Genomic DNA, 72,089 nt, shown 5'->3' with positions numbered 1-72,089 from the left:
TCAGGTAATCAATACAGTAGCAGATTGCAGTAGACCCCCATGAAAAAGGAGGGGACAGCACAGGTGTGGTTGTCTAGTTTTAAAAATGCAGACAGATATGGTTTGAATAGAGTGTCAGTCACACAGGTACGTGTGATACACAGTATTTGGCTTCCGGCCTTCTGATGATGCCCATACTATTATATTGGTGGGCTGCCCAACACTATATAAGTGAATCACACAAGGACAGACACCCTAATTCACCCAACCAACACTAAAGGACCTGGGTGAGTCCTGCATAAAGATGGAAAAATGAGCAACAAAAAATGAACAATGATATATAAAATACATGAGTTATTGGTCGATATTTTGGCCAACATACACAAGTTTTCAACCCACGTCAAGGGTCCTCCTGCTTGCAAGTCCCTACACTACATTCAAAAATAGATCACATAAATTGTACTGCATTCTGCTAATGCATTGGTAATCTGGCTTGGTGTTTTTAAGGCTGTTTCTTTTTCTGAGACTCATTTTCAGGGAACCAAAAGTAACTGAACAATTCATCATCAATTAACCCCTTCCCGACTTTTGACGTAAGTTTACATCATGGTCAGGAACGGGTTACTGCAAATTGACGTAAATTTATGTTATTAGAATCTCCCAGTCACTGTGTCGTATGACTTGGTGATTGGGGGAAGGTTCTCGCTTTTCCCCCACCATTTTTTTTCCTGGCCATTTGCTGGTATTAAACATGCACACAGATAACAGGTATGTGTGATGCACATTGTCTAGATTACAGCCTATTAATGACGCCCATCTGTGTGCATGTATAATACCAGCAACCACCCCCTCCATGATATTGTAGGTTGAGAGTGGCTGCCTCATCAGTATTCTGCACCTGTGTTGCCCCCATCTTTATCATAGGGGGCCATCTACATCCTGCTAGTGCTTTTGCCGTTTGATCTGTTGGCTAATAGCTGTTTTTGGTAAGGTTTTTTTTACTTTTATTGAATTTATGTCCTTTCCCGTGAATAATTTTGAATGTAGTGTAGGGACTCGTAAGCATAGGACGCCGGATTATGCACTCACAGATATCGCCGGATGCCCATATAAGTTTATATCATACTTACTTTATCATAGGGGGCCGCCTACATCCTGCTAGTGCTTTTGCTGTTTGACCTGTTGGCTAATAGCTGTTTTTGGTAAGGTTTTTTTTACTTTTATTGAATTTATGTCCTTTCCAGTGAATAATTTTGAATGTAGTGTAGGGACTCGTAAGCATAGGGACGCCGGATTATGCACTCGCAGATATCGCCGGATGCCCATATACATTTATGTGGACAAGAATCCAGCAATTAAAAATGGTGGTAGAAGGGATAGTGGATGGCAGCAAGCGCGCTGCAATTACCAAGGCTCCGTTGCGGCTATACACTGCTTCCAGGCCACCCATTCACTTCCGGGGTCACGTATTAGCTTTCATTGCATATTCACTGCTTTTCCCGCCCATCAGCATGTGTGATTGGTTGCAGTAAGATGCGCTCCCACCCTGAGTGACAGCGTCTAGCGCTTCCAATCACAGACATTCTGCGGATCTATTGGAGAGTAAAATTAAATAAATAAATAAAAATATCGGTGTATGACATCCATATTATGATACCCAGCACAGATAAACCCACGGCTACAGGCTGCAGCCTCCAGCTGTGTGCTTATCCTGACCGTGCATCAAAATGGGAGGAACCGCATGCGTTTTTTTTATTACTATTATTATTATTATTTAAATAAATAATTAAAAAAAACTTAAGTGCGGTCCCCCCAAGTTTGATACTCAGCTAAGATAAAGTCCAACAGCTGGGGGCTGGTATTCTCAGGCTGGGGAGACCTGTAACCGTATGCTTTATCTGTGCTAGGTATCATAATATGGGGTGAGCCTGCGCCAACTGTGGAGACACGGGGCTCAGTGGGCGCTCTCGTCCACTAAAACCCGCCGCCTTTAGAAAGACAGCGTGGCTCAGGGCTCATCCCAACTGAACGCCGGCCTCCCTAACCGTGGGCGTAACACTACTCAGACAACACAGGGTGAGGGAACCACAATAATTAGACTTTATTGGATCCCCAAACAATTAACGGCACATAATACATAACCAGCAAAACACACAAATGTAACAGGCAACAGAGTCTCACCCTTCCGCTGGCTCACCAGGGATTTAGAATGTCCATGCCTCACAGGTTCCAAGCTGTCTGAGGTTTGCAAAGTCTGTAACAGGTGACTGAACTGTCCCAACCTGAGTGTCCTCCTTAGGTAGTCCTGGTTTGATGATAAAATCCTGGCAGCCGGAGTCGAAATCCCTAGGCTGTGGATATGGTCTCCAACCGGATCCGGAGTCCCTAGATTGAAGCCATAAGATGTCCTGATCCTCCAGTCAGCTCCAAAGAGCTTAGACTGAATCCATCAACCATCAACAACCACTGGTGGCTTAAAGAAGTCCTTTTTATAGCCACAACCTTCCCCTTGGATACACTGTGTCCTCATCGATTGGTTGGACAAGATTGCTTCTCCCATTGGAGGAATTTCAAGCTGCATGGATAATGTTCATTTAAATGATGTGCTTAGAAAGGCTGAGGGTGTACATGTAAACTGGGAGCCACTGACTAGACAATGGCTACTAAGGTAATTACATTATCAATACACAACTACAATACAATGGTTACTGGAAATGTCTGGAGAACAATAGTCTAGATTTCAGTGGCCAACACAATTACATTGAGTCAAGAAGAGTCTTGTAAAAACAATGAGGGACTTCTCCCCCATCTATAGACAATCTATCATGCTGTCTGGCTGGATTTTAAGAAACGTTAACCCATGAGAGTCCATGTCGTCACATTCCTCCCCCTTCTTAATATTAGCCAGACATGATAGGCTTCCGATCATCCTTCTCCTCTTGTTGGGAAAGCCCATCCGCATTTCCATGGTTCTTGCCCTGTTTATGGGAGATGGAAAAATTGTAAGATTGTAATGCCAGACTCCACCTGAGCAAGCGTCCGTTGTCCCCGGCAGTGCGATTTAGCCAACTCAATGGATTGTGGTCAGTGAGGACTGTGAACTCATTGCCATAGAGGTAGGGCTGCAATTTTTTTAGGGCCCAGACTATGGCCAGGCATTCTTTTTCTATGGTGGCATAAGCCCTCTCTCGGTCCAACAGTTTCCGGGAGAGGTAAGCTATCGGATGTTCCTCACCGTTGTCCCCCACTTGGCTAAGTACAGCTCCTAGTCCTGTGTCCGATGCGTCTGTTTGGACAATGAATCTGCGACGGAAGTCAGGAGCAGTCAAGACTGGGCTTTAAGCTAGCCGGTCTTTCAATTGGAGGAACGCAGTTTCACATTCTGGGGTCCAGATAAGGTTACGGGCATATCTTTTGGTTGTGAGGTCAGTGAGCGGTTTTGCTATGGTACTGTAATTGGGGATAAACTTTCGATAGTAGTTTGCGGTTCCTAGAAATGCACGGACCTGTTTTTGATTGACCGGGCGTGGCCACTGGATAATGGCTTCTACTTTTGCAGGTTCGGGACGAATGCACCCACTTCCCACCCGATGTCCCAGGTATAGCACTTCGGCCATCCCCATTTGGCATTTGTCAGGTCGGATGGTGAGCTGGGCTTTGGCTACCCTCTGCAGCACCTGGGACACATGCTGAAGATGCTCTTCCCAAGTGTCGCTGAAGATAGCGATGTCATCCAAATAGGCCTGGGCATACCCCTGACATCCCTCTAGTAAATGGTCTACCATCCTCTGGAAGGTGGCTGGGGCGTTTTTCATCCCAAAAGGCATGCTGGTAAACTCAAAGAGGCCAAAAGGGGTTATGAAGGCCGATTTCTCTTGAGCGTTTTTTGTGAGTGGGATCTGCCAGTATCCCTTGCTCAAATCGAGGGTAGATATAAACCGAGACCCCCCTAACCTATCTAGTAGTTCATCCACCCGGGGCATGGGGTAAGCATCTGTAATCGTGACCTCATTGAGCCGTCTATAGTCCACACAGAAACGAGTACTCTTGTCCTTTTTTGGCACCAATACCACACTGGCAGCCCATGGGCTATGGGAGGGGACTATGACTCCCATATTTAACATGTCATCCACCTCGGCCTTCATCATTGCCAACACAGGAGGGGTCACCCGGTAGGCGGGTTGTCTTAGTGGGGTGGCTGCCCCTGTATTGACATGATGCTGGACCAGGGGGGTTCTACCAGGCTGACTTGTGAACAGGGTTTCATATGTTCCGAGTATGTCTGATATCTGTCGCTTTTGTGATGGACAAAGCTGCTCCCCTAGTGATACATCTTTTACCCCCATTTCCCTTTTGGAGTCCACTAATAGGTCTGGGATCTGGTCCAACTCTGGATCATCTAACTCTGGACAGCAAACTGCTAAATTGGTGACTTCTCGTTCCTCATAAGCTTTTAGCCTATTGATGTGGTAGGTACGCTCACGAACACTTGCTCGATCCAGGGCCACGGTGTAGTCAGTATTGCCACATTTCTTGGTAATGGTGAATGGACCCGCCCACATGGCTTGCAGCTTGTTTTTCCGCACCGGTACTAGTACTAGGACCTTCTGTCCACAGGCAAATTCTCGGGGCCGGGCAGTGCGGTCATAACATCGTTTTTGCATTTCTTTATAGTAGTTTTATAGGAAGAAAAGAATCCTTTACCTACATAAAGATACAGTATACATCTATCTATATCTCTATGTAACTGAATAATCTGCTTTGGCTTCTCTGCCTGCAATATACAGTGCCTACAAGTAGTATTCAACCCCCTGCAGATTTAGCAGGTTTACACATTCGAAATTAACTTGGCATTGTGACATTTGGACTGTAGATCAGCCTGGAAGTGTGAAATGCACTGCAGCAAAAAAGAATGTTATTTCTCATTTTTTTTTTTTTTTTTAAATTGTGAAAAGTTTATTCAGAGGGTCATTTATTATTCAACCCCTCAAACCACCAGAATTTTGTTTGGTTCCCCTAAAGTATTAAGAAGTATTTCAGGCACAAAGAACAATGAGCTTCACATGTTTAGATTAATTATCTCTTTTTCCAGCATTTTCTGACTAATTAAGACCCTCCCCAAACTTGTGAACAGCACTCATACTTGGTCAACATGGGAAAGACAAAGGAGCATTCCAAGGCCATCAGAGACAAGATCGTGGAGGGTCACAAGGCTGGCAAGGGGTACAAAACCCTTTCCAAGGAGTTGGGCCTACCTGTCTCCACTGTTGGGAGCATCATCCGGAAGTGGAAGGCTTATGGAACTACTGTTAGCCTTCCACGGCCTGGACAGCCTTTGAAAGTTTCCACCCGTGCCGAGGCCAGGCTTGTCCGAAGAGTCAAGGCTAACCCAAGGACAACAAGGAAGGAGCTCCGGGAAGATCTCATGGCAGTGGGGACATTGGTTTCAGTCAATACCATAAGTAACGTACTCCACCGCAATGGTCTCCGTTCCAGACGAGCCCGTAAGGTACCTTTACTTTCAAAGCAGCATGTCAAGGCTCGTCTACAGTTTGCTCATGATCACTTGGAGGACTCTGAGACAGACTGGTTCAAGGTTCTCTGGTCTGATGAGACCAAGATCGAGATCTTTGGTGCCAACCACACACGTGACCTTTGGAGACTGGATGGCACTGCATACGACCCCAAGAATACCATCCCTACAGTCAAGCATGGTGGTGGCAGCATCATGCTGTGGGGCTGTTTCTCAGCCAAGGGGCCTGGCCATCTGGTCCGCATCCATGGGAAGATGGATAGCACGGCCTACCTGGAGATTTTGCCCAAGAACCTCCACTCCTCCATCAAGGATCTTAAGATGGGTCGTCATTTCATCTTCCAACAAGACAACAACCCAAAGCACACAGCCAAGAAGACCAGGGCCTGGTTCGAGAGGGAAAAAATCAAGGTGTTGCAGTGGCCTAGTCAGTCTCCTGACCTTAACCCAATTGAAAACTTGTGGAAGGAGCTCAAGATTAAAGTCCACATGAGACACCCAAAGAACCTAAATAACTTGGAGAAGATCTGCATGGAGGAGTGGGCCAAGATAACTCCAGAGACCTGTGCCGGCCTGATCAGGTCTTATAAAAGACGATTATTAGCCGTAATTGCAAACAAGGGTTATTCCACAAAATATTAAACCTAGGGGTTGAATAATAATTGACCCACACTTTTATGTTGAAAATTTATTAAAATTTAACTGAGCAACATAACTTGTTGGTTTGTAAGATTTATGCATCTTTTAATAAATCCTGCTCTTGTTTGAAGTTTGCAGGCTCTAACTTATTTGCATCTTATCAAACCTGCTAAATCTGCAGGGGGTTAAATACTACTTGTAGGCACTGTAGTTCAAGATTACCAAATCCTCCTATGCCTCTCAGTACAGGCAGTGGCTCAATGGTAGAGCTGCTCCCTATGGACAAAGAACTCATGAGTTATAGTCTGTCCTGGGAAATCAGAGCAGGTGAGAGTTTAATTTCTGAGCTACTGTTCTTGAGTTAATTTATTCACTGCACTGAGGGAGAAGCAAAAGCAGTGAAGAGTGGGACTGCAGAGAGAGCCCTCAATTGGGTCAGTCCCACTGAATGTGGGATAATTGGGTGGTATGTTTTAGCTGTTTACCAAAACATATTCAGGATACAGTTATAAGATCATTATGTGAGTAAAGTGCAGACTCTCAGCTTTAATTTGTGGCAATTTACATTCTAATTGGAGTAAAGTTTTCGGAATTAGGCTATGTGTCCACGGTAGCATGTACCTGCGGATTTTTCTGCATGAAAATCCGCGACTTTCGCGGCAAATCCGCACCTTATTTTTGCCGCGGATTTGCCGCGGATTTACCGCGGATTTACCGCGGAATTGCCGCGGATTTATTTATTTTTTTCCGCACCAAAATCCGCAACAATAATTGACATGCTGCAGATTTTTCCGGATCAAAATCTGCGGAAAATCCGCAGCATGGACACAGCATTTCCAAAATGCCATTGAAATGGCTTGGAAGTGCCGCTGCTGCAGATTTTCGGCAAATCCGCGGCAAAATCCGCGCAAAATCCGCAGCGTGGGCACATAGCCTTACAGTTCTTTAATGTTGCTGTATCTTTTCCAAGGGTGACTCACACAGGACATAAATTAAAATATCACAGAAAGAGAAACAGCATTATTGACATCAAGTCAGGTAATCAATACAGTAGCAGATTGCAGTAGACCCCCATGAAAAAGGAGGGGACAGCACAGGTGTGGTTGCCTAGTTTTAAAAATGCAGACAGATATGGTTTGAATAGAGTGTCAGTCACACAGGTACGTGTGATACACAGTATTTGGCTTCCGGCCTTCTGATGATGCCCATACTATTATATTGGTGGGCTGCCCAACACTATATAAGTGAATCACACAAGGACAGACACCCTAATTCACCCAACCAACACTAAAGGACCTGGGTGAGTCCTGCATAAAGATGGAAAAATGAGCAACAAAAAATGAACAATGATATATAAAATACATGAGTTATTGGTCGATATTTTGGCCAACATACACAAGTTTTCAACCCACGTCAAGGGTCCTCCTGCTTGCAAGTCCCTACACTACATTCAAAAATAGATCACATAAATTGTACTGCATTCTGCTAATGCATTGGTAATCTGGCTTGGTGTTTTTAAGGCTGTTTCTTTTTCTGAGACTCATTTTCAGGGAACCAAAAGTAACTGAACAATTCATCATCAATTAACCCCTTCCCGACTTTTGACGTAAGTTTACATCATGGTCAGGAACGGGTTACTGCAAATTGACGTAAATTTATGTTATTAGAATCTCCCAGTCACTGTGTCGTATGACTTGGTGATTGGGGGAAGGTTCTCGCTTTTCCCCCACCATTTTTTTTCCTGGCCATTTGCTGGTATTAAACATGCACACAGATAACAGGTATGTGTGATGCACATTGTCTAGATTACAGCCTATTAATGACGCCCATCTGTGTGCATGTATAATACCAGCAACCACCCCCTCCATGATATTGTAGGTTGAGAGTGGCTGCCTCATCAGTATTCTGCACCTGTGTTGCCCCCATCTTTATCATAGGGGGCCATCTACATCCTGCTAGTGCTTTTGCCGTTTGATCTGTTGGCTAATAGCTGTTTTTGGTAAGGTTTTTTTTACTTTTATTGAATTTATGTCCTTTCCCGTGAATAATTTTGAATGTAGTGTAGGGACTCGTAAGCATAGGACGCCGGATTATGCACTCACAGATATCGCCGGATGCCCATATAAGTTTATATCATACTTACTTTATCATAGGGGGCCGCCTACATCCTGCTAGTGCTTTTGCTGTTTGACCTGTTGGCTAATAGCTGTTTTTGGTAAGGTTTTTTTTACTTTTATTGAATTTATGTCCTTTCCAGTGAATAATTTTGAATGTAGTGTAGGGACTCGTAAGCATAGGGACGCCGGATTATGCACTCGCAGATATCGCCGGATGCCCATATACATTTATGTGGACAAGAATCCAGCAATTAAAAATGGTGGTAGAAGGGATAGTGGATGGCAGCAAGCGCGCTGCAATTACCAAGGCTCCGTTGCGGCTATACACTGCTTCCAGGCCACCCATTCACTTCCGGGGTCACGTATTAGCTTTCATTGCATATTCACTGCTTTTCCCGCCCATCAGCATGTGTGATTGGTTGCAGTAAGATGCGCTCCCACCCTGAGTGACAGCGTCTAGCGCTTCCAATCACAGACATTCTGCGGATCTATTGGAGAGTAAAATTAAATAAATAAATAAAAATATCGGTGTATGACATCCATATTATGATACCCAGCACAGATAAACCCACGGCTACAGGCTGCAGCCTCCAGCTGTGTGCTTATCCTGACCGTGCATCAAAATGGGAGGAACCGCATGCGTTTTTTTTATTACTATTATTATTATTATTTAAATAAATAATTAAAAAAAACTTAAGTGCGGTCCCCCCAAGTTTGATACTCAGCTAAGATAAAGTCCAACAGCTGGGGGCTGGTATTCTCAGGCTGGGGAGACCTGTAACCGTATGCTTTATCTGTGCTAGGTATCATAATATGGGGTGAGCCTACGCCAACTGTGGAGACACGGGGCTCAGTGGGCGCTCTCATCCACTAAAACCCGCCGCCTTTAGAAAGACAGCGTGGCTCAGGGCTCATCCCAACTGAACGCCGGCCTCCCTAACCGTGGGCGTAACACTACTCAGACAACACAGGGTGAGGGAACCACAATAATTAGACTTTATTGGATCCCCAAACAATTAACGGCACATAATACATAACCAGCAAAACACACAAATGTAACAGGCAACAGAGTCTCACCCTTCCGCTGGCTCACCAGGGATTTAGAATGTCCATGCCTCACAGGTTCCAAGCTGTCTGAGGTTTGCAAAGTCTGTAACAGGTGACTGAACTGTCCCAACCTGAGTGTCCTCCTTAGGTAGTCCTGGTTTGATGATAAAATCCTGGCAGCCGGAGTCGAAATCCCTAGGCTGTGGATATGGTCTCCAACCGGATCCGGAGTCCCTAGATTGAAGCCATAAGATGTCCTGATCCTCCAGTCAGCTCCAAAGAGCTTAGACTGAATCCATCAACCATCAACAACCACTGGTGGCTTAAAGAAGTCCTTTTTATAGCCACAACCTTCCCCTTGGATACACTGCGTCCTCATCGATTGGTTGGACAAGATTGCTTCTCCCATTGGAGGAATTTCAAGCTGCATGGATAATGTTCATTTAAATGATGTGCTTAGAAAGGCTGAGGGTGTACATGTAAACTGGGAGCCACTGACTAGACAATGGCTACTAAGGTAATTACATTATCAATACACAACTACAATACAATGGTTACTGGAAATGTCTGGAGAACAATAGTCTAGCTTTCAGTGGCCAACACAATTACATTGAGTCAACAAGAGTCTTGTAAAAACAATGAGGGACTTCTCCCCCATCTATAGACAATCTATCATGCTGTCTGGCTGGATTTTAAGAAACGTTAACCCATGAGAGTCCATGTCGTCACATTCCTCCCCCTTCTTAATATTAGCCAGACATGATAGGCTTCCGATCATCCTTCTCCTCTTGTTGGGAAAGCCCATCCGCATTTCCATGGTTCTTGCCCTGTTTATGGGAGATGGAAAAATTGTAAGATTGTAATGCCAGACTCCACCTGAGCAAGCGTCCGTTGTCCCCGGCAGTGCGATTTAGCCAACTCAATGGATTGTGGTCAGTGAGGACTGTGAACTCATTGCCATAGAGGTAGGGCTGCAATTTTTTTAGGGCCCAGACTATGGCCAGGCATTCTTTTTCTATGGTGGCATAAGCCCTCTCTCGGTCCAACAGTTTCCGGGAGAGGTAAGCTATCGGATGTTCCTCACCGTTGTCCCCCACTTGGCTAAGTACAGCTCCTAGTCCTGTGTCCGATGCGTCTGTTTGGACAATGAATCTGCGACGGAAGTCAGGAGCAGTCAAGACTGGGCTTTGGGCTAGCCGGTCTTTCAATTGGAGGAACGCAGTTTCACATTCTGGGGTCCAGATAAGGTTACGGGCATATCTTTTGGTTGTGAGGTCAGTGAGCGGTTTTGCTATGGTACTGTAATTGGGGATAAACTTTCGATAGTAGTTTGCGGTTCCTAGAAATGCACGGACCTGTTTTTGATTGACCGGGCGTGGCCACTGGATAATGGCTTCTACTTTTGCAGGTTCGGGACGAATGCACCCACTTCCCACCCGATGTCCCAGGTATAGCACTTCGGCCATCCCCATTTGGCATTTGTCAGGTCGGATGGTGAGCTGGGCTTTGGCTACCCTCTGCAGCACCTGGGACACATGCTGAAGATGCTCTTCCCAAGTGTCGCTGAAGATAGCGATGTCATCCAAATAGGCCTGGGCATACCCCTGACATCCCTCTAGTAAATGGTCTACCATCCTCTGGAAGGTGGCTGGGGCGTTTTTCATCCCAAAAGGCATGCTGGTAAACTCAAAGAGGCCAAAAGGGGTTATGAAGGCCGATTTCTCTTGAGCGTTTTTTGTGAGTGGGATCTGCCAGTATCCCTTGCTCAAATCGAGGGTAGATATAAACCGAGACCCCCCTAACCTATCTAGTAGTTCATCCACCCGGGGCATGGGGTAAGCATCTGTAATCGTGACCTCATTGAGCCGTCTATAGTCCACACAGAAACGAGTACTCTTGTCCTTTTTTGGCACCAATACCACACTGGCAGCCCATGGGCTATGGGAGGGGACTATGACTCCCATATTTAACATGTCATCCACCTCGGCCTTCATCATTGCCAACACAGGAGGGGTCACCCGGTAGGCGGGTTGTCTTAGTGGGGTGGCTGCCCCTGTATTGACATGATGCTGGACCAGGGGGGTTCTACCAGGCTGACTTGTGAACAGGGTTTCATATGTTCCGAGTATGTCTGATATCTGTCGCTTTTGTGATGGACAAAGCTGCTCCCCTAGTGATACATCTTTTACCCCCATTTCCCTTTTGGAGTCCACTAATAGGTCTGGGATCTGGTCCAACTCTGGATCATCTAACTCTGGACAGCAAACTGCTAAATTGGTGACTTCTCGTTCCTCATAAGCTTTTAGCCTATTGATGTGGTAGGTACGCTCACGAACACCTGCTCGATCCAGGGCCACGGTGTAGTCAGTATTGCCACATTTCTTGGTAATGGTGAATGGACCCGCCCACATGGCTTGCAGCTTGTTTTTCCGCACCGGTACTAGTACTAGGACCTTCTGTCCACAGGCAAATTCTCGGGGCCGGGCAGTGCGGTCATAACATCGTTTTTGCATTTCTTTATAGTAGTTTTATAGGAAGAAAAGAATCCTTTACCTACATAAAGATACAGTATACATCTATCTATATCTCTATGTAACTGAATAATCTGCTTTGGCTTCTCTGCCTGCAATATACAGTGCCTACAAGTAGTATTCAACCCCCTGCAGATTTAGCAGGTTTACACATTCGAAATTAACTTGGCATTGTGACATTTGGACTGTAGATCAGCCTGGAAGTGTGAAATGCACTGCAGCAAAAAAGAATGTTATTTCTCATTTTTTTTTTTTTTTTTAAATTGTGAAAAGTTTATTCAGAGGGTCTATTATTATTCAACCCCTCAAACCACCAGAATTTTGTTTGGTTCCCCTAAAGTATTAAGAAGTATTTCAGGCACAAAGAACAATGAGCTTCACATGTTTAGATTAATTATCTCTTTTTCCAGCATTTTCTGACTAATTAAGACCCTCCCCAAACTTGTGAACAGCACTCATACTTGGTCAACATGGGAAAGACAAAGGAGCATTCCAAGGCCATCAGAGACAAGATCGTGGAGGGTCACAAGGCTGGCAAGGGGTACAAAACCCTTTCCAAGGAGTTGGGCCTACCTGTCTCCACTGTTGGGAGCATCATCCGGAAGTGGAAGGCTTATGGAACTACTGTTAGCCTTCCACGGCCTGGACAGCCTTTGAAAGTTTCCACCCGTGCCGAGGCCAGGCTTGTCCGAAGAGTCAAGGCTAACCCAAGGACAACAAGGAAGGAGCTCCGGGAAGATCTCATGGCAGTGGGGACATTGGTTTCAGTCAATACCATAAGTAACGTACTCCACCGCAATGGTCTCCGTTCCAGACGAGCCCGTAAGGTACCTTTACTTTCAAAGCATCATGTCAAGGCTCGTCTACAGTTTGCTCATGATCACTTGGAGGACTCTGAGACAGACTGGTTCAAGGTTCTCTGGTCTGATGAGACCAAGATCGAGATCTTTGGTGCCAACCACACACGTGACGTTTGGAGACTGGATGGCACTGCATACGACCCCAAGAATACCATCCCTACAGTCAAGCATGGTGGTGGCAGCATCATGCTGTGGGGCTGTTTCTCAGCCAAGGGGCCTGGCCATCTGGTCCGCATCCATGGGAAGATGGATAGCACGGCCTACCTGGAGATTTTGCCCAAGAACCTCCACTCCTCCATCAAGGATCTTAAGATGGGTCGTCATTTCATCTTCCAACAAGACAACAACCCAAAGCACACAGCCAAGAAGACCAGGGCCTGGTTCGAGAGGGAAAAAATCAAGGTGTTGCAGTGGCCTAGTCAGTCTCCTGACCTTAACCCAATTGAAAACTTGTGGAAGGAGCTCAAGATTAAAGTCCACATGAGACACCCAAAGAACCTAAATAACTTGGAGAAGATCTGCATGGAGGAGTGGGCCAAGATAACTCCAGAGACCTGTGCCGGCCTGATCAGGTCTTATAAAAGACGATTATTAGCCGTAATTGCAAACAAGGGTTATTCCACAAAATATTAAACCTAGGGGTTGAATAATAATTGACCCACACTTTTATGTTGAAAATTTATTAAAATTTAACTGAGCAACATAACTTGTTGGTTTGTAAGATTTATGCATCTTTTAATAAATCCTGCTCTTGTTTGAAGTTTGCAGGCTCTAACTTATTTGCATCTTATCAAACCTGCTAAATCTGCAGGGGGTTAAATACTACTTGTAGGCACTGTAGTTCAAGATTACCAAATCCTCCTATGCCTCTCAGTACAGGCAGTGGCTCAATGGTAGAGCTGCTCCCTATGGACAAAGAACTCATGAGTTATAGTCTGTCCTGGGAAATCAGAGCAGGTGAGAGTTTAATTTCTGAGCTACTGTTCTTGAGTTAATTTATTCACTGCACTGAGGGAGAAGCAAAAGCAGTGAAGAGTGGGACTGCGGAGAGAGCCCTCAATTGGGTCAGTCCCACTGAATGTGGGATAATTGGGTGGTATGTTTTAGCTGTTTACCAAAACATATTCAGGATACAGTTATAAGATCATTATGTGAGTAAAGTGCAGACTCTCAGCTTTAATTTGTGGCAATTTACATTCTAATTGGAGTAAAGTTTTCGGAATTAGGCTATGTGTCCACGGTAGAATGTACCTGCGGATTTTTCTGCATGAAAATCCGCGACTTTCGCGGCAAATCCGCACCTTATTTTTGCCTCGGATTTGCCGCGGATTTACCGCGGATTTACCGCGGAATTGCCGCGGATTTATTTATTTTTTTCCGCACCAAAATCCGCAACAATAATTGACATGCTGCAGATTTTTCCGGATCAAAATCTGCGGAAAATCCGCAGCATGGACACAGCATTTCCAAAATGCCATTGAAATGGCTTGGAAGTGCCACTGCTGCAGATTTTCGGCAAATCCGCGGCAAAATCCGCGCAAAATCCGCAGCGTGGGCACATAGCCTTACAGTTCTTTAATGTTGCTGTATCTTTTCCAAGGGTGACTCACACAGGACATAAATTAAAATATCACAGAAAGAGAAACAGCATTATTGACATCAAGTCAGGTAATCAATACAGTAGCAGATTGCAGTAGACCCCCATGAAAAAGGAGGGGACAGCACAGGTGTGGTTGCCTAGTTTTAAAAATGCAGACAGATATGGTTTGAATAGAGTGTCAGTCACACAGGTACGTGTGATACACAGTATTTGGCTTCCGGCCTTCTGATGATGCCCATACTATTATATTGGTGGGCTGCCCAACACTATATAAGTGAATCACACAAGGACAGACACCCTAATTCACCCAACCAACACTAAAGGACCTGGGTGAGTCCTGCATAAAGATGGAAAAATGAGCAACAAAAAATGAACAATGATATATAAAATACATGAGTTATTGGTCGATATTTTGGCCAACATACACAAGTTTTCAACCCACGTCAAGGGTCCTCCTGCTTGCAAGTCCCTACACTACATTCAAAAATAGATCACATAAATTGTACTGCATTCTGCTAATGCATTGGTAATCTGGCTTGGTGTTTTTAAGGCTGTTTCTTTTTCTGAGACTCATTTTCAGGGAACCAAAAGTAACTGAACAATTCATCATCAATTAACCCCTTCCCGACTTTTGACGTAAGTTTACATCATGGTCAGGAACGGGTTACTGCAAATTGACGTAAATTTATGTTATTAGAATCTCCCAGTCACTGTGTCGTATGACTTGGTGATTGGGGGAAGGTTCTCGCTTTTCCCCCACCATTTTTTTTCCTGGCCATTTGCTGGTATTAAACATGCACACAGATAACAGGTATGTGTGATGCACATTGTCTAGATTACAGCCTATTAATGACGCCCATCTGTGTGCATGTATAATACCAGCAACCATCCCCTCCATGATATTGTAGGTTGAGAGTGGCTGCCTCATCAGTATTCTGCACCTGTGTTGCCCCCATCTTTATCATAGGGGGCCATCTACATCCTGCTAGTGCTTTTGCCGTTTGATCTGTTGGCTAATAGCTGTTTTTGGTAAGGTTTTTTTTACTTTTATTGAATTTATGTCCTTTCCCGTGAATAATTTTGAATGTAGTGTAGGGACTCGTAAGCATAGGACGCCGGATTATGCACTCACAGATATCGCCGGATGCCCATATAAGTTTATATCATACTTACTTTATCATAGGGGGCCGCCTACATCCTGCTAGTGCTTTTGCTGTTTGACCTGTTGGCTAATAGCTGTTTTTGGTAAGGTTTTTTTTACTTTTATTGAATTTATGTCCTTTCCAGTGAATAATTTTGAATGTAGTGTAGGGACTCGTAAGCATAGGGACGCCGGATTATGCACTCGCAGATATCGCCGGATGCCCATATACATTTATGTGGACAAGAATCCAGCAATTAAAAATGGTGGTAGAAGGGATAGTGGATGGCAGCAAGCGCGCTGCAATTACCAAGGCTCCGTTGCGGCTATACACTGCTTCCAGGCACCCATTCACTTCCGGGGTCACGTATTAGCTTTCATTGCATATTCACTGCTTTTCCCGCCCATCAGCATGTGTGATTGGTTGCAGTAAGATGCGCTCCCACCCTGAGTGACAGCGTCTAGCGCTTCCAATCACAGACATTCTGCGGATCTATTGGAGAGTAAAATTAAATAAATAAATAAAAATATCGGTGTATGACATCCATATTATGATACCCAGCACAGATAAACCCACGGCTACAGGCTGCAGCCTCCAGCTGTGTGCTTATCCTGACCGTGCATCAAAATGGGAGGAACCGCATGCGTTTTTTTTATTACTATTATTATTATTATTTAAATAAATAATTAAAAAAAACTTAAGTGCGGTCCCCCCAAGTTTGATACTCAGCTAAGATAAAGTCCAACAGCTGGGGGCTGGTATTCTCAGGCTGGGGAGACCTGTAACCGTATGCTTTATCTGTGCTAGGTATCATAATATGGGGTGAGCCTACGCCAACTGTGGAGACACGGGGCTCAGTGGGCGCTCTCGTCCACTAAAACCCGCCGCCTTTAGAAAGACAGCGTGGCTCAGGGCTCATCCCAACTGAACGCCGGCCTCCCTAACCGTGGGCGTAACACTACTCAGACAACACAGGGTGAGGGAACCACAATAATTAGACTTTATTGGATCCCCAAACAATTAACGGCACATAATACATAACCAGCAAAACACACAAATGTAACAGGCAACAGAGTCTCACCCTTCCGCTGGCTCACCAGGGATTTAGAATGTCCATGCCTCACAGGTTCCAAGCTGTCTGAGGTTTGCAAAGTCTGTAACAGGTGACTGAACTGTCCCAACCTGAGTGTCCTCCTTAGGTAGTCCTGGTTTGATGATAAAATCCTGGCAGCCGGAGTCGAAATCCCTAGGCTGTGGATATGGTCTCCAACCGGATCCGGAGTCCCTAGATTGAAGCCATAAGATGTCCTGATCCTCCAGTCAGCTCCAAAGAGCTTAGACTGAATCCATCAACCATCAACAACCACTGGTGGCTTAAAGAAGTCCTTTTTATAGCCACAACCTTCCCCTTGGATACACTGCGTCCTCATCGATTGGTTGGACAAGATTGCTTCTCCCATTGGAGGAATTTCAAGCTGCATGGATAATGTTCATTTAAATGATGTGCTTAGAAAGGCTGAGGGTGTACATGTAAACTGGGAGCCACTGACTAGACAATGGCTACTAAGGTAATTACATTATCAATACACAACTACAATACAATGGTTACTGGAAATGTCTGGAGAACAATAGTCTAGCTTTCAGTGGCCAACACAATTACATTGAGTCAACAAGAGTCTTGTAAAAACAATGAGGGACTTCTCCCCCATCTATAGACAATCTATCATGCTGTCTGGCTGGATTTTAAGAAACGTTAACCCATGAGAGTCCATGTCGTCACATTCCTCCCCCTTCTTAATATTAGCCAGACATGATAGGCTTCCGATCATCCTTCTCCTCTTGTTGGGAAAGCCCATCCGCATTTCCATGGTTCTTGCCCTGTTTATGGGAGATGGAAAAATTGTAAGATTGTAATGCCAGACTCCACCTGAGCAAGCGTCCGTTGTCCCCGGCAGTGCGATTTAGCCAACTCAATGGATTGTGGTCAGTGAGGACTGTGAACTCTTTGCCATAGAGGTAGGGCTGCAATTTTTTTAGGGCCCAGACTATGGCCAGGCATTCTTTTTCTATGGTGGCATAAGCCCTCTCTCGGTCCAACAGTTTCCGGGAGAGGTAAGCTATCGGATGTTCCTCACCGTTGTCCCCCACTTGGCTAAGTACAGCTCCTAGTCCTGTGTCCGATGCGTCTGTTTGGACAATGAATCTGCGACGGAAGTCAGGAGCAGTCAAGACTGGGCTTTGGGCTAGCCGGTCTTTCAATTGGAGGAACGCAGTTTCACATTCTGGGGTCCAGATAAGGTTACGGGCATATCTTTTGGTTGTGAGGTCAGTGAGCGGTTTTGCTATGGTACTGTAATTGGGGATAAACTTTCGATAGTAGTTTGCGGTTCCTAGAAATGCACGGACCTGTTTTTGATTGACCGGGCGTGGCCACTGGATAATGGCTTCTACTTTTGCAGGTTCGGGACGAATGCACCCACTTCCCACCCGATGTCCCAGGTATAGCACTTCGGCCATCCCCATTTGGCATTTGTCAGGTCGGATGGTGAGCTGGGCTTTGGCTACCCTCTGCAGCACCTGGGACACATGCTGAAGATGCTCTTCCCAAGTGTCGCTGAAGATAGCGATGTCATCCAAATAGGCCTGGGCATACCCCTGACATCCCTCTAGTAAATGGTCTACCATCCTCTGGAAGGTGGCTGGGGCGTTTTTCATCCCAAAAGGCATGCTGGTAAACTCAAAGAGGCCAAAAGGGGTTATGAAGGCCGATTTCTCTTGAGCGTTTTTTGTGAGTGGGATCTGCCAGTATCCCTTGCTCAAATCGAGGGTAGATATAAACCGAGACCCCCCTAACCTATCTAGTAGTTCATCCACCCGGGGCATGGGGTAAGCATCTGTAATCGTGACCTCATTGAGCCGTCTATAGTCCACACAGAAACGAGTACTCTTGTCCTTTTTTGGCACCAATACCACACTGGCAGCCCATGGGCTATGGGAGGGGACTATGACTCCCATATTTAACATGTCATCCACCTCGGCCTTCATCATTGCCAACACAGGAGGGGTCACCCGGTAGGCGGGTTGTCTTAGTGGGGTGGCTGCCCCTGTATTGACATGATGCTGGACCAGGGGGGTTCTACCAGGCTGACTTGTGAACAGGGTTTCATATGTTCCGAGTATGTCTGATATCTGTCGCTTTTGTGATGGACAAAGCTGCTCCCCTAGTGATACATCTTTTACCCCCATTTCCCTTTTGGAGTCCACTAATAGGTCTGGGATCTGGTCCAACTCTGGATCATCTAACTCTGGACAGCAAACTGCTAAATTGGTGACTTCTCGTTCCTCATAAGCTTTTAGCCTATTGATGTGGTAGGTACGCTCACGAACACCTGCTCGATCCAGGGCCACGGTGTAGTCAGTATTGCCACATTTCTTGGTAATGGTGAATGGACCCGCCCACATGGCTTGCAGCTTGTTTTTCCGCACCGGTACTAGTACTAGGACCTTCTGTCCACAGGCAAATTCTCGGGGCCGGGCAGTGCGGTCATAACATCGTTTTTGCCTTTCCTGAGCCACTTCTAAATTCCCATGGGCTAACGCCATGAGGTGCCTCATCCTTTCCCTAAACTTTTGAACATAGTCCAGTATGGGAACCTCTTCTGTGGGGAAGGTGCCCTCCCAACTCTCTCGTACCAGCTCTAGGGGCCCTCGTACTTTTCGGCCGTACAGCAATTCAAAGGGAGAGAACCCAGTGGAGTCCTGCGGCACCTCCCGGTAAGCAAAAAGGAGCTGCTGCAAGTTTTTCTCCCAGTCCCCCCCCTCGGACTCCACATATCGGCTAATGAGCTGTTTGAGCGTTTTGTTGAAGCGCTCACACAATCCATTTGTTTCAGGATGGTAGGGGGTTGTGCGCATGGGGCGGACTCCATGTTTTTCCCACAGGGTGTGAATCAGTTCACTTTGGAACTGTGCCCCCTGGTCAGTCAATACTTCCTGTGGAAACCCTACCCGGCTAAAGATGTCCAGTAGAGCTTGAGCCACGTGCTCTGCATCTATGGAGGTTAAGGCAGTGGCTTCTGGGTAACGGGTGGCAAAGTCTACCAGGGTGAGGATGAATCTTTTTCCACTGCGGCTGGGGATGGCTAAGGGGCCTACTATATCAATGGCAACTCTCTGGAACGGTTCTCCTATCAAGGGCATGGGTTGAAGTGGGGCACGGCATGGGGCTCCCCCCATACGCTGACACACTGGGCAAGAGGCTCTGTATTTTTGCACTTCTTGAGTGACCCTTGGCCAGAAAAAACTACGCAGCAGGCGGGCCCGAGTCTTTTTGGTCCCCATGTGCCCAGCCGCAGGAACATCATGAGCTAAACGCAACAGTTGGGGTCGGTATGGCTGGGGTACCACAAGCTGATGTACACGGGTCCAGGGTTTTTCTGGGCAGGATGCGGGCTTCTCCCGATATAAGAGGCCTTTTTCCCATCTATATACCTCCCCCTGATTTCCTCCCCCAGGTTGGCTTGCCGCACTACGGATAAGCTCTAAGGTGGGGTCTGACAGTTTAGCTTCCCTGAACTCTTTACGATCTATCTCCCCCCAATCAATGGCCACAGTTGGGTCTGATGTACTCACATTTGTTGGCTCTGATGAGGAGGCTGAAGATTGAGGAGTTGGGTTCTCCTCTGATGGGCTGGAAGAAAGACCTGCACCAGGATGGTGTTTGGCTTGGCTGCGGGTGATGGCGGTGACAAACTGGCTGTATAGTCCTTGTCCTAGGTCATTTCCCAAAATTACAGGGGTGGGGAGGCCGTCCATGAGCCCCACTTCAACCTCTCCTTGGTCAGTTCCCCAGTCCAACTGCACTCGTGCCAGAGGGATGTTCGAGCGCTGGCCCCCAGCAAGGATGATGGTCACTTGGCGGCCAGGTAAATGATGTTCTGTGGGAACAATATCTGGGCTGACCAGGGTGATGGAATATCCCGAGTCTCGAAGTCCCTGAGCCTGTATATCACCGACCTTGACCGTCTGGATGTGGGGATGGAGGTTAGCTGGTGTACGGTGTCCGGCCTGCCGTAGGGTGTGGACTGGATAAACCACTTCCTCAGCTATTGGTGTTTCTCGGGAGTAGCATTCCTCAGGTCTCGTTGGTTCATCTCGGCATATGTTGACTGGTAGACGGGCTCCAGGCATGGGGTCCCGGTTTTGTAGACACTCTTTGGCCATGTGTCCAAGGCGCCCACACGTATAACAGCGCCGTGGGTTAGACAAGTCACCCACCCTGTTGGTAAACCTTTGTCTTGTTGGGGCTTCTGTGGGGTAACGAGTTAGTCCAGCACGTGAGTCTGGGGGTCGCTTGGATCCATGGTTGAGGGACCTATTGGGCCTCCAGCTGGGTCGGTTGGCTGTAAATTCGTCAGCCAATCGCGCTGCTTGCTCTGGGGTGTCGGGCTTCCTGTCAGCTACCCATTCTCGGATTTCCGGGTCCATCTGCACCAGCAGCTGTTCAAGCACTATCACATCACGGAGGGCAGCAGCGGAGTGGGCAGCCCGTCCATGGAGCCAGCGATTACAGTGTCGTCGGAGTTGACTGCCAAATTCGACGTACGAGACACCCTGGCGAGACATAGTCCGGAACTTAGTGCGATGTCTCTCGGGTGTTATGGTAAAAAGGGCCAACAAACTGTCCTTAATAATTCCGTAGTCCAAGCAGTCCTGAGGCCCAAGTGATCGGACAGCCTCCTGGGCCCGGACCGGCAAGCTTGTCCACAGGTATTTTGACCACTCATCTGTGGGCACCTGGTGCATACGCATTAGCATCTCAAAGTTTTGCAAGTGTTCATCTATCTCAGTGCTGGAATCATTAAACACTGGCACATCCCTGTAGCGAAGATGACTTCCTTGGTGGTGGTCTATCCTGGAGGTAGGTGCTGATGGTGAGGAAATTGGAAATCCAAACACAAATTGCAGAACACCAGCCCTCTCTTCCCTTGAAGCTTCAGGCCCCAATGCAGTAAACAATTCCTTGACTCGGTCTGCTTGGGTTTGGTTTGTTTCCAGACTGTCACTGGATCTAGGATGAGATACAGGGTTTACCTCCTCTGATACCACAACGGCAGTGTCCTCATCATCCTCTGCATCATTCTGGGCATCCCAACAGACTAATTTCCGGATCAAGTCTGACCGAGTGTCAGTGTTCCTGTAGTCAATCTTTCGCATCTGGCACAGATCCTGTAGCATCCATTTACTGCTGCGGTCGTAACTCCTCTCTGGTCCTTGTCCCATGGCTGAGCTGGTGGGGTTGGACATGGCAGCGTCCGAAACCTGAATGCCTCCCCTATGGCCTGCTGGGTATGCTTATGTGCCTCCCTGGTTGTTGAGCCCTGGACGGTGTCCGAAAACACCAGTCCACTGCAGCTCCCCTGGGTAAACCAGGCTGAGTAGTATCCCACTGCTGCCACCAATTGTGGAGACACGGGGCTCAGTGGGCGCTCTCGTCCACTAAAACCCGCCGCCTTTAGAAAGACAGCGTGGCTCAGGGCTCATCCCAACTGAACGCCGGCCTCCCTAACCGTGGGCGTAACACTACTCAGACAACACAGGGTGAGGGAACCACAATAATTAGACTTTATTGGATCCCCAAACAATTAACGGCACATAATACATAACCAGCAAAACACACAAATGTAACAGGCAACAGAGTCTCACCCTTCCGCTGGCTCACCAGGGATTTAGAATGTCCATGCCTCACAGGTTCCAAGCTGTCTGAGGTTTGCAAAGTCTGTAACAGGTGACTGAACTGTCCCAACCTGAGTGTCCTCCTTAGGTAGTCCTGGTTTGATGATAAAATCCTGGCAGCCGGAGTCGAAATCCCTAGGCTGTGGATATGGTCTCCAACCGGATCCGGAGTCCCTAGATTGAAGCCATAAGATGTCCTGATCCTCCAGTCAGCTCCAAAGAGCTTAGACTGAATCCATCAACCATCAACAACCACTGGTGGCTTAAAGAAGTCCTTTTTATAGCCACAACCTTCCCCTTGGATACACTGCGTCCTCATCGATTGGTTGGACAAGATTGCTTCTCCCATTGGAGGAATTTCAAGCTGCATGGATAATGTTCATTTAAATGATGTGCTTAGAAAGGCTGAGGGTGTACATGTAAACTGGGAGCCACTGACTAGACAATGGCTACTAAGGTAATTACATTATCAATACACAACTACAATATAATGGTTACTGGAAATGTCTGGAGAACAATAGTCTAGCTTTCAGTGGCCAACACAATTACATTGAGTCAACAAGAGTCTTGTAAAAACAATGAGGGACTTCTCCCCCATCTATAGACAATCTATCATGCTGTCTGGCTGGATTTTAAGAAACGTTAACCCATGAGAGTCCATGTCGTCACACCAACTATTCTATTTATTTATTTTTACTGAACAATATGGACCTGTTACACAGGCTGGTGGGCGCGTGTGACTGCAACCAATCACAGATGCCACAATGGCCGATGGGTAGGGAAAGCAGTGCATATGCAATGAAGGTACGGCAATTACCGACTCTGAAAGTCAATGGGCAGCCGCGGGAGCAACTACAGCCACGATGGAGTCTCAGTAAGTAAGAAGCGCTTGCTTCATTCTTATTTTCTTTATTTTTCCATTATTGTTTTTTTCCTGAGTTGCGGGATCCGAATCAACACCTGGAGTTGGCCCGGCACTCGGGTAAGTTTGAAACCACGCAGATCCAGAGTTTTACAGTCTGAGTCCGCCCATCATTTATAATACAGTTTTTCTACTGCATAGAATTACAGTTAGTGTAATTTAGTAACTCAGTAATTGTTTTACTGTCGTCCATTTAGTAAGTTTGTTTTTTATATTACCAAATTGTACCAAATTTTAATATTCTCTTTTTAATTTTATTTTTTATCTTTTTTTTCTAGAATCTTTTCTTCTATTTTTTTTTCTCTTTCTTCTATTCTAATAAAAAAGTTTACACCAAACACACCTGAATAAAAATTGGTTATTTTACACCCATATACTGCACATGTGAAAAATAAAATGTCCCGCTCGTTCAAACGCCCAAAAAGTAGTTTTCTACCGCATGTGGGGTATTAATGTACAAATTCTATGGTGCAAGTTTTCCTGTGCTCCTTTCCCAGTAAACCCTGCTGTGCACCCAAAAAGTAGTTTTTCACCACATATGGGATATCATCATGTCATTATGTTCAGGTTATTTTGCACAACAAATTGTATGGTGCAATTTCTTCTGCTACCATTGGAAAAAATAAGCTTGTGGCTAAAACAGCAATTTTGTATGAAACATTAGATTTTTTATTTTCATGGCTCAATGCTATAAAATTCTGTGAATCACCTGGGGATTTAAAGTGCTCACCATATATCTAGATAAATTTCTTGAGGGATGTCGTTTCCAAAATGGGGTCACTTATTGGGGGTTTCCAATGTTTAGGCACAACATGGGCTCTTCAGTAGGACATGGAGTCCGCTAACTATTCTAGCCAATGTTGCATTACACAAAGTCAAATGTTGCTCCTTTCCTTCCGTGCCATGTGCCCAAACAGTACTTTTCTGGTGTTTCAGCGTACTCAGCAGAAATTGCACAATAAATTGGATGGTGCAATTTTCACAGCTCAATGTTGTAAAATTCTGTGAAGCACCTGGGGGTTCAAAGTGCTGACCCCATATCTAGATAAATTCCTGGAGGGATCTAGTTTCCAAAATGGGGGTTCCCACTGTTTAAGCACATCAGGGGCTCTCCAAACTTGTCAAGGCATCCACTAACAATTCCAGCCAATTTTATGTTCAAAAAGTTGCTTTTACCCTTCTGAAATCTGCCGTGCGCCCAAACAGTAGTTTTCCACCACATATGGGGTATCTGCATACTCATGAGAAACTGCACTACAAATTGTATGGTGCAAGTTCCCATGTTACCCTTGAGAAAATGCAAAATATTAGGCTAAAATAACATTGAAATGTTTTCCTTGCATATTGCATTAGTTCCTGTGAAGCACCTGAAGGGTTAATAATCTTCTGGTCAGCACTGTCACTGTTAAAGGGCTGGCGGAGTGCGGGACATGGCCCTACACTTTAACAGTAACAGTGTTGGCCAGGAGGAGGGGTGTGTGTGCAGCATGCCCCGCACTTTCAGCTAGAGTGCTTCAGGTCACCAGAGGTCATACCGTGGGAACTCAGGTTTGACCTCTGGTGAACTGAGTGATGTCTATGCTGCCAGCCGGGTCCCCCTTGTCAGTGTTTCCCAAAGCCTGGAGAGATTGTACATGATTTTTTGTCTCTCCAGGCTCAGATGTACTAGAACCAGGACCATTATGGAACTTCGTGTGGATTACGGCAGAAATTCAAGGGTCTTTTTGAGGTTAAGAAAGAGGGGAAAGAGGGTGCTGTATTTTATTTCAAACAAAGGATTTTTTTCTGTGTTTGTGTTTATTTCTTTTTACTTATAGGATTAGTGATGGGGGTCTCAGAGGCCTCTACCCATCACTAATTTTGGGCTTGATGACAGTTGTACGCGGTCATTAACCCCTGATATTACCCTGATTGCCATTGCACCAGGGCAATTGGGAAGAGCTGGGTAAAGCGTCGGGATTGTCTCATCCAATGGATGCAACAATTTCGGGGCAGCTGCAGGTTGTTATTTTAGGCTAGGGGGGCTCCCAATAACCATAGGTCTCCCCAGCCTGAGAATACCAGCCCCCAGCTGTCACGCTTTATCATAGCTGAGTATCAAAATTGGGGGGATCGAACGCTGTTTTTATTTAAATAATTAAAAAAAAAAAAAAGTAGCATGCAGCTCCTCCTATTTTGATACACAGCCAAGATAAGATAAGCGCACGGCTGGGGGGTGGCAGCATGTCACCCATTTGTACAGTGATACATTAGTTGACTGTTCTTTTTGTTGTATTGGCATTGTTGGTTCCATAATAGTGCATAAACTATCGCTAAGATAAAAGCCGATGTTAAATAAAATATATTATCATACAGTAGTTGTGTTTTCGTTATTATTGTTTTAATCATTCTTTTGACTCAGAACCATACAGTTTTATAATGAAATCTACCATCTAGTACATGAACAAATAATCTTGAAAACTGTCTCAAGACTCCGATTGTTCCTTTCTTTATGAAACAAAGTACGAATACCATCTAATCTAGTCTTGTGATCTTTTTCAAAAGACTATAAGTCACTTACATTGGTCTTTTTTTCCATAATCTACGATAGCACTGAACTATAAATAGAATGAGTTTTTAGAAGAACAATAGTCTCTCACATGGAAAGTAAAATGCATTGATTTATTCAAAGCTGCCTACCGACTGGTATTTGACAGCTCGATCCTTGTAAGAAAGCTGTCTTTCACTTACAGCTCAATCTGAAGTATTTAAGAGACACAATCAAAAGTTAAGTCAGAAGAGGGTAAAATGGAGGAAGTACTCTGCCTTACTGAACTTGCAGGGCTTTTCCTGTCCCTCACTGGTTACGTCTGCTGTCTGGTGGCCTTATTCATTCCTCACTGGTTGACTTCTTCTTCAGGCCTTCTAATTAATGAAAATTACCGGCTTGGCTTGTGGCAAACATGTGTTGTTCAAGACGTGGGGTTTAGCGTTTGTCAAGAATATCAGACTCCACACCATCTACCAATCCAAGTCCAAATGGGTCGTGTGCTTGTATGTCTCTCTGTCTTAATTGGGGCTTTAGGATTTATGGCCTCAACACCTGCATTGACCTGTGTGAAGTGCCTTGACAACTCAGGACGACATATCAGAAAGATGCTGAACATACTTGGAGGACTTCTCTTTTCGGTGGCAGGTGCATTGACTTTCTACTCTGTGTCCTACTTTGCTTATGACACATTGATCAAATTTTGGGACCGCAGTATCCCTAAAGACATTCCACGCTGGGAGTTTGGGGATGCAATGTACGCTGGCTGGTGTGGTGGATTCTTTCTTTTATCTGGAGGATGTGTATTGATCTTCTCACAGTTCCAGGCCACTCGAGGAGCTGAAATAATATAGCCTTAAGTAATCTATTTCAGGAATTAAGTTTTTCTGTCAGTATTGTATTTCAATAGTTGTCTGTTTTATAGACCTTTTATGATTTTTGAGCTTCTCTGTTCTAATTATAGGATGTAAATAAGTGCAGCTTTGTCTGTACTATGTTATATAAACCATATAAAGTCAGATAGAATGTATCCAGAATTTACCGCATCTGTTTCATACTTTACAATAGAAGTGCTGAAAACAATACACGCTTTTGTGTAGTTCCTTTGCGCACATGTTTTCTCTATTAAAATGTCTGTGAGAAAGCAGAGGAATTTCCTACTCGGTAAAAGATACACAGAGGCATTCACACTAGTCTCAGAATGTCATATGCAATGCGATTCGCATTATTCACCATCAATAGTTATTTTTTTACTTCTGTTGTTAATAGACTATTAACATATCATATGGAACATTTTGCACCTTGTTTTCATAAATAGTTGAAAATCTATTGTCAATTGACTCAATAATTGACAATATGATTAACCTTTCACTGACTGGCACATTTTATCATGTTTGGTATAATAAGTTTCATGCTACTAAATAGCTATGATATGATACTAATATGTTGTTAATTATATTTCCCTAAAATATTACAGCTACTGTGCCCCTCTAAGATTGCATAATGTTGCATGTGTACATGATATGTCATGACAACATAAAATTACCTGGATGTCAGCCTAAGTTGGTTGTTCATACTTGGAAAACTTCTTTTCAAAAAGATGTGTGCTTTTACTTTGATCTCATCCTGGGTTAGGTGCACCAATATGATTAAAGAGGACTAGTGATGAGTAGTGACGGGTGAATAGTAATTATATAATTATAATTATATATATTTTTTCGTTTTATAAGACGCATCGGATTATAAGACGCACCCCAAATTCAGAGTAAGAAAAGATGGAAAAAAATGGGGTCCGTCTTGTAATCCGATGGTGTCTTACCGCAGGGGGCAGTAGCGGTGGTAGAGGAAGCTGTGCCAGGGCAGCGGCGGAGGCTGGGGCTGCGGCGGAGGCGGTGGTGGCGGCTAAGGCTGTGGCGGAGGTTGGGGCTCCGGTGGAAGCTGGGGCTCCAGTGGAGACTGGGGCTGCAGTGAAGACTGGGGCTCGAGCTGCGGTGGAGGCCGTTGCTGCCATGCTAGGGCAGCTGTGCTTAGGCTCGAGCTGCAGCGGCTGCTGCTGCTGCGGTGGAGGCTGGGGTTCAGGCTGCAGTGGAGTCTGGTGCTGCTGTGCTGGGGCTCTGGCTGTGGCGGCCCCTGCTGCGGCGGCAACTGTAGACGGTGAGGGCTTCAAAGAAATGGCGCCCAGAGTCAGTGCAGATTGAGCTCTAGGCTCAATGGCAAGCCGAGATCCCATTTTCCTGAAGGCTGTTTGAGGGAGATCAATGGACCGGAGGCGGCGCTTGCGCAGATTAGAGCTTGAACCAAGAGCTTTAACTGCGCATGCGCCGACTCTGCGTGGTATTTGAAGTCCTCATCGCCTGACCCGCAGCGCCAGTAAAGCCGCCCAAGACCCCGCACAGTAGCTCCAGAACCAGCCGCCGGAGACGCCGCACAGCCGCTTTAGCAGCTGGAGATCCCGCACACCAGCTGCAGACACTGCACAGCCCCCCCAGCACCAGCCTTTGCAGACCCCGCACCAGCCCAGCCACCACAGCCCCTGCACAGCTGCCGGAGCATTCCCCCGATCCCTTGCGACCCCTCTCCACCACCCCAATAAAGTACATTAAGATTATAAGACGAACCCCTGACTTTCTTCCCAAATTCTTGGGAGGAAAAGTGTGTCTTATAATCTGAAAAACACAGTAATTGTGTTTGGATAATGCTTACCATATACCAGGTACTATTCCAGTATTCATCATGACAAGAAAAATGCTCAGGTTCCCCAATGACTTGCATTAGGATCTTTATTCATCACAAATACCCGAATAGAATCCAAAAAAATTCCAGGGCCCCAAGAAGCTCCTCTCTGTTTATTTTATTTGTCCCAGTATACAAAAGCAAAAAGTGCAAAAAACAAAGTTTCGGCCGACAAAGGGCTTTTTTTCAAGCCATAAAAATTACATACACACATAAAATGGCTTGAAAAAGGCCCTTTATCAACCGAAACGTTGTTTTTTCACTTTTTCCTTTTGTATGCAGGGACAAGTAAAGATTTATAAACGGAGAGGCACTTCTCGGTGCCTTGGAATTTTTAGATCCTCTACAAAGGTGCAGCTGGTGGAGAGCTGCACCAAGCAGCACGAGTGGTGGAGTGGTGCATGGGATACTGTTGATTCAAACAAATACCGGAATAATACTTTGGGATTTGTTATGAATAACCCGAACATGAACACAATTCGCCAATTATTAGTGACTAGAAGGTGGCCCGATTCTACGCATCGGGTATTCTAGAATTTACGTATTGTGTAGTTCATGTATGATTTTTGTTATATATATATATATATATATATATATATATAGATGTTGATGTGTGTAGTTACCAAGTGTTTGTGTAGGGCGCTGTACATGTTCTGAGTGTCGCGGGGGGTGAGAGCGGTGTTGTATGTGTGTTGCGTGTGTTGCGTTGTTTGTGGAGCGCTGTGTGTCTGTAGCGTTGTGTGTGTGTGTGTGTTGTGCGGTTTGTGTGGGTGTGGTGTGTTTTGGGGGGAGGTATGTTTTGAGCAATGTGTGTGTTGTGCAGTATGTGCGTATATTTGTGTGTGCAGCGTTGTCTGTGTGTGTGGGTGTCTGTGTAGGGCGTTGTTTGTGATTCCTAGTGTGTGTGTGTTGTGCAGTGCGCGTGTGTGTGTGTGTTGGGGGGAGGTGTGCACCTCCCATCGTGCTCCATCCCCCATGCTGCGCACCCCCCATCGTGCTGCATCCCCCATGCTGCGCACTCCCAAACGTGCTCCATCCGCCATGCTGCGCACTCCCAAACGTGGTCCATCCGCCATGCTGCGCACTCCCAAACGTGCTCCATCCGCCATACTGCGCACTCCCCATCGTGCTGCATCCCCCATGCTGCGCACTCCCAAACGTGCTCCATCCGCCATGCTGCGCACTCCCCATCGTGCTCTATCCGCCATGCTGCACACTCCCAAACGTGCTCCATCCGCCATGCTGCGCACTCCCAAATGTGCTCCATCCGCCATGCTGCGCACCCCCTATCATGCTCCAACCGCCATGCTGCGCACTCCCAAACGTGCTCCACCCGCCATGCTGCGCACTCCCAAACGTGCTCCATCCGCCATGCTGCGCACTCCCAAACGTGGTCCATCCGCCATGCTGCGCACTCCCAAACGTGGTCCATCCGCCATGCTGCGCACTCCCAAACGTAGTCCATCCGCCATGCTGCGCACTCCCAAACGTGCTCCATCCGCCATGCTGCGCACTCCCAAACGTGCTCCATCCGCCATGCTGCGCACTCCCCATCGTGCTCCATCCGCCATACTGCGCACTCCCCATCGTGCACCATCCGGCATGCTGCGCACTCCCAAACGTGCTCCATCCGCCATGCTGCGCACTCCCAAACGTGCTCCATCCGCCATGCTGCGCACTCCCAAACGTGCTCCATCCGCCATGCTGCACACTCCCAAACGTGCTCCATCCGCCATGCTGCGCACTCCCAAACGTGGTCCATCCGCCATGCTGCGCACTCCCAAACGTGCTCCATCCGCCATGCTGCGCACTCCCAAACGTGCTCCATCAGCCATACTGCGCACTCCCAAATGTGCTCCATCCGCCATACTGCGCACTCCCCATCGTGCACCATCCGGCATGCTGCGCACTCCCAAACGTGCTCCATCCGTCATGCTGCGCACTCCCAAACGTGCTCCATCCGTCATGCTGCGCACTCCCAAACGTGCTCCATCCGCCATGCTGCGCACCCCCCATCATGCTCCATCCGCTTGGGAGTGCGCAGCATGCCGGATGGTGCACGATGGGGAGTGCGCAGTATGGCGGATGGAGCACGTTTGGGAGTGCGCAGTATGGCGGATGGAGCACGTTTGGGAGTGCGCAGCATGGCGGATGGACCACGTTTGGGAGTGCGCAGCATGGCGGATGGACCACGTTTGGGAGTGCGCAGCATGGGGGATGCAGCACGATGGGGAGTCCGCAGTATGGCGGATGGAGCACGTTTGCTCAGCCTCTCTCCTTCCAGCCTCCCTCAGCATCAGCCTCCCCCTCCCAGCCTTCCCCAAGATTAGCCTCTCTGCTCCCAGCCTCCTCCAGCACGCCGTGCTCCTCTGCCGACACTCACCCACACCCGATCGCATCCACTCACCCACACAACCGATCGCATCCACTCACCCACACAACCGATCGCATCCACTCACCCACACAACCGATCGCATCCACTCACCCACACAACCGATCGCATCCACTCACACACACAACCGATCGCATCCACTCACACACACAACCGATCGCATACACTCACACACACCCGATCGCATACACTCACACACACAGACACTGACGATATTGCACATACGCGCTGATACTCACAACATCCGGGGATGTCACATGCTTCTGGCCATGTGATCCTCCGTCAGGTCCTGGAAGCTCACAGCACAATATCGCCGCCGAGAAGCAAGCGATATCCCAGGATGTTGTGAGTATTTGGATGCGATGTGATGTGTGTGTGTGAGTGAGTGTGATCTGATTTGTGTGTGTGTGTGTGCTGTTATGTTATGTATGTTCCGCAGCTGCAGGACCTTGATGTGTGGATGCGATGTGATGTGTGTGTGAGGTGTGTGTGTGAGAGTGAGTGTGAGCCGGTGTACACTGGTAACTATGATACACATCGGGTAACTAAGGGACCTTAGTTACCCGATGTGTATAATGGTTACCAGCTTTCACGGCCTCCGTTAAGATCCCAGCATCGCAAGGTTATGTCTGGCGCTGCCGGGATCCTGACGGAGCCGGTGTAGAAGCAAGCGATATCCCAGCATGTTGTGATGTGTGGATGTGATGTGTGAGGTGTGTGTGAGAGTGAGTGTGATCTGATGTGTGTGTACTCACCTGGAAATCGGAGCCCCGTGTCAGTTGGGCCACAGCGAGCGTGCATTGCGTGAGGGGGGCGGGGCCTGCAGAGAGCCGGGGCGAGAGGCCAATCCGTGTGGGGGGGCGGGGCCATGGCGAGCCCAGCGGCCAATCAGCTTTGTGTCACCGTAAGGACACAATTTCGGAGCATGACAGACAGACAGACAGACAGACAGACAGAATAAGGCAATTATATATATAGATGAGCGACTGTGCTCGCCACTGCTTGTTACCCGATCGAGTATTGGGGTTCTCAGGTTTGACTCTAGTTACGAGTATAATGGAAGTCATTGGGAAACTCCAGCAGTTTTAGGGCTCATGCGCACGTAACTGCAGAATATTCTGCAGCGATTTGACAGCACATGTGCGCTTCAAATCGTTGCAGAAAGACTGCATAATGAATGCAGTTTTATTTCTATACTGTAGACAGAGTGGGGGCTGCATCCAGAATGCAGAAATATTGACATGCTGCTTTTATGAACGCACGGATTTGGGTCAAAATTTTAGCACCCAAATCGCTGCGTTCATAAAAGCATTGTGCGCACATCTCATGCACAATCTACATAGATTGTGCAGGGGACGCAGGACGCATAAAATAAATGAAATAAAATGTGTTTGTGTTTTCTAATTCCACTTCTCTGTTGCAGAGATATTAGCAGTAAAAGTATTTAGTAGCAAATTAGTTAATTTTCATTAAGACAAGTGGGTGTTATCAGAAGGTTTTCACTAGGAGTGTGTACTTCATCCCCCTGTGTCGTGTTGACCAAGCAAAAACATGCAGCAACATTCAAGGGAAAGAAGAACACGCCCCCATTATAAGCATAGAGTAGAATACTCTTGTGTGAGATGTAATGTCAGACAGACTGATCTCACTGCAGAAATCCACACAGCACCAATTACTGTGTGTACAATGGACATAGGTGATTACTAACATTTCAGAGCTCCTGTGTAGAGAGCAGCAGTACAGCAGAGTTAAGCTGTGTCACATCACAAACTCTTCTATCAGCGCTCTTCATCTCATAGTACTGTTACCTCTGCAGTGCTGCCCCTTACCACAAACTGTCTGGAAATGAGACAACTGTATCAGTAATCACAGTTATGTATGTGTACTCACAAAATCTTGTCAACTTGTAATTAATCTGCAGTGAGGTCAGGCTAATTGTGCATAACAGACAAGACACTTTTGTCTCATCTCTGGACAGACAGTGGGTGAGGAAGGTTGTGCAGCTGAGCTGGAAGTGCTAGAAGAGGAGAAATGATACAAGGGTTTGTAATGAGATATACCTTAACTTGTCACGCTTCCCGGTCCCCGTGCCCCGCTCTCTGGTCCCCGTGGTCCGCCTCCTGGTTCCCGGCGGCGTTCCCTGCTCACCCACCCCGGTCCCGGCCTCTTCTTCCTCATCTGCGCCCCCATGTGTCCTGCTTCCCGCTCCCGGTGCCCCTCTGCGACATGGGACACGCACCCGGGCACTCCTGCTTCCTCTGCACCGCTCCCTGGACAGGCTTCTGGCACACGGGCCTCGCGCATGCGCATTAGGGCGCGCGCGCGGTCATTGACCCTCTCTTAAAGGGCCAGCACCTACAAACAGGAAATTGCATAGACAGGTACAGGGTATATTAGGATTCTCTTTCCTGGTGGGTGGGGCCTGTTCTACGTGTTTAGTAAGCTAGGAGTTCAGGTCCCCATATTGCTGTGTCCAGTATTAACCCCTGTCTGTCTCGCAGAGCCTGTCCTGCCACGCCAGCCGGTCCTGACCACGTCTGTTCCTGTCCTACTGACGGTGACTTCGGCGGAACTTCCACCACCTCTGCAGCTCCGCCAGTCTCCAGTCCCTGGCTCCGTTTGGTGACCCGTCCCCTCGCTCAGCAGGTTACGGATTCCGTCTGACCCTTCAACCCAGCCTCGGACCCTGAGCCTCGTCACCCGGACTGCCTTCTGGAACTCCGTGTTCTCAGCGACAGCTACTTTCCCGCTTCCTACGGACTGTCTTGCTACCAGTAGTGCTTCGGCTGCCGTGCATCAAGACCCTCTGGCGGGGTGACCGGCCTGGCTGCCTCACCAAGGGAACCCGGTGTACGGTCCAGTGTATCCACCACCCAGACGTAACAGCTAGAACAGGCCATGGATCCCACCGAAGCACTAGCGGCCCAGCTGGGCAACTTGCAGCAGGAACTCGGACGACAGCGCGAGACCCTGTCCCACATGCTGGCCTTCATGTCCTCGGTGGATACCCGCCTGAACACGCTGCAAGCAACAGCCACGTCCCTGGCATCTCAGGCTTCTACAGCACAGTCCATGGCCGCTGTTCCCGTGGCGGCTTCCTCGGAATCTTCTAAACTCCGCTTGGCCTCTCCACCCCGATATGCCGGAGATCCTAAGACCTGCAGAGGATTCTTGAATCAGTGCTCCCTCCACTTTAAGCTGCTTCCGCACCTGTTTGCCTCCGACCAAGCCAAGGTGCCGTTTGTGATGTCCCATCTGGAGGGAGAAGCACTGGCCTGGATGAACCCTTTATGGGAGAAGGAGGATCCGGTAACCACCAACATCCAGGAATTCCTGCAGGCTTTTCGTATTACCTTTGACGAGCCCGGACGCGCCTCCGCTTCCGCCTCATTGCTCCTCAGGCTACGTCAGGGGACTTTGACGGTGGGCCAATATGCTATCCGCTTCCGCACCTTGGCCTCAGAATTGGGGTGGAACAATGAGGCCCTAACCGCCGCCTTCTGGGAGGGACTCTCGGGCCGTATTAAAGATGAGCTGGCTGGTCGTGACGTGCCTTCCACCCTGGATGCCTTGATCGCTCTAGCGACCCGAGTGGATCTTCGCTTCCAGGAATGATCCAAAGAGGTGTCCCGCGAGAGGTGTCCGATACGGCACTCCTCCCCACCACTGAAGCCCATCACTCCCCAGTCGGCGTCACCTGGCGCTTCTACCTACAAGCCCATGCAGATTGACCGCCTGAGGCAGTCTGAGCAACGCAGAGCAGACCGACTAGCAAAGGGTCTCTGCTTCTACTGCGGAGATGGCACACACCTGCTACGTTCATGTCCCGAGAAGCCGGGAAACTCCAAAGCCTAGGCTTGGTAGGAGAGGCCACCCTAGGTGCTGGGACTCTCTCAGACTCTGTCACATGGACTGTTCAAGTGACAACAGAAGAGACCCGGTTCACGGCAGAGGCATATCTCGATTCCGGAGCAGCAGGCAACTTCATCCAGCAGGCCACGGTGGATAAGTACCAGGTGCCTGTCCTCCCACTAGAGAAACCGCTGGTGATCGCCTCTGTAGATGGGAGACCCCTCTCTGACACCGTCTCGATGACCACCAAGCCTGTGGAATTACGGATCGGTGCCCTGCACACTGAAAATATTACCTTCTACGTCCTCCCACGCATGTCTCATCAGATCCTTCTGGGACTCCCATGGTTACGGGCACATGAACCGTCGGTCAGCTGGAGTACAGGTGAAATTACCCGATGGGGCTCCTCATGTCACGAGAGATGCCTGAAATCCATACAGCCCATCTGACGTCCTCCGGTTCTAGAGTCTCTACCAGGACTGCCTTCTGCTTACTGGTCCTTCACGGACGTGTTTGATAAAAAGGAGTCAGAGGTACTACCCCCTCATCGTCCCTACGACTGTGCCATCGACTTACTGCCGGGAACTGCGCCTCCTAGAGGTAGGATATACCCCTTGTCCCCTGCTGAAACACGGGCCATGTCTGCCTATATCACCGAGAGCCTGGCAAAGGGGTTCATTCGGCGGTCCTCGTCCCCTGCCGGAGCATGGTTTTTCTTTGTCAAGAAGAAGAAAGGTGATCTGCGCCCTTGCATTGACTACCGAGGATTAAACCAGATCACCGTAAAAAACAAATACCCTCTGCCACTCATCCCTGAACTCTTCGATCGGCTCCGAGGAGCTCGTGTATTCACCAAGTTGGACCTCCGTGGGGCCTATAACCTGGTTCGCATTCGCTCTGGAGACGAATGGAAGACTGCATTCAACACTCGTGATGGGCACTACGAGTATTGTGTCATGCCCTTTGGTCTGTGTAATGCTCCGGCAGTCTTCCAAGAATTGGTGAACGACGTGTTCAGAGACCTCCTCTATGTCTGTGTCGTGGTGTATCTGGACGACATCCTGGTCTTCTCTCCGGACCTACAGACCCACAGAGAGAACGTGCAGCTAGTACTCCAAAGGCTTAGAGAGAACCGTCTGTACGCCAAGTACGAGAAGTGCGTCTTTGAAAAGTCGTCTCTTCCCTTCCTGGGTTATGTAATCTCGGACACTGGCCTGCAGATGGACCCAGAGAAAGTGTCTTCCATCCTCAACTGGCCTCCTCCTTCCGGACTGAAGGCCATCCAACGCTTTCTCGGCTTTGCAAACTATTATCGTCAATGCATCCCGCACTTCTCTGCCCTGACTGCGCCTCTCTCTGCCTTGACTAAGAAGGGAGCTAATCCTAAGGACTGGCCACCGGCGGCCGATGCCGCGTTCTGCTCTTTGAAACAGGCGTTTGCTTCTTCCCCGGTTCTCCATCGCCCTGAATTGAACCGACAGTTCACCTTGGAGGTGGATGCCTCCTCCTCAGGGGCCGGGGCAGTGTTGATGCAGAGATCCTCCACCGGGTAGATGGTCACGTGCGGATCCTTCTCCAAGAGCTTCTCGGCACCCGAACGCAACTACACCATCGGTGATCGGGAGTTACGGGCCGTCAAGCTGGCCTTGGAGGAATGGCGCTACCTCTTGGAGGGAGCAGTATACCCCGTGATCATCTACACAGACCACAAAAATCTGGAGTACCTACGGTCAGCCCAAAGACTGAACCCGCGACAAGCCCGCTGGTCCTTGTTTTTTGCTCGATTTGATTTCAAACTCCATTTTCGGCCCGCGGATAAGAACGTGCGGGCAGACGCCTTGTCTAGGTCCTTCGTGCCCATGGAGCTGGAGGAGGAGACGTTCCAGCCCATCATCAGCCCCAGTAAAATTATTCCGGTGGCTCCTGTCGCTCTGACTCAGATACCCCCAGGGAAAACCTATGTCTCAGATACTGACAGACAGAGAGTCCTGCACTGGGGTCATGCCTCGAAGATCGCCGGCCATGCTGGTCAGAAGAAGACTTGGAGCATGATTGTCCGTCACTATTGGTGGCCGTCCCTCCGTAAAGACGTCGCAACCTTCGTCTCAGCCTGTCCATCCTGTGCCCGGAACAAGACACCCAAGCACCTACCATATGGACATCTTCTGCCCCTGCCCATTCCTTCCGTTCCGTGGCAACATATTGCAATGGACTTCATTACAGTCCTACCCTTGTCCTCTGGACACACGGTCATATGGGTTGTGGTGGACCGTTTTTCAAAGATGGCTCACTTCGTTCCCATGGCCGGGCTGCCCTCTGCCCAGGAGCTAGCTGACTCCTTCATACAACACATATTCCGATTGCATGGCTTTCCTGCACACATTGTGTCCAACAGAGGAACTCAGTTTACCTCGCGCTTCTGGAGGGCTCTCTGCAAACATCTGGGAGTATCTTGGACTTTTCTTCGGCCTACCACCCTCAGTCGAATGGCCAAGTGGAACGGGTCAATCAGATCCTGACTTCCTTCCTGCGACACTACGTCAACATCCATCACGACGATTGGTCCACGCTTCTTCCTTGGGCTGAAGTCTCCCACAACCAACACATCAGCGAGTCCACCTCCAGCTCTCCCTTCCAGGTCGTTTACGGACTTCAGCCTTCTGTCACGTTGCCAGTATCCTCGGCTTCCGATGTCCCCGCGGCAGATGCTCTGGTTCGGGACTTCTCAGCTATATGGAGCTCTGTCAAGACTTCCCTAGAGCGTGCTTCTTTGCGGATGAAGAGACATGCGGACAAAAGGCGCCTGGATTCCCCGTGTTTCTCTCCAGGTGATCTGGTCTGGCTTGCATCCAGATATGTCCGATTGAAGTTGCCATCGTACAAGTTGGGTCCTCGTTACATCGGGCCGTTTAAAGTCATCAGCAAGATTAATGCTGTCTCCTACAAGCTGCAGCTTCCGGCCACGATGCGGATACCCAACTCCTTCCATGTCTCCTTGCTCAAGCCTGTTGTCCTTGGTCCCTTCTCTGCTGGTGCCGGTACTGCTCCTCCTCCCATCGCTGACGATGACATCTATGCGGTAAGGGATATCGTGGCCATAAAGACCGTGCAAGGTCGGCAATACTTCCTGGTGGACTGGGCGGGTTATGGTCCCGAGGATAGGTCCTGGGAGCCCCGGGAGAATGTTGGCACCCCTCTGATTCGTGCCTTTCTGTCCCGGTTGCGGGGAGGGGGGCGTGGGGGAGGGGGTACTGTCACGCTTCCCGGTCCCTGTGCCCCGCTCTCCGGTCCCCGTGGTCCGCCTCCCAGTTCCCGGCGGCGTTCCCTGCTCACCACCCCGGTCCCGGCCTCTTCTTCCTCATCTGCGCCCCCCATGTGTCCTGCTTCCCGCTCCCGGCGCCCCTCTGCGACATGGGACACTCACCCGGGCACTCCTGCTACCTCTGCACCGCTCCCTGGACTGGCTTCTGGCACACGGGCCTCGCGCATGCGCATTAGGGCGCGCGCGCGGTCATTGACCCTCTCTTAAAGGGCCAGCACCTACAAACAGGAAATTGCATAGACAGGTACAGGGTATATTAGGATTCTCTTTCCTAGTGGGCGGGGCCTGTTCTACGTGTTTAGTAAGCTAGGAGTTCAGGTCCCCGTATTGCTGTGTCCAGTATTAACCCCTGTCTGTCTCGCAGAGCCTGTCCTGCCACGCCAGCCGGCCCTGACCACGTCTGTTCCAGTCCTACTGACGGTGACTTCGGCGGAACTTCCACCACCTCTGCAGCTCCGCCAGTCTCCAGTCCCTGGCTCCGTTTGGTGACCCGTCCCCTCGCTCAGCAGGTTCCGGATTCCGTCTGACCCTTCAACCCAGCCTTGCACCCTGAGCCTCGTCACCCGGACTGCCTTCTGGAACTCCGTGTTCTCAGCGACAGCTACTTTCCCGCTTCCTACGGACTGTCTTGCTACCAGTAGTGCTTCGGCTGCCGTGCTTCAAGACCCTCTGGCGGGGTGACCGGCCTGGCTGCCTCACCAAGGGAACCCGGTGTACGGTCCAGTGTTTCCACCACCCAGACGTAACATAACTCAACTGTGCAGCCCCTTCTCCCACATGGACTGCTAGGAAATAAAAGCTCAATAGGTTGTCTGTCATTACATGTCTCATATGAGAATAGCCAGTTCTAAGTAATTGTCTAGCAGTTTTTCTTCCTCTTAGGCCCCTTTCACACGTCAGTGATTCTGATACGTTTGTGCTTTTTTTAAACGTACCAGAATCACTGACATACGCAGACCCATTATAATGAATGGGTCTGCTCACACGTCAGTGATTTTTCACTGCACGTGTCTCCGTGCGGCGTACCCGCGTGTGCGTGTTTGCCGCACGGAGACATGTCAATTTTTTTCTGGCATCACTGATGTTCCACGGACCATGCAGTGGTGTGGTCCGTGAAACACGTGCCAGAAAAAAACGTGCTTTTAAAATAAAAAACATTTTAACTCACCCGGCGTCCAGCGATGTCCTCTGCAGCCCGTTCTGCCGGCTGCTTCTGAGCCGGCTTCTTATTCTCGCACATATTCATTATGCGCGACACAGCCGACCCGGAAGCAGCTGCTGCGAGGTCACCGCCGGCCGGATGCTGCACCGCGGGAGCGATCAGCACCATGGAGAGCGGGAGCGCGCACATTTGAGTAGTTTTCTAAGTGCAATCACGGGCCACGGAGAACGGAGCCCGGATTGCACTTAGACAACCCACGTGTGCCGTGAATCACGGCACACGCAGGGACATGTGCGTGTTTTACACGCCAGTGAAATACGTCACTGTTTTTCACTGACGTGTGAAACGGGCCTTAGGCCCGTTTCACATGTCAGTGAAAAACACTGACGTTTTTCATTGACGTGTAAAACACGCACATGTCCCTCCGTGTGCCGTGAATTACGGCACACGTGGGTTGTCTAAGTGCAATCCGGGCTCCGTTCTCCATGGCCCGTGATTGCACTTAGAGATGAACTCACCTGTGCCCGCTCCCGCTCTCCATGGTACTGAACGCTCCCGCGGTGCAGCATCCGGCCGGCGCTGACCCCCGCAGCAGCTGCTTCCGGGTCGGCTGTGTCGTGCATCATGAATATGCGCGACAATAATGAGCCGGCTCAGAAGTAGCAAGCTGCACGGGCTGCAGAGGACATCGCTGGAGCCGGGTGAGTAAAAATGATTTTTATTTTAAAAGCACGTTTTTGTCTGGCTCGTGTTTCACGGACCACACCACTGCGTGGTCCGTGGGACATCAGTGACGCCAGAAAAAAAAATGGACATGTCTCCGTGCGGCAATCACGCACACGCGGGTACGCCGCACGGAGACACGTGCAGTGAAAAATCACTGATCATGATTTCATTTTAAGGTCTGTCACTTTGTGCTGATGAAAATTCTTAAAGGGAATCTATCATGTTGAAAACTGTATATAATCGGCAGACAAGGTGTTATAGAGCAAAAGGAGCAGATCAGATTGATGTACATGTTTTGGGGCAAAAGTGATTGACAGTGCCTGCAAAAGTAACCATAGGTCACTTGTAAGATTGCCACTAGACCCATATGTACACAAACACCAGGTAGTTTGATCAATAAAATACAATTTTTATACTGATTTTTTTCCAACAAACCTATAAATCATTCTGCTCAGCTTCTTCTTCTCTATACCGGGCTGTCCATGGATCGGACTGGACGTATAACAGTGATCCGACAAAAGAAAAACAGGCTCCTATTAGAAATATAAACTAATCATCTTTATTCAGTATCAAAAATGACAATGGATACACAAATAAAATATAAATTGATGAGGGGATAAGATTATTGCTGAAAAAAACATCATCACACATGATCCATTTGGATGTGATTAAATTTTATTCTCATTGTCTACATAAACTAGAGAGATAAAAGTGTCCTGAGAACACATGAGAAAAAAGTAATGTCAATCAGATGTTCATTCTTATACTAAATAATTATCCTAAATAATGTCTTCAAAGACTAGATAAGGTGATTATGGTCCTGTGGTCACTATGATGCAGTATTGCAGTGTATATAGCATGCATAGTGCAGGTGTGTGTATATTTATCACGTGTGGTGGTAACAAAGATATGAATATTAAGGCTCTGGAATAAATATATAAAATATATAGAAAAAGTAAGTATTTTGTAAACCTACAATCAAGTTATACCCCATACATTTTAGAATGATACCATATGGTAATGGAAACACAATATGTACATCCTAAAGGTATATGCACTCAAGGAAAGTATATTATATGCCATAGGCAAGGTAATCAATCAAGCCCCTTGTGAACATCCTATAGCCAAACAGTATATGCATCTCATGGTATACACAAACAAGTAAATATCCTACAAACCATCACTCATTTAATACAAAAAGGGATGTATTTGTGCTCAAGCATCAATGATTAAATATAAACAACAATCTGAGTCCAATGTGGGCTCAGAAAATGGAAACACAAGAGATGGAGTAAAAAATTAGAATTTTTATTGAGATTCAATAATAATTAAGAATAATTAATAATAAAAATATAAAATGGCAGCAAAGCTGCCTACAATGACAAGGGGTATATACCACATTTATGCCCATTTGATTAGCACTATTGTTCCTCAACTCCAGTCCTCAAGGGACACTTAGTCCCGTTTCACACGTCAGTGAAAAACAGTGACGTTTTTCACTGGCGTGTAAAACACGTACATGTCCCTGTGTGTGCCGTGATTCACGGCACACGTGGGTTGTCTAAGTGCAATCCGGGCTCCGTTCTCCGTTCTTAGACACTTAGGCCCGTTTCACACGTCAGCGAAAAACAGTGACGTTTTTCACTGGCGTGTAAAACACGTACATGTCCCTGTGTGTGCCGTGATTCACGGCACACGTGGGTTGTCTAAGTGCAATCCGGGCTCCGTTCTCCGTTCTTAGACACTTAGGCCCGTTTCACACGTCAGCGAAAAACAGTGACGTTTTTCACTGGCGTGTAAAACAAGCACATGTCCCTGCGTGTGCCGTGATTCACTGCACACGTGGGTTGTCTAAGTGCAATCTGAGCTCCGTTCTCCGTGGCCCGTGATTGCACTTAGAAAACTACTCACCTGTGCGTGCTCCCGCTGTCCATGGTGCTGATCGCTCCCGCGGTGCAGCATCCAGCCGGCGGTGACCCCCGCAGCAGCTGCTTCCAGGTCGGCTGTGTCGCGCATAAAGAATATGCGCGACAGTAATGAGCCGGCTTACAAGCAGCAAGCTGCACGGGCTGGAGAGGACATCGCTGGACGCCGGGTGAGTAAAAATGATTTTTATTTTAAAAGCACGTTTTTTTCTGGCACGTGTTTCATGGACCACACCACTGCGTGGTCCGTGGAACATCAGTGATGCCAGAAAAAAATGGACATGTCTCTGTGCGGCAATCACGCACACGCGGGTACGCTGCACGGAGACACGTGCAGTGAAAAATCACTGACGTGTGAGCAGACCCATTCATTATAATGGGTCTGCGTATGTCAGTGATTCTGGTACGTTTAAAAAAAAGCACAAACGTACCAGAATCACTGACGTGTGAAAGGGGCCTCACACTGCATGTTTTCAGGATTTCCTTACTATTGCACAGGTGATGGAATTATTACCTGGGCAGGTGATTAAATAATCACTTGTGTGATACTAAGGAAATCCTAAAAAAATCCGCTGTTGGTGGGCCTTGAGGAGTTGGGGAACACTGCTCTATACCATCGGAATGTCCAATTTGAAGTCCCTTGAGGAAACCTGGAAATGAGGAAACATGTTGGGAGGCACGTAGGGTATTTATAGGGATCATTTATGAAGGTATAGATGTGGACTGCCCTTGTAAGTATGGGAATCTTTGGGGAACCAAGGCTATTATAGTTTATTAGGATGAAGATCATAAGGAATAAGGGGTACTTCTCACAAAGGGTAATCGCTAGCAAGATCGCTGCTGAGTCACAGGTTTTGTGATGTACCAGTGACCTCATCAGCAATCTCGTTGTGTGTGACACTAAGCAGTGACCTGGCCCCTGCTGTGAAATCACTGATCGTTACACACTGTTCTGGTTCATTTTTGCTTGTTGGTCTCCCGCTGTGCAGCACACATTGGCATGTTTGACGGCGGGAGACCAACGAGCACCGACTCTGTGTAAGCAGCGTACGCTGGTAACCAGGGTACATATCGGGTAACTAAGCAAAGCGCTTTGCTTAGTAACCCGATGTGTACCCTAGCTACGTATACAGGGAGCCAGCGTTGGCAGCCTATAAGCGGTGTACGCTGGTAACCAGGGAAAATAGCGGGTAACCAAGCAAAGCGCTTTGCTTAGTTACCCGATATTTACTCTGGTTACCAAGCGCAGCATCATTGCACGAGTCATTGGTGGCTGGTCATTGGGAAGATCTGACTGATTGACAGCTCACTAGCGACCCTGTAGCAACGTAGCAGCGATCCTGACCAGGTCGTATTGTGGTCGGAATCGCTGGTACATTGTTTAGTGAAACGGTACCTTAAGACCCTACTCTTTTATCGTGGACTACAGTAATTGGTGACACCATATCATGTTTTACTTCTTATTAGTGATGGGGAGCACTAAAATGCTTGGGTGCTCATTACTCAAGCTGAACAATTTTTATTGTTCGGGTGCTCATCTTGAGTAACAAGCATAATGGAAGTCAATGGGAAACTCGTTTCTGACAGATCCCTCCGGGAAGTCTAAGGGGTCCTGGAAATCACTGAAACGGTTGCAAACACTGTTGAAATGGAATGAGAACAGCATGTGCAAGATGCCTAGACACATCTCTGACTCCCAAGTCGCTGCTGAAAACAATGTTGTCAGAGTATTATGTGATGCCCTGGCCTATCAGGTCGTCCCAAGGTATAGTGCAACCTGCTTTTCTGCATCATATCCACCTCCTCCTTGGTTACGGGTCCCTGACCTTTGGTGTTGCTAAGAACAAGCTAATTAAAACCCTAGGAATACTCTGCCCCACACCCACCAGACACACCAGTGGACAGCCTGAAGGGAATATAGTTGGCCACTTGGTTAAGGGGAGGTAAGGAGTCAGTCAGTTGTGGAGTGACTCTCGAGAGGAGAGGTCACAGGGGAGTGTAGCATTGGAGGTGAAAGTGAGAGGTGATCAGGAGCTGGGCTCCTCAGTTACTAGGCGGCAGACGTTGGTCTGGGCCTGGTAGGAGCTGGACCCCGGTCGCAGGGGATCGTGACAAGGGGCACAGACTGTTGAGGAGGAAAGCCTTGTGCCATCACCGGGCAGGGGCCAGGGCACGACGGAGTACGTGGAGCCTACGCCAGGAAGTACCTTCAGGCGTCCTGGTAATTCACCCGACGAGGACGGAACCTTCAAGATCCGTTCTCCACCCGCTCCAAAATCGGGGTACTAGCGCAACGAGGGGGATAGCACTTTCCCACTCCATAGTCCAGAAAATCCCAAACGTGAACCCTGAGAGCAAGCTCACTTCGTTAGCCATACGGGTGAGCGGGTCCGATTTAGTTTTAAGCTAAAAGGGACCAACTACAGAAAAGAGGTGCCAAGGTCACAGGCTAACAAGCAACACCAACGGGCACAGGATCCAGGCGTGCTCCCTCCCTGCTGCAGCGGCATCAAGAACTTTGGTTTACCACGGTTGTCAGCGTCAGCGTTATTGGACTGAGTGAGTACGCAATTAACGCTTACCGGCCCGACGGCACCTCCCCGACCCCATCACCGAGTCCCGGGGCATTTCCACTACTTGTTGAGGGGTTAAACACCTGGCTGCCCACACCATCGCCACCGGATACTCCCAGCCGCAGCGGTGGTACTTCACCCTTACCACACACCACGGGTGGCATCACAAACTTTCCACACCATCCCCTGTACATAGCCACCCTTTATTTGAGTGGCCACACGACCCCCGGGTCCAGAGACCCCTCGAGCCACCGCGGATCCGGATCCGAGCAGCCCAGCTGCTGACGCGGGGGTGGCACAATTACACCCCTTTTTATTCTTTCCTATATAATGACATGTTTCTAAGGTAAATTTAACAAGTGAAACAATCTGCCTGCTCCACACCTTTGTCTATATTCACACTTAAGTGTTCTTTCAAAGACACAGCAGTTCCCTTTTCAGTCTTCAACTTCCGCACTCTGTTCCTCCTCCTGCTTTCTAGACTTCAACTGACTTGCTGGCAACTGTATAACCTAAAAAGAGACATGTAACAAACATAACAGAAAAACTAAAGAATAAAAAGTAATACTTTAATAGATTACATTTTATTAGTGAACAATAAAGTTTAAAATGGTGAAGAAGCAAACATATAAATAGAGAAGCTGATACATAGGAGCATCCGCTGACACATAGGAGCATCCGCTGACACATACGGTAGGGCTGTATTATCTATTACTATCTATTCCTAATGGTTGATTCAAATATGATACCCATTATGAATTTATAAGTCCATCTACAATTATATTTATTTATTTTTATATATAAATTATATTAAAAACTTTTGGTCAGATCCTATTGTCCTGTTTTTTGTAGCGGTTTTACTTTTTTTTTTTAAGCATCTTTACAGAATTTCTTTCAGAATTCGTGTTGTTTTTTCTTTTGTAGTTTTTTGATTGGTCGGGTCCTAGTTTGTAGTATTTTCCATCAGGAACGGTTGCACAAAGAACGGCTATCCACTTTCTTAGTCTGATCGAGCATTTTCTTAAAGACTGAAGTGTTTTAAAAAAAAAGCTCAAAAGCCTAAATATATGAAGAACAAGATTTTTTTCCACAGAAAGTCTTTGTTTGCACAACATTTTTTTCAAGTCAGCTGAGCCCAACGAGTTTTTCAAGCAGAAAACATTTCTGGAGATTTTTCTCCCGGAACAGTCTTTTGTGTAGCTTTGTCAGTCGCTTTGTGGATTTTTAGAGAGTTTTCCCTCGGTTCTTGAGAAGTCTTTTTTATTGTTGTTTTCCGGTCATTTTTTTCACTCCATTTTTAATTTTTTTTTTTAACCCCTGGGCGTTTTTAGAAATCTGAAGTGGTTTAAAGTCATCCAAAAGCCTGAACATATGAACAGTAACCCATTTTTACCTAGAATTGCTTATGTCTTTTATTTTTAATGTATTTTGATAATTGTTCATGCATTTTTCGCAACAGTATCCTCCTGAAAAAGACATCAGGCTGTGCATATATTCAGGCTTTTGAATATCTTTTAAACACTTCAGGTTTCTAAAAATGCCAAGTTTTTAAAAGAAATGTTGAAAAAAAACAACACAAAAGACGCATCAGAAAAAAAAAACTCTTCTGGAAAAAAATTGCTTTTGGAGAAAAAGTTTACAGACGCGCCTTCTGCTGAGTTTGCCTGCTTTTCAAAGCCATTGTGTGCACATAAGCAAAAGAATAGGAAAATTTGTTTTTATCATTTTGTGATTGCTTTTTCTGGCTTTTTTTAGAAGCAGAGTCATTCAAAATGCCAGGAAATAATAGCAGTGTGAACATACTCCTATGCTTTTTCTACGCTGCTTCTGTAATTCCCATGGATACAGTGTAGCACCACTCGGTCAGTTTTTTCCAGTCATGGAGCTGTGTAATATAAACATATATTTCCATGTCATCTGTCGAGGGAACACCATTTCATGCTTGATTCTTATGATATTTAAAAAAATGTTTTTTAAAAAAAAGTTACGATTTTTAAGATATATAATTTATATAGGATTACCAGTACATGTTTTATACAGATCCCAAACAAAATAATATAACAGTAATGCCCTCGGCAAACACATGAAAATGCATTCAGATATTTCAAACTGTAGTGTGTGAACACAGCCTATCACATATCCACCCAATTGTGTTTTTGTGGTGTTAGGTGTCAAATCCCATAATATGGTGTGGTATTCTTATTCTGCTAAGTAGTAAACAACACAAGCTACAGGAACAAACTGTCAGTAAAAGATGAATGCCACCACAGATTATTTATTGATGTTTCTAGGATACAAAGACCTCTTGTAAGAACAATACTAAAACAATTAAGATGAAAACATCCCTTGTAGACATATTTGCTTTCGGTATTTTGTGCAATCTTCATCAGGTTATGTAACTAGGTTATGATAGATAGATAGATAAATAAAGAGCAACACAAAAAAACAATTTTATATACAGTGCTGGCCAAAAGTATTGGCACCCCTGCTATTCTGTCAGATAATACTCAGTTTCTTCCTGAAAATGATTGCAATCACAAATTCTTTGGTATTATTATCTTCATTTAATTTGTCTTCAATGAGAAAAAAAAAAAATTATCATAAAGCCAAATTGGATATAATTCCACACCAAACATAAAAAAGGGGGTGGACAAAAGTATTGGCACTGTTTGAAAAATCATGTGATGCTTCTCTAATTTGTGTAATTAACAGCACCTGTAACTTACCTGTGGCACCTAACAGGTGTTGGCAATAACTAAATCACACTTGCAGCCAGTTGACATGGATTAAAGTTGACTCAACCTCTGTTCTGTGTCCTTTTGTGTATACCACATTGAGCATGGAGAAAAGAAAGAAGACCAAAGAACTGTCTGAGGACTTGAGAATCCAAATTGTGAGGAAGCATGGGCAATCTCAAGGCTACAAGTCAATCTCCAAAGACCTGAAAGTTCCTGTGTCTACGGTGCGCAGTGTCATCAAGAAGTTTAAAGCCCATAGCACTGTGGCTAACATCCCTAGATGTGGAGGGAAAGAAAAATTGATGAGAGATTTCAACGCAAGATTGTGCAGATGGTGGATAAAGAACCTCGACTATCATCCAAACAAGTTCAAGCTGCCTTGCAGTCCGAGGGTACAACAGTGTCAACCCGTACTATCCGTCAGCATCTGAATGAAAAGGGACTGTATGGTAGGATACCCAGGAAGACCCCACTTCTTACCCCGAGACATAAAAAAGCCAGGCTGGAGTTTGCCAAAACTTACCTGAGAAAGCCTAAAACGTTTTGGAAGAATGTTCTCTGGTCAGATGAGACCAAAGTAGAGCTTTTTGGGAAAAGTCATCAACATAGAGTTTACAGGAAAAAAAAAGAGGCATTCAAAGAAAAGAACACGGTCCCTACAGTCAAACATGGCGGAGGTTCCCTGATGTTTTGGCGTTGTTTTGCTTTGCATTCCCTGATATCTGGCACTGGACTTCTTAACCGTGTGCATGGCATTATGAAGTCTGATGACTACCAACAAATTTTGCAGCATAATGTAGGGCCCAGTGTGAGAAAGCTGGGTCTTCCTCAGAGATCATGGGTCTTCCAGCAGGACAATGACCCAAAACACACTTCTAAAAGCACTAGAAAATGGTTTGATAGAAAGCACTGGAGACTACTAAAATGGCCAGCAATGAGTCCAGACCTGAATCCCATAGAACACCTGTGGAGAGATCTCAAAATGGCAGTTTGGAGAAGGCACCCTTCAAATCTCAGGGACCTGGAGCAGTTTGCCAAAGAAGAATAGTCTAAAATTCTGGCAGAGCATTGTAAGAAACTCATTGATGGTTACCGGAAGCGGTTGTTCGCAGTTATTTTGGCTAAAGGTTGTGCAATCAAGTATTAGGCTAAGGGTGCCAATACTTTTGTCTGGCCCATTTTTGAAGTTTTGTGTGAAATGATCAATGATTTGATTTTTGTTTCATTCTCGTTTGTGTTTTTTCATTGCAGGCAAAATAAATGAAGATAATAATACCAAAGAATTTGTGATTGCAATCATTTTCAAGAAGAAACTGAGTATTATCTGACAGAATTGCAGGGGTACCAATACTTTTGGCCAGCACTGTAGATAGATGAAGAGCAACACAAAAAAAACATTTTATATATATATATATAGCATATATCGGCGCCAGTCCACCTGAAAAATATCCAGTTGTCCCAAACTGAATGAAAAAATAGAGGCAGCACCCCAAAAATAAGGGAAAAGAGTGGACTTATTTATTAGCCCCTCTGGTGGGGTGGCCACACTAGATGGGCTATTTAAAAAGTACACTTTTTTCACTCATTTTTGGAGTGTTGCCTGTATTTTTCACTCAAGAAAGAAAGACAGACAGATAGAAGAATGTTCACAGTGAATGCTATTGAAATGAATTGAGGCTGATCTGAAGTACCCTGAGAGCAGCTACTAAACAGTGTTATGGTGCGATGGTGTTTTGTTTTGTACGCTATTTATATTCGGCCACTCCTGAAGCTATTGTCGAGGTTATCCGGGACTTTTTTAATTTTTTTATTATGTGGTTAAGAACTTACAGTCAGGTAGCTGCTAAGTGCATGCCATTCTGCCCGGCACTGATCTCTACTGGCTCAGAGTAGTCACAGACCACTCCTGCTGCTGATTCTGTTGCTTCATTTGACCTCAAGTCACCAAAGTAGCTCTTTCTCTTTAGGTCTACTCTGCTGATGTCATGCTGATTGGCAGCTGGCTCCCTGCAGTTAGGCAGCAGGGAGCCCACTGTCTATTTTCATGACATTGGCAAGTATGCACTGTTGACACAGTAGACTGGAGTAGAAAAGGCTGATCTTTTTATGTGACATCACTGGGTGCCGCAGAATCACTTGCAAGAGCGGTCCGTGATCACTTTGAGCTGGCAGAGATAGGCAAAGGCAAGGAAACGCGCAAGTACCTACCAGTGCACCCCATAAGAAAAAAATATATAAGTCTCATGTAACAGTTGATTGTAGTGGTTGTGGATCCCCACCATTCGGGCATTTATGACCTATCCTAATTATGGGTCCTCAATATCATTATACTAGAAAACCCTTTCCATTTTGGTAATAACCCTTTAAATCATAAAATGTAAACCACAAATTTATGGATTTATCTTGTAAAATATCACTAAAAAGTTAAAAGTTATAATTGCAATCTACTCCCAGCCACATTCCAACTCGTCATGCTAGTCATTGCTCAATACAAGTACACGCATTGTAAGGAGATCACCTGCAAGCAGCTATAATTATATTAAATATAACTATTTTCGTTATGATTTAATTAATTATATTTGTTTTCTTTTTTTTTCCCTTTTCTCATAGTGTTTGACTGTTTAAACTTTACTTAGCAGTGTCTTTATGTTCAAAACGCATCTGTCTTTAAGCAATGGAAAAGCATGTAAAAAGCGCTAAAACGTGGTAAAAACGCACGCGTATTTATCGCGTTTCTGGGGTCAAAAGCAACTTTGGCAAAGCAATTTCTGCCAGAGGATGCGTTTAGAACTGCAACTACCTCGACGCAAAGTGCGCACATAGCCTTAGGATGTGACAAAGGAGGTCAGATAAATTATTCAAGGCAGGGACAAATAAAACACCTGTATAAGGTAGATACCAACCCTGTAAGGGCAAGTGTACAGCAATCACGAGGTCAAATGCAGGAGAAACACTGGGCACTGCTGGAAATCATCTGTCGTCGCTATTTATGTACCTTTTTTGAAATAGACTAAAGGCCCAGTCACACACAACGACTTACCAGCGATGCCGAAAACGATGCGACCTGATAGGGATCGCAGGTAAGTCGCTGGGAGGTCGCAGGTGAGATGTCACACAGTCAGATCTTACCAGCGATGCAGGAACAATACAGGTCACAGTAGCGACCTGTATAACGATCTCAGCAGTCACTGTGACCCTGTCACACAGTGTCAAACACAGTGATGTGTCCTGCCCAGCAGGACATCGCCTTTGAAGAAAATGGCCTGGACCATTCTGCAACGACTAGAGATCTCACAGCAGGGGTCTGATCGCTGGTAGATGTCACACATAACAAGATCGCTAACGGGATCGCTACTGCGTCACAGAAACCGTCACTCAGCTGCCATCTCGTTATGTGTGACAGTACCTTAAGTCTGTACGGGTGCACAATCATTATAAGATACGTTCATCTGTAGAATCCATCTGTAAGAAAGAAAGGCAGCAACCACCGTACTTCAGTGTTCAAAGTTTAATCTTGAGCGCAGTTCAGATACATCAGGCATGGGGGGAGATGGGGAGAGGCAGTGGGGTGAGGACAACGGAACGCCGTTTCACACAAATGTGCTTAATCACGAGGTCATAATATGGAATAAACCAGTATAAAGGAAGGGTAAATAAATCAGAAGACACCATATACAGGGTTGCCTGTACAGTTGCCTGTGTAACAGATGCACCTGATAAAAGAAGTGCTTACATAACCGATGTTCATGGACCCTGTGTAACACAAAATAAAAAGTACCTGTATGAGTATGTAACACAGTTAAACAGATACCTTAGGACCAGAGCACTGGTATATCTTGGTTATCAGGGGTGTAGTAAGCACCTGTATAAGAGGTAAAACCAAGTGGAAAACTGCCTTCTGTTGTGGGTGCAAATGAAACCTGGAGATATTTATACGCCAGTAAATCTTGGTTATGGTATACTACGTACCCACAAAAGGGGATGAACCCAGTGGCAGTGCAGCTCAAGTAGGGGTGCTAATAAACCCAAGATGTGAATAAACCAGTAAAGCTTGGTGTAAATGGTGTAATGAGCACTTGCCAAAAGGGTATAAACCAGTGCCACGTAACCTCAAATGTGGATGCTAATAGGACCCAGATATATAGATACACCGGTATACCTAAATAACACATGGTATAAAAAGCACCTGCATGGAGAGTATAACCCAATGTTACACAACCTCTGTTGTGATTGCTAATACACCCTAGATATATATATATACACACACCGGTATACCTTGGTTACAAAGAGGTGTAATAAGCACCTACATGACAGGTATAACCCAATGACCAATGACCTCGGTTTGGGGTGCTGGTAAAACCTAGATATATATGCACCGGTATATCCTGATGAAAAATGATATAATAAGCACCTGCATGAAGGGTATACCCCAATAGCGAACAACTTCCATGAAGGGTACTGTAAACCCTAGATGTAAAGGCACAGGCCGGCATGTTTGGTCAAACATTCATTGAGACTGTCTGTCTATACTTAGTAGTAGAGAGTTTTAAAGATAATCTATCACCAGGTTTTTGTTATCTAATATGTGAGCTTACTCTAAAGGCAAAAACTCTGATTCCAGTGAAATATCACTGCTTAGTGTAGTTTTTAGAAAATCACTGTATTATTACCAGATTAATACTTAAAGACAACTTGGCCTACTGCCAGGTAGTCCAACCCCACCAGACCACTGATTAGCAGCTTTCTGACTATGTACAAGGTAAATAGAAAGCTGCCAATCAGTGATGTGAACGGAGTAATAAAAGCTCAGCATTCAGAGAATTGGTAGATCTGTAGCAGATAAAAGTTTTCCTTAAAAACTGCAGCAAGCAGCCCAGTAAAGTAAGTGATACATTTTTGCTCTCAGAGGCAGCAAAAACCCAGTGACAGATCACTTTTTATAAATATGGGCCACATCTGTGTCTCATGCTCTTTTGATAAATTTGCTATATTTTCAATCAAAATCTAAGTTTATACACAAATTAGTTGCTTTATTATGTTCCCAAAAATTAATGCCAAAGGTTTTGCACCCAATGTCACATCTTTAGCTGCTCCTACTTTCCTACAAAATCCTCCCACTAAGCGACACTCCTCTTGTTGAATGAGAGAAATGTCTAAAAGACCTAATAACGATGGTCCAAGGTTTACAAGACAATTGTTTTGCATTAATTTAAATTTAATTTACATGTCCCTTTCCTGGGAACAAACTGCCATAGATAAGCATTTCACTAAATATCTTGCAGGACCTGAGCTATTCCTCTGGTCTCTTGATCTCTGGCTGAGAATTTCCTACTTTATATGATGTCACATCAGATTCTCTCTCAGTTCTGGGCTCTGGAAACTGATGGGTGGGCGGGGCTTGCAGGATGGGTAGGCGGGGCTGCATTCAGCAGGGTTCACTTGGTATCTGAGAAAGCTGCCAGCTCTCCCTGCAGACCTAATCACCCGCTTATGTATCATAAAGTCACTGCTGAAATTATGCCTACAATAATGTAAAAAACTTGTCAAGGAATTTATTTACATCCCATAAGTTCCCATAGTAACAATGTGGTGAAATTCACAGCTTATTGATATTGTTATTATTTATTTCTTACATAGCACCGTCATATTTCTTAACACTTTACAGACATCATCATCACTGTACCCAATGGGGCTTACAATTTAAATTCCCTATCAGTATGTCTTTGGAGTATGGGAGGAAACACACGCAAACAAGGGGAGAACATACAAACTTCTTGCAGATGTAGTCCTTGGAACTTGAACCTAGGACCCCAGCGCTCCAAAGCAACAATGCTAGTATCTGAGCCACTGTGATAAATCATTGTTAAAATGGTGCAGTTAGGCCATACATTTAACCTCTTGCATTGTTATATTGAAAAAGTATTTATAATTGTAAAAAAGTTTTTAAAAGATACTTATTTTATAAATGTTAACTTACACTATATAATATATAAAATGTTTTTCAAAAGACACTAAAGGGTGCTTTACACACTGCGACATCGCTAGCGATCTCGTTAGCGATATGACACGCCAGATCACACATACGATTTGGCGAGATCGCACATGTGACCGGCGCTATAATAAATGACCTATGTGCGATCTCGGCAAATCTTATCTGCGATCTGGCGTGTCCCACCCTAACGAGATCGCTAGCGATGTCGCAGCGTATAAAGCACCCTTAAGACTAAAAACAGATTTTGGGGGAAAAAACATATGCAAAGTGGGAGCGGAGGAGTCCACCAATCTCTCATTATTCTAAGGCCTTTTATAGAATAAAAGCAGGGACCTCATTGGTTAATAATTGCAAGTGGGACAGATTTTCTTAGCACTAGTTTTGGTTAGATTCCAATGAATCATGCATAAATACTAATACAAAAGAAAGTTGTCAATGTTGTTCCTAGCAACAAGTTGGATTTCAACTTTACTTTTCCTAAGGATCAATAAAAAGTAAAATCAGTTGCCTGATTAGTCTTATAGGTACCATTACCGCAATACTCTTGTACTGTTCCATTCATTCCAATAAAACTACTATTAAACAGGTAAAATATATCTTTGTACCATGTTAGCCAGTAGAGATAAAAAAATGTTTAAAAGAACTGAAGTCCTCAGTGGTTGATACCTTTTAATGGCTAACTGAAAAGATGGTAATAATAGCAAGCTTTCGAGACTACTCAGGTCTCTTCATCAGGCTCAGTATAACACAAAATCTGAAGAGCCACATATTTATACACAACAGGACATAGAATGGAGCAGTAGATAAAGCAAGAATGGAGCAGTAGATAAAACAAGTTATGTGAAGTAGAACTATCAGTATGGCAAGAGGGTAAACTGTTTTGGCCATAAATATTGTGTGTGAAAGTTTTATTGTCCTCTTATTGGGGTCCGGTCCAGAGCTAGGAAGCCCCCAGATAGTCTGAAGAAAACATTTCTTAATTGATGTAAAAATACATAAATCCATGTGACACATTCATTCCTGCTCTGAATGTGTCAAAGGTCATCATAAGTTTGTATTCCCAAAGTCTTCTGTTTCGCTGGGACTTGAAATTTCCTTTCAATACCAACAATTTCATGTCCATGATGTTGTAATCTGGGTTACAAAAATCTACCTGTGGCCAAACATTTTTGTAACCCAGACCACAGCATCATGGACATGAAATTGCTGGTATTGAAAGGAAATTTCAAGTCCCAGAGAGATAGGAGACTATGGGAATACAAACTTATGATGACCTTTGACACATTCAGAGCAGGAATGAATGTGTCACATGGATTTATGTATTTTTACATCAATTAAGAAATGTGCTCCTCGGACCATCTGGGGGCATCACAACTCTGGACCAGACCCCAATCAGAGGTCAATAAAACATTCACACGCAATATTTATGGCCACAACAGTTTGTCCTTTTGCCATACTGATAGTTCTGCTTCACATAACTTATTTTATTTGCTGCCCCATTCTATGTCCTGTTGTGTATAAATATGTGACTCTTCAGATTTTGTGTTATACCATGCCTGATGAAGAGACCTGAGTAGTCTCAAAGCTTGCTATTATTACCATCTTTTCAGTTAGCCATTAAAAGGTATCAACCACTGAGGACTACAGTTCTTTTAAACAATTTTTTACTATTAAACAGTAATTAAAATTGCTGGAAGAGACAAAAAGGCAGAAATAGGGTTTTGTCCTGGTGGTCCCAGAATAAATGATTACTGGGAATCACTCACCTGGGTTAGTTGTGTGAGACACTACTGTAAGAGCAAAAAAACAAGACCACAATGGCAGCTGCAGACCTTGTTGATGAATGAGGTGTATGGCAGGGAGAAGAAAAAGGGTTAACCCGCGCTGTCATGTGGAAAAAGAGGATGATTACTTGAAGATAAAATTGTGATTTATTGTTCAACGCATTTCAGAGTATTGAAACTCCTTCTTGAGGAACCAAAATCACCAGTAACATTGAATGGACGCCTTCTGTTCAGCTACATGCAAATATTACATTACCTTCATTAAAAAATTTTCCTTTCTTCTATATACTAATAAACAGAGTAGTTTTTATACAAATGATGTTTGTCTTTTCATGCATAATCAAGGGTATTGTGCCAACTACTGCTCATATAAGAGTGTGGGGAGCCCACCGGAGAAGTCTCCTGTTCCACTGTTGGCCAGTCCAAGTCTGCTCTGGAATTAGTCACATATGTGGAAAAAAATACGCAAATATAAAAAGACATTTTCACAGTTTTTATATTTCGAAAAATAAAATTAATTTATCAATTTAATTGCTAATTTTTTATAATAACTATTTCCGCTATAGCGATCTACCATCATCTATATATATATTTATAGCTGGTCCTCTAACTCCCATACAAAGGCCTCATTCTTAATTCCATCACAGTGTATGGTTGCATTTAAATAATGTTTTAAAGAAAGAAAGCTCCTGGAATTTCCTTGTAATCCTGAGCATATGCTCTCTCCATCGGAGAATATAGAATCCTCATCACTTATAGGATGTACCCTATTATCAAAATCTTTAGGTAACCTGTAACAAAGGAAAAAGATCCCGCTTGTAAAAAGTAAAATAGCAGAGACAACCCCGACCGAAATCGCAGCTCCTACTTCTTGCTTCTCAGGGTTGGATGGCATCCCAAATGTACTTGGAAAGGGTATGCTGAAATTATTGACAACTGAGTGCATGTTCCAGGCCACAGAAATAATAATGGAAATGCTGGAGAGTAGAATTAAGATCCCGCCTGTTGTAAACCAATGAGGAATTCTTGGTTCATGATTCGTACCTTGAAAAACATTTTTAAGTCCAAAGACACATACAGCTTTCCCAGCTGCTCCAAGAATGATAGCCACTAACATAAGTCCTTGTGCCACAAATATTTCCCGGGGTATGAAAGAGTCCATCACACTAAATTGCTGACAGTACATGGTTTTCAGGTTTGGTGATACTAAAATATGACTGAAGAAGCAAGTCCTCCATATACCTATCCAAGCAATTCCAGAAGTAATGAGGGTGGTGTTAGCTACGTGCCATACTCTCCACTGTACAAGTCCTGTAGAAATGGAGCCCAAGATCCAGCCCAGGGTTGAAATAGCAAATCCAACAATTTGTAGATAAGTTGTGTGGGCCAGGTTGGGCATGACCTGAAGATCTTTAGCAGCCTCTCAGTTCCACAGTCACATGTCACAGTGATTGATATCCAGTCCCTGAGAAACAAATATAAAAATGTTAGGCTTTAGCAACCATGGTATAGGGATTGAGAAATGAATGAGCCATGCTACCTGAAAAGGTGCAAAATCTATTCATATTGGTGTTGGATTGATTTCCTTTCCACTGCAATGCTGCTGTCCTCTAACTCGTCTTCACACTAAACATGCACGACTCTTAAGAAGGCTAATATTCAAGGTTGCCAGGGAACAGAGACAAGTCTATAGAATACAGTCAGCATTACACCCTATGGTGTTTGGATACAAGATTAGCTATGTTGTCAACAGCATGGCAACTGTTCTTGTTACAACTCATTTGTCCATCTGCTTTACCTGGCTTAGATCATGTCCTAGTGATGTCTGTGAATCTGAAATCTGAGTTAGTTTTGGGCTATAAATATATTGTCATTTTGCTAAATACCTTAAAATAGTTTTTGGATTGATATTAATATTATTGCATACAGATCAATATTAGCTCATGCATCTAGTTACTGACTTTACTTATTATGGCTATACATTTAGAAACTACAGTTTCTTAAAAATAAAGTTGCAGCAAGCAATGCCATGCTCCATGCAAAGAGGCATGGATGAACATGAAGTGTTTTAGATTAGTAGCGGACAATGTCCTAAGACCCCCACCAATCCATCAAACCATAGCTGAGTATAGGCTCAATATTAATTTATTTTGAGCTCACATGTGTCCATAGCTAATGGAGAAGCCGAGAGCTTCTGCATGGGTTTTTGAGCCATTGGTGGAGTCCCAGGGCCTTGACCCCATTGATCTGAAGCACTGCTATGATTTTAAAGTGAACCTGTCAGATGCCATATGCCCTCTAACCCAGCAGCAGGGACATGTGTGGGCTAAAAATCCCGGCCTAATCAGCCCGGTCTAATAACATTGTATAAAAAAAGGGTTTATATTTTACGTTTACACTATGCTAATAAGCGCCAGGACTAGTCGCAAGGGTTTCGCTTCGCCCCAACTAGCCCGCCCTCTTTCCATGGTATCATGCACCTGTGGACATGATACCATGATTTCTATGAGCCAACGTAACGGCCGGCTCCTGGAAATCTCACGCATGTGCAAGTTTCATTTCCACATCATACCTTGGCCTCCTTAGCTGGGTATACGCTTGTCGGCTTCACAAGCACACTGCGCATGGTCTCCTCCACTTCTCAGCATGCATAAAGTGCATCTGAAGCGGGGAATGAGACGATGAGTTGGCGGTGACTTTGGTTCATGGAAATCATGGTATTGTCTTCCACATGGGTGTGTATACCTAGAAAGAGAGCGGACTAATCGGGGCAAAGCAACGCCCTTGCAACTAGTCCCAGAGCATATTAGCATAGGGAAAATGTAAGCTAGAAACCCTTTTTTTTTATACTTTCCTTTTAAATAATATTATTACACAGGAATGGTTAGGCAGGGATTTTTAGCCCACATATGTATCTGCTGCTAGGTTAGAAGGCATATAGTACCTAACAGGTTCACTTTAAAGGGAAGGTGTTGTCAAAAAAAAATTATTTCAATAACTGAAAAATATAAAGTATTAATGTTTTAATGTTATGTTTAAATAACTGTATTTGGTTTTAATTCAGAAAAATAAAAATAAAATGTAAAAGTTTCATATTTTCTAATCTTAAACACTAGGGGGAGCAGCTGCTGAAATACTGCTTAAATCCTACTGTAGAAATAGCTCACATTACAGCTGCAGTAAAAGTGGGCAGAATCTGCTCTCCTGTGTGTGATGTCACCTCCGCCCTCCCAATCTGGGTGTTTCCAAAAGAATAAGAGAATGAAATTTAGGGACACAGTGCGGAGCCATTTTGTTGTTGGCCGCAAAATGATTATAATATGTCTAAAGTGTCACTGAGGACAGCTGCAAAGTGCTCCACTGTCTCCCTATGCCCCGCTGCTGGTGGTCTCCCTATGCCCCACTGCTGGCTGCCTCCCTCCCTATGCCCCGCTGCTGGCTGACTCCCTCCCTGTGCCCCGCTGATGGCTGACTCCCTCCCTATGCCCTGCTGCTGGCTGACTCCCTCCCTATGCCCCGCTGCTGGCTGTCTCCCTCTGTATGCCTTACTACTGGCTGTCTCCCTCCCTATGCCCCGCTGCTGGCTGTCTCTCTTCCTATGCCCCGCTGCTGGCTGTCTCCCTATGCCCCACTGCTGGCTGTCTCCCTCCCTATGCCCCGCTGTTGGCTGACTCCCTCCCGGTGCCCCGCTGCTGGCTGTCTCTCTCCCTATGCCCCGCTGCTTGCTGTCTCCCTATGCCCCGCTGCTGGCTGTCTCTCTCCCTATGCCCCAGCTGCTGGCTGTCTCCCTATGCCCCACTGCTGGCTGACTCCCTCCCTGTGCCCCGCTGTTGGCTGACTCCCTCCCTGTGCCCCGCTGTTGGCTGACTCCCTCCCTATGCCCTGCTGCTGGCTGACTCCCTCCCTATGCCTCGCTGCTGGCTGTCTCCCTCCCTATGCCCCGCTGCTTGCTGTCTCTCTCCCTATGTCCCGCTGCTGGCTGTCTCCCTATGCCCCGCTGCTGGCTGTCTCTCTCCCTATGCCCCACTGCTTTCTGTCTCCCTATGCCCCGCTGCTGGCTGTCTCTCTCCCTATGCCCCACTGCTGGCTGTCTCCCTCACTATGCCCCGCTGCTGGCTGACTCCCTCCCCGTGCCCCGCTGTTGGCTGACTCCCTCCCTGTGCCCCGCTGTTGGCTGACTCCCTCCCTATGCCCTGCTGCTGGCTGACTCCCTCCCTATGCCTCGCTGCTGGCTGTCTCCCTCCCTATGCCCCGCTGCTTGCTGTCTCTCTCCCTATATCCCGCTGCTGGCTGTCTCCATATGCCCCGCTGCTGGCTGTCTCCCTCTGTATGCCCTGCTACTGGCTGTCTCTCTCCCTATGCCCCGCTGCTTGCTGTCTCTATCCCTATGCCCCACTGCTGGCTGTCTCCCTATGCCACGCTGCTGGCTGTCTCCCTATGCCCCACTGCTGGCTGTCTCCCTATGCCCCGCTGCTGGCTGTCTCCCTATTGCCTGCTGCTGGCTGTCTACCTCTGTATGCTGTGCTGCTGGCTGTCTCCCTCCGTATGCCCCGCTGCTGGCTGTCTCCCTCCCTACGCCCCGCTGCTGGCTGTCTCCCTATGTCTCACTGTATCTTGCACCCCCATATACTGTGCTGCTGGCCGGGATCGGAGGTCCGAGGTGACATGCGGTGAGGAGGGGTGATCCATAGTGCAGTGCCGCTCAAGCTGCAGATCACCACTTCCAGCCGCATGCACTCACCTCAGACCTGTGCCCCCGGCAGCCTGTCATGTCAGCGATCACAGTACAAGCAGCAGATGGAGGCCCGAGGTTAGAACACATGAGGAGAGGGGGTGAGCAGCGGCGATGGTGCAAGCGGCGGAGCGGGACTGGGTCTGAACGGCAGAGTGGGGGAGCAGCACGCCAGAATCAGTAATGGTGCAATCACCGTTGCCTGGCGTCGGTACTCACTCTATCCTTCCCAGCAGGTGACAGGGGGAAAGTGGAGCACACATCATACACTGTGTGCTCCACGAAGATGGCGCTGATCTTCCTTTGCTATGATCTGGACAGCCCAGGGGGCGCGTCCATTTCACAGCAGACGCCTTCTCTAATGTTACTATATGGAGTCGGAATCCGACCACTGTCTTCTATGCTGAGGAGGCTGCCATAAAGGAGGTGAGTAACTGTCGTTACAAACACCAAATCCAAGATGGCAGCCCCCAGTGCTTCAGTAAAACTAGAATTAAATAAAAACTACGTAAACAATGATTTTAACAATGATTTAGCATTAAAAATACTTTATTTCATAATCACTATTATAAATACAAAAATAAAAAACCGCGACACCCTTCCTTTAAATAAAAAATATATATGCATGATGGATACCCTATAAATGGGCTGTACAGACCCTTTTTTCTGCACCAGTGAGTCTAAAATCAAATAATTAATATTCAGCTACTAATACTCTTCCGCTGCCAGTGTCCCTCACTTGCCGCCTTGGTTTGCTTGTGGTGGAATGGTACATGACGGTTGTAGTTACTAGTCAATCAATGGCATAGTAAGAAATTCACCATGGTTAAAATGACAATAAGAAAGTGGGGTTCATAAAAAAGCCACTCTGAATGTGTATCTGAAACCAGCTCAGATAGTATACACACATATTGTAGTCATGTTTTTACACTATTTTTTATTTTTTTTTTTTTAAAATTGTAGTAAATTGTTGGTGTTTTCAGTGGTATTTTGGATCAAAACACAATACAAGATATTACTGTAAAATCTGTAACAGTTTAGTAGAAAGTCTACTTACAGAGCTTTTTGCTTTGCAACAATTTTCCCATAAGCTTCTCTAAAATGTTAGAAATAAATCATGTTTAAAATGTCACAAATGCTTGTACACTATGGTAATAAATGTAGTTTACAAGACTTTATAATACTAATAAAATAGCCGGTGTGACAAAGGCCTTTATACCCCTAATAAAATTCATTGTGCACAGTTCCCAGACAATACACTTTGCATACTCACAAATGGCAGGTGAGTGACATCTGCTCTACAAGCCATATACTATACAAAGGTTGAGTAACCCGATCGCCTGGTTTGGGCGGGTAACAGTATACCTGGCATATTAGTAGGTTTTAGGTGTGGCTTTACAAGCAACAGTGGCTATGGTGATGTCTTCTATGGAAAGACATCAGTAAAGTGTGACAGTAATATCTTTATACATGAGGAGCATCCATCCTCTGGAGACCTGGACCTGATGATGTAATGTTTTATTGTTCTGCTTTGTGAACTATGGTTTATGATTTTATCAGGTGTAACCTACCAGGGGCCATAGTAGTGTTAAAAATCTGTCCTGGCGCACAAACCCCAGACTGGGGTGGCAGCCAGGGGCCCACAAGTAATATTAACTTTGGGGCCCACTGATCAAATATATGAAAATGCTACATTTACAAGTTTACCCATGCTTCTATATAATTATACACTGGGTAGATTGTAAAATGAATGATGAGATGCTTCCTATATCTGTACATAGGGAAACAAGTGTATTGTGCCAACTACTGATCATGTTTGGAGGGTAAGTGACACACTACTGCAAAGGGGCCCACCGAAGGATTCTCCTGCTCTCCTGTGGGCCGGTCCGAGCCATATCGCGGCTTTAAGCAATGAAAAAGGAGGCGCAAAGTGCATGGTTTAGCTAATTTTGCTTTCCTTGCTCTCATCCTTGCCATTTCAAAAAAATACTGTTTGTAAACTACCCCTATCTACACAAGAAGGAAAATAAAAGTAGAGTAAAAACACATTTTGTACTTGTCATTCTCACATTAAACATATGACACACACATCACTCACACATGATTATCACATACCCTCAATATTCCACATACAAGTGCATCTCAATAAACTAAAATATCATCAAAAAGTTAATCTATTTCAGTAATTCAATACAAAAAGGGAAATACATATTATATAGAGTCATTACACACAGAGGGGTCTATTTCAAGTGTTCATTTCTGTTAATATTGATGATTATGGCTTACAGCCAAAATACCCCAAAAGTCATTATCTCAGAAAATTAGAATAATTACCGCAAAACACCTGCAAAGGCTTCCTAAGCGTTTAAAATGGTCCCTTAGTCTGGTTCAGTAGTCTACATAATCATGGGAAAGACTGTTGACTTGATAACCCCTTCCTTCACCGGTACTCTCAAAACACTATCTCCTGGACCAGTGTGCTTTTCACTCCATCACCACTGCGGGCCGGCCCTAAAGTTAACCCTGTTATACAGTCATATGAAAAAGTTTGGGCACCCCTATTAATGTTAACTTTTTTTCTTTATAACAATTTGGGTTTTTGCAACAGCTATTTTAGTTTCATATATCTAATAACTGATGGACTCAGTAATATTTCTGGATTGAAATGAGGTTTATTGTACTAACAGAAAATGGGCAATCCACATTTAAACAAAATTTGACTGGTAAAAAGTATGGGCACCCTTATCAATTTCTTGATTTGAACACTCCTAACTACTTTTTACTGACTTACTAAAGCACTAAATTGGTTTTGTAACCTCATTGAGCTTTGAACTTCATAGGCAGGTGTATCCAATCATGAGAAAAGGTATTTAAGGTGGCCACTGGCAAGTTGTTCTCCTATTTGAATCTCCTATGAAGAGTGGCATCATGGGCTCCTCAAAACAACTCTCAAATGATCTGAAAACAAAGATTATTCAACATAGTTTTTCAGGGGAAGGATACAAAAAGTTGTCTCAGAGATTTAAACTGTCAGTTTCCACTGTGAGGAACATAGTAAGGAAATGGCAGAACACAGGTACAGTTCTTGTTAAGCCCAGAAGTGGCAGGCCAAGAAAAATATCAGAAAGGCAGAGAAGAAGAATGGTGAGAACAGTCAAGGACAATCCACAGACCACCTCCAAAGACCTGCAGCATCATCTTGCTGCAGATGGTGTCAATGTGCATCGGTCAACAATACAGCGCACTTTGCACAAGGAGAAGCTGTATGGGAGAGTGATGCAAAAGAAGCCGTTTCTGCAAGCACGCCACAAACAGAGTCGCCTGAGGTATGCAAAAGCACATTTGGACAAGCCAGTTACATTTTGGAAGAAGGTCCTGTGGACTGATGAAACAAAGATTGAGTTGTTTGGTCATACAAAAAGCTGTTATGCATGGAGGCAAAAAAACATGGCATTCCAAGAAAAGCACTTGCACTTGCAGGTTCCATCATGCTTTGGGGCTGTGTGGCCAATGGCAGCACCGGGAATCTTGTTAAAGTTGAGGGTCGCATGGATTCAATGCAGTATCAGCAGATTCTTGACAATAATGTGCAAGAATCAGTGACGAAGTTGATGTTACACAGGAGATGGATATTTCAGCAAGACAATGATCCAAAACACCGCTCCAAATCTACTCAGGCATTCATGCAGAGGAACAATTACAATGTTCTGGAATGGCCATCCCAGTCCCCAGACCTGAATATCATTGAAAATCTGTGGGATGATTTGAAGCGTGCTGTCCATGCTCGGCGACCATCAAACTTAACTGAACTGGAATTCTTTTGTAAACAGGAATGGTCAAATATACCTTCATCCGGAATCCAGGAACTTATTAAAAGCTACAGGAAGCGACTAGAGGCTGTTATTTTTGCAAAAGGAGGTTCTACAAAATATTAATGTCACTTTTATGTTGAGGTGACCACACTTTTGCACCGGTCAAATTTTGTTTAAATGCGGATTGCACATTTTCTGTTAGTACAATAAACCTCATTTCAATCCAGAAATATTACCCATCAGTTATTAGATATATGAAACTGAAATAGCTGTTGCAAAAACCCAAATTGTTATAAAGAAAAAAGGTTAACATTAATAGGGGTGCCCAAACTTTTTCATATGACTGTATACATCCTTGGTCATGCCTATCCCTTTAATTCAGGCTTGTGCGGCGAGCCTGCATTATTCCCCACACATGTCTGCTGATGTGATTAGCAGACATGTGCAGCAAACAGGCGTGGGTGGATCTCTGATCCACCTGCGCCTGTTAACTCTTTAGATCACGCTGTCAAACTTTGATAGCGCAATCTAACATGCGCCGGTGGGCATCGCACTGTTCCCCGATGCTATCACGAGATGCCAATGGGTTGCCATGACAGCGTGGGGTCAGATGATGACCCTTGTGGCTGTCATGACGTGTTTCTTGTGAATACCGGCACAACGTTAGCATTCTCAGGAGATCAGATGATGAAGCATCACACTGATCTTCAGAATCGATCAGACAGTGAAGATATAAAGTCCCCTATGGAGATCAATAAAATTCTAAAAAAAAAAAAAAAAGTTTTTAAAAATAGGAAAAAAAAACCCTAAATTTCAAATCAACCCCCTTTTGCCCCATTGAAAATAAAACAATAAAAAATACACATATTTGGTATCGCCACATTCAGAAATTACCTAATCTATCAAAATATAAAATCAAATAATCTGATCAGCAAAGGGCATAGAGAAAAAAAAATCATTAAAAAGCAATCACAGGTGATCAAAACATTGCATCTGCCCAAAAATTGTATGATTAAAAATGTCAGGTAAAGACGAAAAAAATAAGCGGTCACTGATCCTCAGATCCTGAAAAAATGAGAACGCTACTGTGGCGCCCCTGACCTGGTCAGGCACCACTGAGTACTGCACCCATGCTGGGGACAGTACAACACAGGTAATCCAGAAGGCTGACCGGGGTGTGGTACACAGGCGCATAGTGATCAGGTCTCACACATGTACCCATGAGAGGACCCCTGGGGATCCCAGGAGGGGGAAAAGCCTTCACCTTCACTGGAATAGTGGAGGGGGCCAAAAGCCTCCATCTCCTCTCAAGGGGTGTGGTAAGAGAGTCTGGTTGCTAGGTGGCGTAGGCAGGCACAAAAGGGAAAGGAGGAGTAAACAGTCTTGAGTCTGCAGCAGAGTGTGGAGGAGTGAGGAGCAGGAAAGTGAAGCTCAGACAGGAGCAGCAGTGAAGGTCCCAGAAGTGAGCCAGTTCAGAGCAGAGTCCAGGGAGCTCCGAAGAGAGCTGACCCCTTCCCCTGGGCTGCTGGAGTCTGACAGCGTCCGCGCAGTGGCTACCGACGGGGGAGAACGGTCACCTAGGAGTGCTACCCGAAACCCATCTCCAGCTAGAGAGAGAGCACAGAGTGGGAAGTAAGGAGACTGCTAGGGAGAACCAGGCCCAAACGGGCGGCAGATCCCGAAGCGGAGATAGATCCAGCTTTCTTTTGCTAAACCTGCCGGTGTGGGGCTCTCAAAGCCCACGCCACAACACCACAAAAGCCGCAGCCACGTAGCCACAGTTAGGGCCCATAGGTCACAGGAGGCAAGCAGCTGGAGTGGCCTGGTCCAGGCGACAAGCAAACGGCAAACGAAGGGGAGAGAGGCTGCAGCATCTTCCCTGGGTGACCCCCATAGGGACTCAAAGTCGGGGTTACCCCAAACCACCAAGGGCTAAGGAAGGCGAGTTAGTAGTCACCCTCACAAGTCAGCCTGAAGGACACCTGGTTCCCACTTGGTTCATCCCAGCTACGCCCGGGTCACTCACCCTGCCATCAACTGTGAGTAAAAACCCTGAAAGACATCCTGCCTGTGTTGAGTCATTCTGCGCCTTGTAGTTCTACACATCTACACAGGGCCCTGGGGCTTGCCTCACTCTCAGGAGGCTACTACAACTGGCTGCACCCACCATCAGCCCCAGGCATCCCTTAACCTGCAGTGGCGGTCCCCACTGACCGCAAATCTGAGAGTGGCGTCACGACAAACTACAAAGAAGATCTCCTACCTGTGACAAGATCCAGCCGAGTGGAGTCCCTGAAGGTAATGCACCGACACAACACCTGTGGGGCTTCACATCTGGCGTCACGAACAGGATAAGGACTAGACCTGTTCAGACAGGTGACCATGTGCCTGGGCGGTCCGCTTGAAAAATTGGAAGCGCCGCCATATTGCCACCATGAAGAGCGCGCCGAAAAACAACAGCAGCCCGCGCTGGAAGAAGTTACCGCCCACGAAGAGGTGTGGCTACCCAGAGATCCCCTGCAGAGTTCTGACCTCGCTTGTGAAGAGAGCGGAAGCGTCCAGAGACGGCGGGAAGGAAAGAGAGCCACAAGCCTGCTGCTGCAGAGAGAAGAGATGGAGTCCGGACGTGGATACCCAGAACTAGGCTCTGCTGCCTGGTGGTGCCGGGAGCTTGCTATCTTCTGCGATCAGCTGGAGGCCAGGATTATGCGACAGCTCAGTGAGGGACGCACGGAGCTTCTGGAGATGGCTGCGGCGGTTCGGACCTACGAGGAGGGAGCCGCGCGACGCCTGCCAGATCGAGCGGCGACGACTCAGATCCCGATGGTGTCACCGATGGGTGAGTCCAGAGTTGCCCCGGCCAGCGCAAGCGCTCCGACCCCTGCTGCTACGACCGCGGTCCCAGAAGAGGCGCCCGGCGCAGCGACGCTGAGCCAGGCCGCAGCCATGCCAGGTGCGGCCCGCCAAGCCCAGGCGCGCCGCAGCGATGCCCTGCTCGGCCCGCCAAGCCCAGGCCGCCGCAGCGATGCCCTGCTCGGCCCGCCAAGCCCCGGCCGCCGCAGCGATGCCCTGCTCGGCCCACCAAGACCCGGTCCCTGCAGCGACGCCCAGCCCAGCCTGCACAGATCCCATCGCAGCTGCGACGCCGATCCAGGCCGCCGCCATACAGGGCGCGGCCCGCCAAGACCAGGCCGCCGCCATACAGGGCGCGGCCCGCCAAGACCAGGCCGCCGCCATGCCAGGCGCGGCCCGCCAAGAGATTGCATCACCATTTTCCCCGGCCTGCAAGGCCAGAGCAGACACCGCTCCCCAGCCTAAGGAAGTCCCTACTAGGAAATCCGTGATAGGTGAAGACTCCGCATACTGGCAGCTGAAGGCTGACCTGGAGGCTAAGTTCCCACAGGAGATGGTGGACCGATACATGCTCCCTCCGAACACCCCTAAGGCAACCCCTGCAGCAACCACGCTGAAGAGTCCACCGCCTGGGCCAGCTGAGGAACACTCATCCCCAGTGCTGCCACGACCAGAGTGCAGCGAAGAACTAAGGGGGAGAGGAGGGCAAGAAGCTGAGGAGTTGCCCCCGGAGCCAGCAGCAGTGCTAGTCCCAGAGCCGGAGATGCTGCCATATTCCCGTTGGGACGAGGAAGACCTGACACCTCCTGCTGAGGAAGAAGATCTGCCCCAAAGCCTCACCTGGGAGCTTGTAAGCTGCACTTCGCAGAATCCAGCCCGCAAGACACAGCGCCGCAGTAGAACCCAGTCTTTCCCTGCACCGCCATCCCCAGAGCAGAGAGAAGTCACGGCTAGAGACCTACAAGAAAAACGGTTCCTGAGAAGGTCCAAAGCCCAGGTCAGAGGACCCCTTTGTAGAGGAGTAGTGGAGGACTTCAGCCTAAAGTCAGGATACGGGTTCATTGTTGCACCTGGTATCAAAGAAGGCATTTTTGTCAATAGGAGAGACGTCAGAGCTAATCTGCCCAGAGGACACCCTGGCAGAAACTTAAAGATGGGAGACTCCGTACAGTTCACCATGCACCAAGGAGAAAGAGGGTGGTACGCGCTAGATGTAGTGCCATGTCCCAAAGAAGAAGAAAGAAAAGACAAAGGACCTACTGACGAGACAACCACAGATGAGGAAAAAGGTCAAGAAACCAACAGGTGCCGCAGCCCTACAGGCCCAAGCCCTGGTGAAGAGGAGTCTGCATAAGTTTAAGTAAAGTACAGCAAGTTTTGACCAGTTTGGAAAGTTTGTTTTGCAACGTTTTAAAAGTTCAAGTATGTGCCCACATAAACTGATGTGAGAAATAAACCTTAAGGCTATGAACTGGCTATAGCCACAAACTCTCGCAGTGTAAATAGTTACACCAGAGGGCACCACCACCACCAGAGTCAGCCTGTTTAGGGGCTTGGCTCGTCTGCAACCAGGAGGAGCCCGTCCGTATATAGGGCCTTGGCTCGCCTGCGACCAGAGAGCATGCCTGTTTATGGGGCCTGGCTCTCCACCACAAAGAGGGTACCTGGTCAGCACCAACTGTGGAGGCCGCCTCTGCATCCTGCCAGAAGAGGCTGAAGGCGCGGATCCACCAGGCCAGGTATACCCTGAAACCACCAGCCCATGAAAGCCGCCTCTACATCCTGCCAGAAGTGGCTGAAGTCGCGGCCAACGTGAAAGGGTTTTGGGTGGGTTAACGGACTTGTGGGTGGAGGGTGGTGATGTATGGTACCTGGTGCTTTTAAAAATGTTTTACATGTTTTAATGTTTTATGCATTTTAAAATGTTGTCTTGCAGCCCGAGGACGTGCTGGTGATAACTAAGGGGGAATGTGGCGCCCCTGACCTGGTCAGGCACCACTGAGTACTGCACCCATGCTGGGGACAGTACAACACAGGTAATCCAGAAGGCTGACCGGGGTGTGGTACACAGGCGCATAGTGATCAGGTCTCACACATGTACCCATGAGAGGACCCCTGGGGATCCCAGGAGGGGGAAAAGCCTTCACCTTCACTGGAATAGTGGAGGGGGCCAAAAGCCTCCATCTCCTCTCAAGGGGTGTGGTAAGAGAGTCTGGTTGCTAGGTGGCGTAGGCAGGCACAAAAGGGAAAGGAGGAGTAAACAGTCTTGAGTCTGCAGCAGAGTGTGGAGGAGTGAGGAGCAGGAAAGTGAAGCTCAGACAGGAGCAGCAGTGAAGGTCCCAGAAGTGAGCCAGTTCAGAGCAGAGTCCAGGGAGCTCCGAAGAGAGCTGACCCCTTCCCCTGGGCTGCTGGAGTCTGACAGCGTCCGCGCAGTGGCTACCGACGGGGGAGAACGGTCACCTAGGAGTGCTACCCGAAACCCATCTCCAGCTAGAGAGAGAGCACAGAGTGGGAAGTAAGGAGACTGCTAGGGAGAACCAGGCCCAAACGGGCGGCAGATCCCGAAGCGGAGATAGATCCAGCTTTCTTTTGCTAAACCTGCCGGTGTGGGGCTCTCAAAGCCCACGCCACAACACCACAAAAGCCGCAGCCACGTAGCCACAGTTAGGGCCCATAGGTCACAGGAGGCAAGCAGCTGGAGTGGCCTGGTCCAGGCGACAAGCAAACGGCAAACGAAGGGGAGAGAGGCTGCAGCATCTTCCCTGGGTGACCCCCATAGGGACTCAAAGTCGGGGTTACCCCAAACCACCAAGGGCTAAGGAAGGCGAGTTAGTAGTCACCCTCACAAGTCAGCCTGAAGGACACCTGGTTCCCACTTGGTTCATCCCAGCTACGCCCGGGTCACTCACCCTGCCATCAACTGTGAGTAAAAACCCTGAAAGACATCCTGCCTGTGTTGAGTCATTCTGCGCCTTGTAGTTCTACACATCTACACAGGGCCCTGGGGCTTGCCTCACTCTCAGGAGGCTACTACAACTGGCTGCACCCACCATCAGCCCCAGGCATCCCTTAACCTGCAGTGGCGGTCCCCACTGACCGCAAATCTGAGAGTGGCGTCACGACAAACTACAAAGAAGATCTCCTACCTGTGACAAGATCCAGCCGAGTGGAGTCCCTGAAGGTAATGCACCGACACAACACCTGTGGGGCTTCACACTACGAGTCTTGGAAAATGGCGTCAAAAGCACAATTAAATTTACAAAAAAAACTTATGAATTTTATTTCACCACTTAGATAAATATAAAACAAACTCATACTGACCTGGGAAATCATATTTCCTACTCAGTTTTACCATCTAGTAAACATGGTAAATAAAAAAAAACAAAAACATTTGAGGAATCGCATTTTTTTTGTAATATCACCAAACTTTTTTTTTTTCTCGTTTTACATTATAATATGGGGCAGAATGAATGGTGTCACTCAAAAGTACAACTCGTTCTGCTAAAAACAAGACCTCATATGGCTATAGTGACAGCAAAATAAAAAGGTTATGACTCTTGGAAGAAGGGGGAAAAAAACGAAAATGAAAACTGGAAAATTGCCGGGTGGTAAAAGAGTAAGGGGTACTTTGCACGCTGCGACATCGCTACCCAATGGTAGCGATGCCGAGCGCGATAGTCCCCGCCCCTGTCGCACATGCGATATCTTGTGATAGCTGCTGTAGCGAACATTATCGCTACGTTAGCTTCACACGCACTTACCTGCCCTGCGACGTCGCTCTGGCCGGCGACCTGCCTCCTTCCTAAGGGGGCGGGTGGTGCGGCGTCACAGCGACGTCACACGGCAGGCGGCCAATAGAAGCGGAGGGGCGGAGATGAGCGGGGCGTAAACATCCCGCCCACCTCCTTCCTTCCGCATATCCGGTGGAGGCAGGTAAGAAGATGTTCCTTGCTCCTGCGGCTTCATACACAGCGATGTGTGTTGCCTCGGGAACGAGGAACAACATTGTACCTGTCGCTGCAGCGAAATTATGGAAATACCGACACTACACAGATCACCGATTTACGATGGTTTTGCGATCGTTTATCGGTGCATCTAGCCTTTACACGTTGCGACGTCGTTACTGACGCCGGATGTGCGTCACTTTCGATTTGATCCCGACGACATCGCAGTAGCGATGTCGCAACGTGCAAAGTACCCCTTAATGGCTGTGTGTTGAGCTATTTAGATGGCACACCAAATTTACACTGCTATACAAGCTGTACAATGACTATTTTATATTGTATCAAAGTGTCATATCTTGAGTGTTGTCCAATGAAAAGATATAAGAAAATATTTACAAAAATGTGATGAGTGTACTTACTTTTGTTATACACTGTACGTATATGCAGTTAACTGGCTGAAAGTATTAGGATGTATACATTTAATTCTTGGGGACATTCCGATCATTGAATTTACTGAACACAGATAGAACACAAGTGCTGACGTATGGATTTGCTCTTAGATAAATTATGCTGACAGTACATCATTACGCTATGTGCATCTTTTTCTTTGAAACTTCATCCTTCCTTTAACACTATTGTTCAGTGTCTTTAAAAAAGCAGTTTATGGTGAATGCTTTTATGGTAAAGTTCCACAGCAAAGAAGAATACAATAAGTTTCTTACCAGGATTTTGTATGAAGGAAAATGAATGATATTAAAATAATCTTAAATATAAATTTACAATCAAACTGTTCTGTACTCTTTTTTTAATGTTCCTCTTATATTTTATTTTCATATCTAAATATTCACCCTAAGGAACAAAAGAGGAAGCTTAAAGAAAAACCGTAAATAGAAATACACTTACGTTATGGTTTTACATTCACTTCACGTTACTCCATGTATTTCCAGAACAGCAAATGACACAAATGTGAAAAGTAAAGGATAGACACCCAACATACGCACCACTGCTTCACACTCACCCACTACGTCAACATAGATGAAATAAAGTTTAATCATTAACAAAAGATAATTATGTCATTTTTTTATTTCACCCGTAAGAGGGAAATGGGTATTGGAACTGTAAAATTAGTGCATTTTTTGTTTGAAGGGAAAAAGTCCACTAGGTTAGGCAGTAGAGATGAGCAAACCTGAATTGTAAAGCTCGGGGTTCATACCGGACACCTTGTGTCCAGTGCTGAACTCCGAACACAGACTTTGACTGCACGGCTGTTTCCTGTTCGGGTTTGTCACCTGAATAAAACTTGTTGAAAGATTGCAGAGCATCCAATCAGCAAGCTTTTAAGCTGTGGGAAGTTCCGGAGTGATCACATCCATGCCAAGTATTGTCATGACTGTGATTGGATGGCGCATCCCGTGGCTCGGAGTATATAAAGGCCGGATAAGGGGCTGCGGTGCAATTTCACCTTGACTAGAATATGGAGAGTATGCTGTTGGAGTGAGGGACCATGATAGGTGCCGTTAGGAAAAAAACAAATACATTTTAGGGATAATGTGCTGTAGGAGTGATAGGTGCATATAATTCTAAATCAAATACAGCGCTGCATTACGCAGCGTTTGTAGCTGCATGAAACAGTAGAGTACAGTCAGTGTAATCTATTAGCTCAAACTAGAAAAAAAACAGTGTTTTTCACCTTGCCTTGCTGTGTGAATATCTCTGAAACCTTATACTGCGATGTATCATGCAACTTTGTTTAGTAGTCAAAAATAGCAGTGTACAGGTAGTGTAATCTATTAGCTCAATGTAGCAAAAAACAGTTTGTACAGCGTGCCTTGCTGTGTGAATATCTCCTAAACATCATACTGCGCGGCATCACACAGCATTGAGTAGAGGTCAAAAACATCTGCATACAGGCTTTGT

The 72,089-nt window shown here is 46.5% G+C and overlaps 2 protein-coding genes across 2 annotated transcripts; one reads left to right on the top strand and one right to left on the bottom strand.

Annotated features, from left to right (window-relative positions):
* Positions 1–25,855: 25,855 nt before the first annotated feature.
* LOC142288205 (claudin-24-like) lies at positions 25,856–26,993 on the top strand. The gene has a single exon (XM_075333495.1). It carries the CDS (start codon positions 25,893–25,895, stop codon positions 26,484–26,486), a length of 594 nt encoding a protein of 197 aa, XP_075189610.1. The 5' UTR covers positions 25,856–25,892; the 3' UTR covers positions 26,487–26,993.
* Positions 26,994–55,067: 28,074 nt separating this feature from the next.
* CLDN34 (claudin 34) lies at positions 55,068–56,441 on the bottom strand. The gene is made up of 2 exons (XM_075333494.1): positions 56,372–56,441; positions 55,068–56,296 (listed from the first exon to the last, which is right to left on the bottom strand). Exon 2 carries the CDS (start codon positions 56,228–56,230, stop codon positions 55,424–55,426), a length of 807 nt encoding a protein of 268 aa, XP_075189609.1. The 5' UTR covers positions 56,231–56,296; positions 56,372–56,441; the 3' UTR covers positions 55,068–55,423.
* Between the last annotated feature and the right edge of the window lie 15,648 nt (positions 56,442–72,089).

The sequence above is a fragment of the Anomaloglossus baeobatrachus genome, chromosome 2 (genome assembly GCF_048569485.1).
Source record: "Anomaloglossus baeobatrachus isolate aAnoBae1 chromosome 2, aAnoBae1.hap1, whole genome shotgun sequence".
In the NCBI taxonomy this organism is placed as follows: Eukaryota; Metazoa; Chordata; class Amphibia; order Anura; family Aromobatidae; genus Anomaloglossus; species Anomaloglossus baeobatrachus.
This window is presented reverse-complemented; position numbering and strand designations above follow the sequence as displayed.

Excerpts from the sequence above, each read along its gene's own strand:
- LOC142288205 (XM_075333495.1), top strand. The coding sequence starts at position 25,893 with ATGGAGGAAGTACTCTGCCTTACTGAACTTGCAGGGCTTTTCCTGTCC.
- CLDN34 (XM_075333494.1), bottom strand. The coding sequence starts at position 56,230 with ATGCCCAACCTGGCCCACACAACTTATCTACAAATTGTTGGATTTGCT.